The following is a 72089-nucleotide window of genomic DNA, read 5'->3' as shown; positions in this document are numbered from 1 at the left end:
TCAGGGAGTGAATCCTGTCCAGCACTCCAACTACCAGCACCACTTAAAGACACATAATAGTTGATTCTTTTGTTTGTTTTTGGTACTGATATTTTTGTGTGTAATCATTGTCTTTAAAATCTCAGACTGACATCATGTTTGTTCATAAGTTACCTTTGCATATAAATTCAAAACTTTTACTTGCAATTGAACATAAAAAAAAGAAAACACATTGATGCTACTTTGTATACATTATTCATGTCATCTTCCAAACTGCTTATCCTATACAGGGTCGCGGGGAGTTGCTGGAGCCTATCCCAGCCGTCAATGGGCGACGGCAGACTACACCCCGAACTGGTCGCCAGCCAGTCGCAGGGAACACATAGACACTGTCACTGAGCGGGAATCGATCCCACGCTGCCCGCACACAACTCAGGCTTGTGTACCACTACACTATCAGTGGACGTTACATTATTCATTGGATACCAATTTACACAGACTTCGTTGTGTGGTCAACCTGCAAATGTAAAATCACAACAAACAGACCTGCCTGAGTGAGAACCTTCAATAATAACAAATTTAAATACTCGTGACATGGCCGTTTTTTCGCCCAAAGGAATGTGGTGCCCCCCATGAGCCGTCACCTTATCGTGGTGGAGGGTTTTGCGCGCCCCAATGATCCTAGATAAGAAGGCCTTTATTGATCCCACAGTGGGGAAATTTTCAGTGTTACAGCAACAAAGATATAGGTCACACAGGGACGGCGGCATATTGTAGCCATTAATGTCATGTCATGTCATCTTCCAAACCGCTTATCCTATATAGGGTCGCGGGGAGTTGCTGGAGCCTATCCCAGCCGTCAATGGGCGAAGGCAGACTACACCCTGAACTGGTCTCCAGCCAGTCGCAGGGCACACATAGACACTGTCACTGAGCGGGAATCGATCCCACGCTGCCCGCACACAACTCAGGCGTGTGTACCACTACACTATCAGCGGACATTATTGTAGCCATTAATGTATAACATTAACGGCAAACATTCAGGATCAAACCTATGTGAATATACGCAGTAACTATGCGTGTATACAGACGTATATACACACCAACATACATCTACATAAAAAGTATGAGGAACACTCATTTTAGCCTGTACATAGTACAGAGGAAAAATATTCTAAATAAGTGACAGTACTGCAGTGCTGCAGTGAAATGTAAGGAACAGCATCGGATAAAAATAAAACTAGACTAACAGTAGTGGGGAATGTTGAGTATTGCACGATATAAGGACTGCACAATTGCACTAATGGCCGCCAGTTTGTAGAGACTACACAATGTTCTTGTTAAAGAGTCTGACAGCAGCAGGCAAGAAGGAGCGGCGGAATCTCTCCTTTGCACAGCGAGGGTGTAACAGTCTGTCACTGAAGGAGCTGTGGAGTGCTGATAGGGTGTCCTGGAGGGGGTGGGCCGGGTTGTCCAGCATTGATGACAGCTTGGCCATCATCGTCCTGTCCCCCACCGAGTCCACAGAGTCCAGGGAGCAGCCCAGGACAGAGCCAGCCCTCCTGACCAGTCCAGCCACTTCTTGCTGAGACGCCGCCTGCCCAGGTGACCACTCCCTGGAAAATGACCGATGCAACCACCGAGTCGTAAAAGTTCCTGAGGAGTGTCCCCTGAACCCCAAAAGACCTCAGTGTCCTGAGTAGGAAGAGTCTGCTCTGACTCTTCCTATAGAGGGCGTCTGTGTTGTCGCTCCAGTCCAGTTTATTGTTCAGATGAACACCCAGGTACTTGTAAGTTGAGACTCTCTCAACACCTGTTCCCCGGATATTCACTGGTGCAGGTAAAGAGTGATGGCGCCTACCAAAATCCACCACCATTTCTTTGGATTTCCCCCGCATTGATCAGGAGGCGTTTCTGGGAGCTAGGTTGGGTGAGAGGCGCAGAGCAGGTGTGGGCATACTTATTGCCCCCCAGCTTGGCGCCTGTACATTGGGGTTTACCCCGGTGAACGAGAAGGTAGCCTCCCTCCGCCTGAGGGTGGGGGGATGGGTCCTGACTGTTGTTTGTGCTTATGCACCAAACAGCAGTGCAGAGTACCCACCCTTTTTGGAGTCCTTGGAGGGTGTGCTGGAGGGCCCTCCACCTGGGGACACCATCGTTCTGCTGGGGGACTTCAATGCTCTCGTGGGCAATGACAGTGAGACCTGGAGAGGTGTGATTGGGAGGAACGGCCCCCCCAATATGAACCCGAGCGGTGTTCGGTTACTGGACTTCTATGCTCATCTCGGATTGTCCATAACGAACACCATGTTCAAACATAAGGGTGTCCATATGTGCACTTGGCACCAGGATACCCTAGGCCGCAGTTCGATGATCGACTTTGTAGTTGTATCATCGGATTTGCGTCCGCATGTTTTGGACACTCGGGTGAAGAGAGGGGCGGAGCTGTCAACTGATCACCATCTGGTGGTGAGTTGGCTCCGATGTTGGGGGAAGATGCCGGTCCGACCTGGCGGACCCAAACGTATAGTGAGGGTTTGCTGGGAGCGTCTGGCAGAATCCCCTGTCAGAAGGAGTTTCAACACCCACCTCCGGCAGAACTTTTCCCACGTTTCCCCGGGGGAGGGGGGGGACATCGAGTCTGAGTGGACCATGTTTCGTGCCTCCATTGTTGAGGCGGCCGATCGGAGCTGTGGCCACAAGGTGGTCGGTGCCTGTCGTGGCGGCAATCCCCGAACCCGCAGGTGGACACCAGTGGTAAGGGATGCTGTCCAGCTGAAGAAGGAGTCCTATTGGGCCTTTTTGGCCTGCGGGACTCCGGAGGCAGCTGACAGGTACCGGCTGGCCAAGCGGAATGCAGCTCTGGCGGTTGCTGAGGCAAAAACTCAAGTGTGGGAGGAGTTCGGGGAGGCCATGGAAAATGACTTCCGGACGGCTACGAGGAAATTCTGGTCCACCATCTGGCGTCCCAGGAGAGGGAAGCAGTGCACTATTAACACTGTTTATAGTGGAGATGGGGTGCTGCTGACCTCAACTCGGGATGTTGTGGGTTGGTGGGGAGAATACTTCGAAGAACTCCTCAATTCCACCGACACGCCTTCCACTGAGGAAGCAGAGCCTGGAGACTCTGAGGTGGGCTCTCCTATCTCTGGGGTTGAAGTAACTGAGGTAGTCAAAAAGCTCCTCTGAGGCAAAGCCCCGGGGGTAGATGAGATCCGCCCGGAGTTCATAAAGACTCTGGATGTTGAGGGGCTGTCATGGTTGACACGTCTCTACAACATCGCGTGGACATCGGGGTCAGTGCCTCTGGATTGGCAGACCGGGGTGGTGGTCCCCCTTTTTAAGAAGGGGGACCGGAGGGTGTGGTCCAATTACAGAGGGATCACACTCCTCAGCCTTCCCGGTAAGGTCTATTCAGGGGTGCTGGAGAGGAGGGTCCGTCAAACCTCGGATTCAGGAGGAGCAATGTGGTTTTCGTCCCGGCCGTGAAACAGTGGGCCAGCTCTACACCCTCAGCAGGGTCCTCGAGGGTGTATGGTCCCTGTACCACTGATGTCAGTCGGAAAAGGGTGGCGTGCCCTCTCCAGTATGGGGATGAGATACTGCCCCAAGTGGAGGAGTTCAAGTATCTTGGGATCTTGTTCACGAGTGAGGGTAAGATGAAACGGAGGATCGACAGGCGGATCGGTGCAGCATCTGCTGTGATGCGGACCCTGTATCGGTCTGTCGTGGTGAAGAAAGAGCTCAGCCGAAAGGCGAAGTTCTCAATTTACCGGTCAATCTGCGTTCCTACTCTCACCTATGGTCATGAGCTGTGGGTCAGGACCGAAAGAACAAGATCCTGGATACAAGCGGCTGAAATGGTTTTCCTTCGCAGGGTGTCCGGGCTCTCCCTTAGAGAATCAGTGAGAAGTTCGGCCATCCGGGAGGGACTCAGAGTCAAGCCGCTGCTCCTCCGTGTTGAGAGGAGCAAGTTGAGGTGGCTCGGGCATCTGATTAGGATGCCTCCCGGACGCCTCCCTGGTGAGGTGTTCCGGGCATGTCCCACTGGCAGGAGACCCAGAGGACAACCCAGAACACGCTGGAGAGACTATGTCTTCCGGCTTGCCTGGGAACGCCTTGGGATCCCTCCGGAAGAACTGGAAGATGTTGCTGCGGAGAGGGAAGTCTGGGCTTCCCTGCTGAAGCTGCTGCCTCCGCGACCTGACTTCGGATAAGCGGGAGATAATGGATGGATGGATGGATGGATGGAATGTGGTGCCCAGGAAACAAAATAAATTGACATTATTTGAACAATAACAATTCGGCAGGAGTCAAACAAGAAATCTATTAGCACTTCTGCTTCCAACATTTCCTCCAACAAGTGGCAAAGAGTCAGGATTTCACGACTCTATGGGCTGGCGCTCATAGGAAATGTGGTCGACTTCAGGCAAAGCACTTCCGCTTTTGTCCACACGATGCCGCCATAATCCACGAAAACTGAATGTTCTCTTGTGTCGCTTTAATTATTACTATTTGGTTCCTTCTCTCTTGTTGAGCCATACTCGTGTCCAGCTCCTCCAGCTCACGCACACTTTTTGCACTGTGGGATTTTCAACTCTGCTGAGGTTGGTCTCCAAAGCATAAATCTTCTTCGGATATTTTTTCCACGTGAGCTTCCATGACTACGGGACATTTGTGATGGAATTTATTTTAGTCATGTCATGTCATGTCATCTTCCAAACCGCTTATCCTATATAGGGTCGCGGGGAGTTGCTGGAGCCTATCCCAGCCGTCAATGGGCGAAGGCAGACTACACCCCGAACTGGTCGCCAGCCAGTCGCAGGGCACACATAGACACTGTCACCGAGCGGGAATCGATCCCACGCTGCCCGCACACAACTCAGGCGTGTGTACCACTACACTATCAGCGGACAATTTATTTTAGTATGTATACATAATATACTTCATTCCAAAAACAACTGAAGTCTGTGTAAAGTACTTCTGATATTTTCTCTCTGACGATTGTCTGTGATTTGTTTGTCCAGTTTCTCTTGTGTTCTCTCCATTCTTCCTGCGCACACCTCACGGTCACAAGTCCTTGCTGAAGTTTAAAGTTTCCAACTTCCTGGTCATGGAATTGTGTTGAACTGGAAATTGAAAATTCAAAGCCACTTTACCTTGAACTTGGTCCGAGAATTCATTTCTGATCCAGGGTTGGGGGGCTGGTGTACTGGCTGTTGACTCTGAAATAAAAAGAAAGTGGGATGTTAATCAGTTTTATGGTGGGCTCCGTAAACGTGTTGGTTGTAAAATACTTTTTTTTAATATTAGGTAATCAATATTTTAAGTTTTATCCCTTTAAATTGATCAGTATTGATCTTTTTACCGTGCTGTGCATATTTTTTTTGCACATCAGGTTAAGTCCTCCTGTAAGGAATGGCTTGAACAAGTGTTAAATATTCTCTTCAATTTTATACTGAAAAAAACAGAAAAAATAAATAGATAAAACATTTTGCAAAACCTTGAAGGTTTAAATAATACAATATAAAGATGCTAAATATAAAGTAATTATTTCATATTTCAATACAATATAACTTTATTTACATATATCATGAATATTCAGGCCCGGTGCCACTACCCAAAGGCTCAAGACTGCGACAGTATACTAGCAAATGCAGACAACTTTTTCACTGTGTGCTGGTAAAAAATTCATACGGTCGCACTATCGCGACTATCCGTGAGCGCATGTTTTAATGTTCCCTCTGCAGTCTCACTGTGTAAAATGGGGTTGAAAGTGTCCATCTTTTTCACTAGTCCCACCTAGAGAGAGTTCCATCTCCTTATCTATGGGTGCATTTACAAATACACTTGGTTCGTTTTCTGTTTTTTTTTTTTTTAATTTCAATTTTTAAACTAAAAACGGGAGATGACTCGTTCCAGTTCATTGGAGAGAGCAACACCGCCTCCTTAGACAGAGGTTTGGGTTCGAGAGACAGACCTTTGCACACGTGAATATCTGAAACTTTGTGTAAATATTTTGAAAACTGCATGATGAATGCACACACAGGATTTAAAAAGCATGTGTCAATTGTGGATATCATTTTGAAACAAATCTCTCCCCAAACTATAAGAGTGGAACCAAAACAATATTCCCATAAAAGTAAAATATTTATTTTTTATGTCTCCTTTTAAAATTATATTAAATAATTTTATCGGCCACTTCTTGTTGCAGACGAACCTTTTGTGTGATATCAGAGAAGTGGTTCAGTTTGCAGCACAAATGACGACAATGACGAAATGAGGGCACCCTAACAGCACTCCACAGCTCCTTCAGTGACAGACTGTTACACCCTCGCTGTACAAAGGAGAGATTCCGCCGCTCCTTCTTGCCTGCTGCTGTCAGACTCTTTAACAAGAACATTGTGTAGTCTCTAAAACTGGCGGACATTAGTGCAATTGTGCAGTCCTGCACCTGGGCTCATATCGTGCAATACCCAACATTCCCCACTCCTGTAATACCGTGCAATACTCAACATTCCCCACTACTGTTAGTCTAGTTTTATTTTTATCCAATGCGGTTCCTTACATTTCACTACTGCACTGCAGCACTGTCACTTACTTAGAGTATTTTTCCTCTGTACTATGTACAGGCTAAAATGAGTGCTCCTCATACTTTGTATGTAGATGTATGTCGGTGTGTATATACATATGTTACTGCGTATATTTACATAGGTTTCATCCTAAATGTTTGCCGTCAATGTTATACATTAATGGCTACATTATGCCGCCGTTCCTGTGTGACCTATATCTTTGCTGCTGTAACACTGAAAATTTCCCCACTGTGGGATCAATAAAGGCCTTCTTATCTTATCTGTCGGTGACTTGATGAAAGTTCTCCACACACGCTTCACCGCTACCCCCCAATTTCCAGCAGCCAATCATATCGTAGCTGGGCGCGTCCTGCCAGACTTCCGCTGGCCGCCTCCCGTCGACTCCCCAAATTTGGGTGAAGGGGGTTTGGAGCACTGCCTTCAAGTCACCAACAGATGTCGCCATTTGTGCTGCAAATTGAACCACTTCTCCGTTGACACACAAGAGGTTTGTCTGCAACAAGCGGTGGCCGATAAAACAGATCAAGTATTTCATAGAATTTTCAAAGACGACTCCAAGCTTTGCTTTTATGGAAACATTATTTTTGTTCCACTTATAGTACGGGCAGAGATTTGTTTAAAAAAAATACAGTATGTCTCATCTACTTCAGTGCTATGCTCTTTGTCTCTCTCTTTTTTCTTTTTTTGACATGCCAAGTCTGTTTCGCTGCAGATGCGTTCACATTATGTCCGTTACATGATCTATCTTCAAAGTATTGGAGGCAAAACGCAAAACAGATTCTTGCTGTCCCAGAGCAGTTCTTCCATGAATTTCAGGAAAAGAACCTGAGGTCAACATTTTAGTTCATTCATGATCTAATACTGTATTTCCTTCAATTTGTTCTTAATACCATCTCTTTCGGAAAAATATCATCTGAACATAACTGGTGGATTTTGTGTATTTTTGTTGTTTTTGTGGGCGGCACGGTGGTCGACTGTTTAGCACGTCCGCCTCACAGTTCAGAGTTTGTGGGTTAGATCCCGGCTCCGGCCTCGCTGTGTGGAGTTTGCATGTTCTCCCCGTGCCTGCGTGGGTTTTCTCTGGGTACTCCAGTTTCCTCCCACATTCCAAAAACATGCTTGGTAGGTTGATTGTACACTCTAAATTGCCCCCAGGTGTAATTGTGAGTGCGGTTGTTTGTCTTAGTGTGCCCTGCAATTGGCTGGCAACCAATTCAGGGTGTCCCCCGCCTACTGCCCGAAGACAGCTGGGATAGGCTCCAGCATGCCCCTTGTGAGGATAAGCGGTATCGATAATGGATGGATGTTGTTTTTGTCCCTTGTAGTCCTAAAGATATGGATTCCACAAGTCTTCAGGAGGTCTGTGAGGAAATCAAAGAAGTGATCCTGGCTGCTCAAGGCCTGACTGAAGTCACCACAGTCATAAAGGACCCGAAACATGCCAGCAACACCAGCGACGCCGTGGTGGTCCTGACCAACACCATGATATAACAATTGAAGGAGGCTTTTAGTTGTATTAGATGCAAAGGTCTGTTGTTTGTCATAACATTAAAGTCTACCTTAAAGTACGAGCAAATTTAATGTCCAAATGAATCAAGCATTAATCAACTTTTGCATTTTTGAATTGAAACAGTCCCTTGCCAAGCTTTGAGCCATGTAATATTTCCATGAAATAGAGACATCACATATGAAACTCTAATCTTGTCCGTTTTATTGTCTTGATCAAGAAGGGCTTATGGTCACATTTGCTGTTCAACTGAAGTAATAGTCCTCTCAAGTTTCAAAATGGAATTCTCTTCCCTTTTCCAGTTAACTGATGCTCTTTTCTACTCCTGCGCTGTTCTACTTTCTCAGTGTGCTCTAACTCTGTTTCTTGCTGCAAGCTTTCTGCCATACTAGAAGCCCTCTCAGTGTCTCACATCCCAGCCCCCCCCTTTTTTTAATACAGTAAACTTTATAATGATGCAGTTGAAAAATGTATCCTATAAAAGGTTAACTTGGCCTTAATCACTATAATTTGAATCGTTTGATTAGATACTGAAATATTTATGACTTTGCAACAAATATAGGAATGAAAACCTAATGTTAACTCAAAAGAAAATGTTCTTCACAAATGTCACAACTTGAAGGTGCACAGACCACAGCTTTTGTCAGCTATATTAGGAGATACTGCTTATATTATGAAACTCTAACCACTATTGTCAAGCTTCACACAGTCCCTCAGAGTTTTCTTTCAACCACTTATCAGTTGAGAACACAGTTTAAGCCACTGACTTATGGATGACTTGATGAAAAATTGGATGATCGCGTGTCCTTTCGAACGATGGCTTAACTGCGTGTCGATCTTGTTGACTCTTAAGGCACGAGCTCCTTCACGCGCTGGGCACGATTATCACTCCTTCCCAGGATATATCCAGGGTGAAATTTACCAATGGGCTTACCTGGGCTGAGTCCAGGAGCCTTCGGAAGTCGGGGGCCTATCAGAATTAAAAATAATAATAATAAAAAAGATGTTGATTTTTCTGTCAATCACTTCTTGCACATTCTTGCCATGAGTTGACCAAGCCGCAGGCTTTCTTGTGCCGTAGAGAGGCCCGATCAGAAGTCATATATTCATATAGTCATATATTAAATAGTTCCATATTATTCTGCCACTTGTTGAAATTCACTTACTGCTGCAGTACACGAAGCCCGCTCTAGGGGGCCTAACGGAAGGCATTCAATTCCACATGATTCTATCATTTGTTTATTTGTCAGTCAATCATGTCGTCGTCATCCACGCAGGCTTGTCGCTCCCAATACGCAGAGCACGCGCAGTGCGTAGGGCACCATCGTCCAGTGGGGGCACCATCTCGTCTGTGGGAACACATTGCCAGATTGTCGAGTGCGCACGTACGTCATACGTGCACAGGCTTTGGTAGTAATGAAATACATGTATCGGTGTTACATACTCAGGATACAAAAAAACTGTAACTGTATTCCATTACCATAGCAGTAAAAAAACGTAATCCGATTACAGATACATTTAATAAAAATGTGTTTTATTTAGTAAAATTACATTTTTAATGTTAAAAGAGAGGTGAGTTTTTGTTTGTTTTATGAGAACATATATTTTTTATGTCCATCCATTATCTATACCACTCGTCCTCACAAGGACAAGGTAGGCGGGGGACACCCTGAATCGGTTGCCAGCCAATCGCAAGGCACACAGAGACAAACAAACATCCGCACTCGCAATCACACCTAGGAGCAATATAGAGAGCACAATCAACTTACCATGCATGTTTTTGGAACATGGGAGGAAACCCACGCAGGCACAGGGAGAACATGCAAACTTGACACAGTGAGGCCGGAGCCAGGATTGAACTCAGAACTTCTGAAATATGAGGCGGATGTGCTAACCATTCGACCACCATGCCACCCATATTTTTTATGTCTTCTTTTAAAATTATATTAAAAAATTTACCTATTTTATCTGAGCCCTGGGTAGTTGTGATGTCATTTTCAGTCAACAGAAATGATAAAATGGCCGCCCCCAGAGATGGCTAAAAACGAGTGGATTAACTCTTATTCCACAAACGCATTGTTTATCAGAGTGCCTTGTTTCAACTAGAGGGCCTATTTAGAACATATCCTTGAAAAAAATATGTTTGGGTTGACTTCCACTTCAAACAAAATATATTCTTTCATTGTATCTTCAAACAAAATATATTCTTCGTTGTATTATATTACAAAACGACATACAGAAACGTTTTTAACAACAACAACAACAACAACAACAACAACAACAACAAAGCCCACGAAATAGTTATGGCAGTTAAAGTGCCATTTACTGCAGTTGAGCATGAGGCCCTCCTTATCTATGGGTGCACTCAGAAATACACTCGGCTCGATTTTTTTTTTTTTTCAATTTCAATTTTTAGGCTAAAAACGTGAGGTGACTCGTTCCTGTTCATTGGAGAAAGCAACACTGCCTCTTTGGACAGAGGAGAGACATTTCTACATGTGAATGTCTGAAACTTTATGTGTGAATATCTTAAAAACTGCATGACGTTTGTATCAAAAATAACTGTGCGTTCCCACTGATCCGCAAACATGCATTCAATAATTCACAATTATAAGTGAATATAGTAGTATCTACAAATGATAGGTCATGATAAATGCAAACACACAACATTTAAAATGCATGTGTAAATCATGGATATATTTTTGAAAAAAAAACGTCTCGCCATACTATAAGAGATGGCTATAAGTAGAACAAAAATAATGTTCCCATAAAAGCAAAGACTTTGTTTTTGTTTTTTGTTTCTTCTTTTAAAATTACAGTAAATAATTGACCTGTCCGCCTCACAGTTCAGAGGTCGTGGGTTAGATCCCGGCTCCGGCCTCCCTGTGTGGAGTTTGCATGTTCTCCCCGTGCCTGCGTGGGTTTCCTCCGGGTACTCCGGTTTCCTCCCACATTCCAAAAACATGCATGGTAAGTTGATTGGACTGTCTAAATTGCCCCTAGGTGTGATTGTGAGTGCGGATGTTTGTCTCTGTGTGCCCTGTGATTGGCTGGCAACCAATGCAGGGTGTCCCCCGCCTACTGCCCAAAGACAGCTGGGATAGGCTCCAGCACGCCCGCGACCCTTGTGAGGATAAGCGGTATGGATAATGAATGAATGAATGAATGAATAATTGACCTGTTTTATCGGCCACTGCTTGTTGCAGACAAACGTCTTGTGTTAACAGAGAAGTGGTTCAATTTGCAGCACAAATGGCGACATCCGTCGGTGACTTGATGACAGTGCTCCACGCACGCTTCGCCGCCTCCCCCCAATTTCCAGCAGCCAATCATATCGCAGCGGGGGGTCCTACCCGCCTCTACTGCGACCGCAGTCAAAAACACCCCCCAGCTAAATAATTATTTCCGATTTAGTGCTGAGAAGACTGCACCCTCCACACGGGACCTCCATCACTACGTGAAAGGACTACAACATCACTTATTAAGTCTATGTGCCCGGATTAACTCGTTTTGGCGCACGTTGATGCCTCTCTGCCTTGTTATCTTATTTTACCTTATCTTAGCATCGCTCGCTAGCCGCTAACAAAGAGAATCACTCTACTTATCGTCAAGTATAGATCAAGTACAAATTTGTTGGGATTGTCGTGAGAAAATATGTGCGAGAACAACACCAAAGTATGAGGAGGAACTTTGTGGAATAAAAGAAGAGAACGAGCAACATCTTCAACTGCTGGGCAAAGTTTGTAAGCAGCCTCGTGTTGTGCTACACAGAGCAGGTTTGTACACTTCTTACACTCATTTGCTTTGTAAAGAATGACTTTCTATCGTTAAAAATATGCATGTCACGTGTTTGTATTTCAATGTAGTTTTCGTTACTGTATGGTGATGATATAATAAACCCTTGCTTAAGGTCCCTGAGATTAACTGGAAAAAATGCTTCTCAAAATTAGTAATTTGTTCCTCAAATGAAGCCATTGATTGGGAAAATTGCCCATCAAAGAAAAAAGTTATTTCAAGCAATGGTTTGTTTTCTTGTGTCCTGCAGACGTCAGTGAAAAATATCTTCGTCCTGAGCAACATATTAAATAGGAAGAGGAGGAAAAGCCCCTTCACATCAAAAAGGATGAGGAGGAGGAGGGGGAGGGGGATATCACCAAGTCACTACTGACTTTTGCCCTTTTAAAGAGAGAAGGCGAAGACAAGGGTGAGAGTGAGGAGGACAGAGGGGCGGAGCCTCCAAGAAGAAGCTCGAGTCAACACATGACAACAGAAGGCGATGCAGACCACTGTGGACAAACACAAGTACATTGTGAGGACACATCACACTCTCCTCACACTAATGATGATGATGATTGTGTTTATCATGATGATGATGATTATGTTGATGATGATTATGTTTATGATGAAGATGAACAAGCTAAAGGTGATAAGGCATGTAACACTGACAACAAATGCTGGAAAAGAACACACAGTGGAGAAAACACTTTTTCCTGCTCAGTTTGTGGCAAAGGTTTTTGTGTAAAGTCGGATTTAACAAGCCACATACGAGCACACACTGGCAAAAAAACTTTTTCCTGCTCAATATGTGGAAAATGCTTCACTGTAAAGTCAAATTTAACAGTCTACACAAGAGCACACAGTGGAGAAAAACCTTTTTCCTGCTCAGTTTGTGGCAAATGCTTCTCTCAAAAGTCAAGTCTATCAAAACAGACAAGAACACACACTGGCGAAAAACCCTTTTACTGCTCAATTTGTGGAAAATGCTTCGCCGTAAAGTCAAATTTAACAGAGCACACAAGTATACACAGTGGAGAAAAACCTTTTTCCTGCTCAGTTTGTGACAAAAGCTTCTCTGAAAAGTCAAGTTTAACATACCACACAAGAACACACAGTGGAGAAAAACCTTTTTCCTGCTCAGTTTGTGGCAACGATTTCTCTCGAAAGTCACGTTTAACAGACCACACAAGAATACACAGTAGAGAAAACCCTTTTTCCTGCTCAGTTTGTGGCAAAAGCTTCTTTCATAAGTTAAGTTTGACAGAACACACGAGAACACACAGTGGAGAAAAACCTTTTTCCTGCTCAGTTTGTGGCGAAGGTTTTTGTGTAAAGTCGCATTTAACAAGCCGCATACAAACACACACTGGCGAAAACCCTATCTATCGAAAATCAGATTTAAGAACACACATGAGAACACGTACCGGTAAGAAACCGTTCAGTTGCAGTGTTTGTGATAAAAGATTCTTCACTAAACAGCACGCTGAGATACACAAGTGTGCTGGTGAGAATAGCAGTGATCATTGAAGCTTAAAAAAAAAAAGAAACTGAAAGAACTTGCTTTTTGTGGAAAGTGAAAATTATTATTTTTTTTAAAATAAAATGTGATATATTGAATTTTAAATTTTGCAAAGTTATTTTAAAGACACAAAGACAATTTTATCAGTGACAGAAGAGCCATTGTCTTAACATGTAAATGAAATCAGATGTCAATATTCTTTGCCTGTAACATCATTTGTGAACATTATGCTTTTTGGTTGTATTTGTAATCCTGCTTCATGGAAAATGAGTGAGAAGAAACACTGCTTTTGAAATCGCAGCCCTTTTCCACAATCATCAATAAAATCACTTGTTCCACTTGCTCAACTGGCCTTCATTACACTGTGTGAAAATGTGAAAAGAACAACCGAACTAGAAGGTGAGTTACAAGAAGAACAAGAAAGAGAAAAGCAAGCAGTCCCAGTATCTCTCAATGGTTTTTGAAGGTCAGCGCCCATCTGGCTGGCCTGGAGACAAGTTGGCGACCTGATGGCGACTGGAGTCTGCGCCGGTTGGCTCCTGGACAATCGCGATGTCACCACAAAGTCTCATTTAAGATGTATTCATTTGTTATAATTAGAATGTTTTTTTAAGACTTTTAAAGGTCTTGGACGTTGTACGAACGGAAATGTATTTGTATAAATAATACATTAACAGATGAAATCATTCAATCTCATTTTAACATGTAATCATGTATGATTAACCACATATGTAGTCGAATTCTTTTTTTAGGGTAAATGTGTAAAATGTTTAATTTATTTTTGTGTACAATAATTCAATTACCCATTATTTTATTTGAATTTCATATCGTCGCTGTCCTGTGAAAAACACTTTTCTCCATTTTTTTTCATTTTCTTATTTTTACATGAAATGTGTTTCCGCTTTTAAGACATCGCATTAATGTGGAAATTAAAAAAGATTCAAAAATTGGAGATAAAGGTTTTTCACAGGACAGCGACGATATGTAAAATTGCTTTACTATTGAAATAGTAATCCCCTTTATGCGTTATCTGCAGTGTTGGGAAAGTTCCTTTTCTAGTTCAGCTGTCAAGTTTTAACACAAACTAGTTCAGTTCATTGTTGATTTTTTTTTTTCATCGTTCAGCATTACAGGGGAAGAGGGGAAATAAACTGCCCCTCTTGTCCTGTCCATAGCCAAAAGGTTCCACTCCCCTGGGTTTTATTACCTTGGGAAGAATCAGATAACACCAAGGGAAGGGTAGACTTATATGCACAGATGTTCGCTCCTTGAGGGCATCCTGTCCTCCCCCTCAAGAACTAATGACCTACTGACCCCCTTCGTCAGCAGCAGCTCTCTGCCCTCTCTAAGTTTAAGAGCAGACAAGCAATAACTGTATTCGTCTATATTAAAATATACCTCAATACCATTAGTCACAAAGTTCTGATTTCAAAACTGTCACGGCTGAACTTCTCACCTGAGGCCACAAAATGGGTTCAATCTTATCTGGAACATAGAACACAAGAGTACAATGGGTAATGGTAAAATGGCTTTCACTTGTAGAGCGCTTTTCTACCTTTGGTACTCAAAGGTCTTCACAATGTACGTACCTTATCTACCTACTGATGATGCAGCATCAGGAGCAAATGAGGGTTCAGTATCTTGCTTAAAGGGACGGTGGGGCCGGGATGGCCATGTTTTCACTAACAAGTTCGTTTTTTGTTTTTGATCAGGAAAATGAAAATAGTTGTCATTTTCTATTTTATCCATTAATTTTGGAGAAATTAGGAAATAAGTGTCTCCATGAATAACGCCTCTTTATAATGAGCACAATGGCCGCGCCCCCTACCGTTCTATCCTTGTTCAGCCGTAGTAGTCTAACGGACACTGTTACAGACTATATAAATTTCTGCATGGAGAACACCATACCCACCAGGACAGTAAGGTGTTTCTCCAACAACAAACCCTGGATCACACCAGACATAAAAGCTCTCCTGAAGGAGAAGAGGAGGGCTTTTGCGTCAGGCAACATAGAGGAGCGGAGGACTGTGCAGCGCCACCTGAGGAGGAGGATCAGAGAGGGGAAAAGGTCCTACAGGAAGAGGATGGAGGAGCAGCTGCTGCAGAATAACGCCAGGGGAGTCTGGAGGGGCCTGAAGACCATCTCAGGCCACGGACAACCCAAGACCCGGACTGGGGGGGACCTGCAGTGGGCAAATGAGCTGAATCTCTTTTTCAATAGGTTCGATCAGATGCCTGCCTCCACTCAGTCTCTCCTGCTGCAGTCTCCACCTACTCCTCCTGCTAGGCGTGTCACCCCCTCCCCTCTTTTCTCCACAGTCTCCAGCTCCCAGCTACACCAGATAGCCACCACTCCCTCCTGCCCAGCCTTGGCCTTCACAACATCTCAGGTGAGGAACCAGCTGAAGAAGATGAAGGCGAGGAAGGCAGCGGGTCCAGATGGCATCAGCCCCCAGCTCCTCAAATCCTGCGCAGACCAGCTGTGTGGAATTGTCCAGCACATGTTCAACCTGAGCCTGAAGCTGGGCAGGGTCCCCCAGCTATGGAAAACATCCTGCCTGGTCCCGGTGCCAAAGACCCCCCACCCGAAGGAGCTCAACAGCTTCAGACCAGTGGCGCTGACGTCTCACCTGATGAAGACCCTGGAGAGACTGGTCCTTGTCCACCTGCGCCCCCTGGTGAGCTCCTCAATGGACCCACTCCAGTTCGCATACCAGCCTGGCATCAGTGTGGATGATGCCATCATCTACCTCCTCCACACTTCACTCTCCCACCTGGAGAAGGCGGGGAGCACTGTGAGGATCATGTTCTTTGATTTCTCCAGTGCTTTCAACACCATCCAGCCCACCCTACTGGGAGACAAGCTGGAGCGGGCGGGGGTGGCGCACCACCTCACCACATGGATCCAGGACTACCTCACAAACCGGCCACAGTATGTGAGAACACAGGACTGTGTGTCTGACGTGCTCCTCTGCAGCACGGGGGCCCCACAGGGAACTGTCTTGGCTCCCTTCCTGTTCACCCTCTACACCTCGGACTTCAACTACAACACCCCTACCTGTCACCTGCAGAAGTTCTCTGACGACTCTGCGATTGTCGGCCTCATCACAGGCGGAGATGATCGGGAGTACAGAGAACTTACTCAGGGTTTTGTGGACTGGTGCCAGCAGAACCGCCTCCTGATCAATGCGGGGAAATCCAAAGAAATGGTGGTGGATTTCGGTAGGCGCCAGCACTCTGCACCTGCACCAGTGAATATCCGGGGAACAGATGTTGAGAGAGTCTCAACTTACAAGTACCTGGGTGTTCATCTGAACAATAAACTGGACTGGTGCGAAAACACAGACGCCCTCTATAGGAAGAGTCAGAGCAGACTCTTCCTACTCAGGAGACTGAGGTCTTTTGGGGTTCAGGGGACACTCCTCAGGAACTTTTATGACTCGGTGGTTGCATCGGTCATCTTCCAGGGAGTGGTCACCTGGGCAGGCGGCGTCTCGGCCCGGGACAAGAAGCGGCTGGACAAACTGGTCAAAGGGCCGGCTCTGTCCTGGGCTGCTCCCTGGACTCTGTGGACTCAGTGGGGGACAGGAGAATGTTGGCCAAGCTGTCATCAATGCTGGGCAACCCGGACCACCCCCTCCAGGGCACCCTAACAGCACTCCACAGCACCTTCAGTGACAGACTGTTACACCCTCGCTGTGCAAAGGAGAGATTCCGCCGTTCCTTCTTGCCTGCTGCTGTCAGACTCTTTAACAAGAACATTGTGTAGTCTCTACAAACTGGCGGTCATTAGTGCAATTGTGCAGTCCTGCACCTGAGCTCATATCGTGCAATACCCAATATTCCCCACTACTGTAATACCGTGCAATACTCAACATTCCCCACTACTGTTAGTCTAGTTTTATTTTTATCCAATGCTGTTCCTTACATTTCACTACAGCACTGCAGCACTGTCACTTAGAGTACTTAGAGTATTTTTTCCTCTGTACTATGTACAGGCCGAAATGAGTGTTCCTCATATTTTTTATGTAGATGTAGGTTGGTGTGTATACACATGTGTATATACACATGTTACTGCGTATATCTACATAGGTTTGATTCTAAATGTTTGCCGTCAATGTTATACATTAATGGCCACATTATGCCGCCGCCCCTGTGTGACCTATATCTTTGCTACTGTAACAATGAAAATTTCCCCACTGTGGGATCAATAAAGGCATTCTTATCTTATCTTATCTTATCTTCATTGCTTATAACGTCCAAAAAGGGTGATCAATTTGCACCAAAATTCATGTGGACATCCCTACTAATGCCCACTCAACGTATCAAAAGAATTAACCTCTCCGTAGCTGATTTATATGAGAATGAGGAAATGTCTAAGTGAGCAGATGCAGGTGGAGCTGCATAAATAGAGGCTTGAAGGAGGGGCACACTCGCACACTGCTTCTTTGCGATCCACGGTGAAGAGGATTGGCGACATTTTTTTCGACTGTAGGTGACATTAATACTGAGAAAGAGCAAGCGTGATCTGCGTCAATGGCAGCGGTCGCGACAGCCCTTACGTCACGTCCTCAAATACCACGACCGCTGCCACAATCGAGGCAGCGCCATTACGTCACTTCCGCTAATACCACGACCGCTGCCACAATCGAATGTGCATTTCCTCGTTCTGCCGGGAGATGTCGCAACTCCATTCGACCTGCTGCCGCTACCTTTTTACCCATTCCACGGCATCGGACGTTTTTATTAACGGCTTCTTTTTGTTCGATTGTGTTTATAAACGACTTATTTTTGTTAGTGCTCAATATACACGATTAAAATATATAGAGGCGTAACACAAAATACCTGCTGCAATCAATTTATAAAATATTTTCTCCTCTTCGTGGTGGATTTTGTACGCTGTTAGTCTGTACTATGAATGTATATATGTATGTATGTATTTATTTATTTATTTATTTATTACTTGCACTGGGCATCAATCGTGTAAGTCTCTTTGGACCTGAAGACTTTAAGATGTTGTGGCAGCTGCCTGCACCTGCCTTCCCACTTTATGACTGCAATCGACCTGCTGCTGCTGCTACAGTTTCTGATTCCACCGCACCGTTTACTCTTTGTTATTCTTTTTCTTTATTTCTTTTTTTTTATAGATTGAAAAAAAATCCGACTGAGCCTATTGTCTGTGTTAATACTGTGTTTATTTATTTCTTCAATGGAGAGGCATAGAGGGTGGCGTTGGTGGCGAGGCTGCTGTAACGTCACTTTCTCTTATGCGCCGACCATATATGAGGTCACTTCCTGTCAGCCATTATCCAACTGCCACTACTCAGCCAAAAAATAAATAAATAAAACTAGTGGCAGCTGCCTAATGGCCGCCAGGAAATGCAACGCCGCTTTCTCTTATGCCCCGACCATATATGGAGTCATTTCCTAAAGTCAAACCCGAATTTATAAAATATTTTCTCCTTTTTCATGGTGGACTTTGTTCGATGTTAGTCCGTACTATTTATTCATTCATGTATTTAATCCATATGTATATATATATATGGCAGCTGCCTCGATTGTGGCAGCGGTCGTGGTGTTAGCAGAAGTGCCGTCTGGCAGCTGCCTCGATCGAGGCAGCGGTCGTGGTATTAGCGGAAGTGACGTAAAAGCTGCCTCGACCGCTGCCATTGCCACATATCGCGCTTGGTTTTACTGGAGAAACGTGTGCGCTAAACAAACTGATAGGACGTCATCTTTAGTTGCCCTCACCATGGAGTGAAGCCCAACTGATCCAAGAAGAACGTGTGCGCTAAACAAACTGAATCAAGCACATTTGCTGAAAAGAGTTTTGATTATTTTCAGTCATTGTCAAAGGGACCTTAGACTACACATCGGACGGTATATTTGCATTCCGTGGAACTGCCCATGTTTTGAGATACAGGCAAAGAAGACAGACAAGACGAGAAATGGAAACTCTCCGAGTGCTTGAGCTTTACAGTGGAATCGGTGGGATGCATTATTCTCTAAAACGTAAGTACTGAATAATATTGTCCTCTTTCTTTTTTATTGGCTTGCCACTGCCTCTCTATAATGACCATCGCCCGTAGCGACCTGCTGCAGTTGATGCAAACGGAGGAGGAATTATCAGCGTCTGTATATGGAGACATTTTAATAAGGGGGTCAAAAGTTATTCTTGGTTTAAGCCTAATCGAGGGAGTAGGTCGAGAATTGATCATTAGCTGTATTGACGTTTTGAGGTTTTGAGGTACTCTTCGCAAGCTTTCAGCATTGTTTTGTGGGAGTAATCTTAGAACCCAAGAGGAGAGATTTAAAAATTAATTACTGGTCATGTAATTCCAATCTGTTATATAATGAGGAGTACCGGGAGTGTACGGGAAAATGATAATGGTAATAATGGATCTATTAAAAGCAGAGGTGGGTAGAGTAGACCAAACTTGTACTCAAGTAAAAGTACTGTTACTTCAGATTAGAATAATATGACTCACGTAGAAGTAAAAAGTAGTCATCCAAATAATTACTTCAGTAAAAGTAAAAAAGTACTTAGTGAAAAAACTACTCAAGTACTGAGTATCTGTAGCAACGTCTCATTTATTATTATTATTATTTTTTAAAAACAACCATTCAATCAAACGAAAATACAAAATAATCATCTTCAGGCAAATTAAAGTCCATCCAATCAATAAAATGTATTACATTTAATTAAAGAATATCTTAAAATAATCTTAAAGTAAATTTAAGTACTTTAATTAACAATAAAATAATAATAGTATAAATAAAAGAAATAATCAAACACAAGTAGCACAAAACAATATCCGGACCTCCTGCACAAAAGCAGGGCTAAACTATTGTGTTCTGAATGCAGTGTAATAATAGATTATAAAACAAAGTCATCCCTCGTCAAGCACTTCACGACTATCGTTCCAATTACACACGAAACGTTTTGAAAGAAACATGCACTCTCTACAAATCCTTACGGAGGCGATAGACTCGAGGTCTGTCGGGAGAACAGAATGAATTAATGGTGAGAAACTTCGTTAAATAAAATGTGTATGTGAATAACGTGTGTTAAGCCTAGAGTTGGGCAATATGATGACGTAAATCAACCATTAAACCTCTCTTTAAATGTGTTAGTTGAAGTTTAATCATCAGACAAATTTGTAAAATTATCAACTCACTAACTCCCTTGTGTACAAAATGTTAATTGTGTACAAAACCTTACTTTAGTATCACACTAAAATGATTGTAAATTGTAAAGCCGCGCCCACTCTATTGTTTTTTATGGTGAAATGTTTTCATCTTACAGCCGATAACTAAGCCATCCGACTTTGTTTTGTTACGTCCGAAACTGCACCCTCTAACACAGCAATGGTTCACCATGATTATAAGGGCTGTGCAATTAATCGAAATTCAATTACAATCATGATTATTATACTCCACGATTACAAAATTGACAATCATAAAAAAACGATCATTAATATGCATTTATATCCAATGCAATGTTTGTTTACACAAATAAATTATACTTTAATTTATACATTTGCACCTTGTTTTATTTTATAATAACTAATTTGATCAATTTTATTTGGTCCAGAAGGAACTTACATATTGTTTCAAAGACATTTATTTGTCCTTATATTTTTTTACATTAAAACATATTTTAAAAAATGATCGTCTGAATAATCGTGATTTAAACTATTAGCAAAATAGTCGTGATATAATCGAGCAGCCCTAATGTTTATATATTTCGGCCATCTGAATCAAGCGAGGAGAAAAACAGCGAGTTCTTTTTGCGTAACAACAGTAGTCACGTCGCCTCCAGTGCGCTCCCAACAAAAACTAAAGATAGATAAAAATATGGAATAAAAAGCTAAGCTTTTTATTTCATCCACCTCTGTTGCTGTAGTGACGCTCTGTTTGATAAGAAAATAACGCTGATTTTGATGGTCTAAACCAGGAGTGTCAAAATCATTTTTGCCGCGGGCCACCTCATAGTTATGGAGTCCCTTGGAGGGCCGTTACGGCTGTGAACCTGTATAAATGTACGATCGCCTTATCACATATACACAACAAATTGATGGATAACTAGTTTTGAAATCAGAATCTAGTAAATAGTTTTGTTCAACTATTTTTCAATGTATTTTAAAAGAGGGATTTGTAAAAAATGCTTGCAATATGTGATATGTTGGGTGAAGAGTGAAGACAATTTCAAAGAGACCTCTTAAGCCAACTCATGTGATTTGCCTTCGCGGGCCACATAAAATGATGTCGTGGGCTAGATCTGGTAAGTTTGACCCTTAGGAATGATGTCAATCATCTGTAACTCTGGCATGCCCATCAAGTTCACAAACGAAGTGAATCTTGTGAGCTTCATATTTCTGAAAATGTTTCGATCAAGGAGCTCTGAATTTGACCAGATTGGGTTGTAACAGTGCAGTTAATTTTATATACTCCAACTTTGCAGATCAATTGAGAAAAGATTTTCCACTGTCAAATAACAATTGACTTCCACGGAATCTCTGTCATTCCAAATAGTGACTGTAGGGGGTGAGCTAATGCTCGGGACAGCTTTGTATACCGTAGTTTTTTTTTTTTTTTACAGATCTATGTTTTATTTCTCCAGAGTCTGGAATATCTGCAGAGGTAGTAGCGGCCATAGACATAAACACAACTGCCAATCAGGTCTACAGGCACAATTTTCCCGACACCCCACTCTGGAATAGAACCATCGAGGTTGGTAGCATCCAAAGAATTAGAAAATTAGGTTTGAAATATGATTCTGTTAACCTTAAACCTTTCTATACTATTTTTCTTAGGGCATATCACTTGATGACTTCAATAACTTGCGCTTTGACATGATTTTGATGAGTCCTCCGTGTCAGCCTTTTACCAGGTATGCCCTGATGTGTGTGTATACAATTGTAATAGCATGGAACTTTAAGACATAGTTAAAGTATTTAATTTACCTTATTACAATTGTTGCAGTGTATTATGGGCCTATCTATGAGAGTAGGTATATATAACGATATTGTATTGCAAGTATAGCGGCTGAAATCTCTGTTTTAAAATTCTCGCAGTATTGTCGTGGAACAGTATGTGACAATATCAAACGCCGCCACAGTACTGTATTTAGTGGCCACTCAGAAGCAGCGTGGTGCTAGCCTAGAAATCCGGACTCATCGCTGGACTGGCGATTGAGTCTGGTCACACTCTCATCAAGCGCATTTCTGAGGCAGGGCAAACGTGAGCAAAACAGACAGCGAAATGAACCAATCAGCGAAGAGCGGACGTGAAGAAAAACTAAACAAAACATGTCTTCTTTTGAAATAAATGCTTCCAGTTCTGGCAGCTACTAGGGTGTTAATGTCTGTGCTTCAGGTTGTTCAAAACTGATTTAATGCTGAATGATGTTAAACTATCAACCGTCCCGCACGCCATTTTGAATGAGGCTGGACTTCTACTTCCAAAGAGTGACGTTGCTCACGACGAAAACGTTACAGCACCTAAACAAATTTGATTTGTCTGGTTCGTTTTGAGGGTGAATTTTCCAGACCTTTAACTCAATTAATAAAGTTATTTTTATACCTAGTAGGAAGAATATATGCCTGTGAGCCATGTCATTTCTTCCTTTCTATGTGTTCCAACAACATTCATGTGAATATTGATTATTTCAAGGTAAATTCCTCCTCTAACTTCGAATGCAAAGTTTTGTGAGCCCATCAATAGATTTTTCCATTGAGTGTTAATGATAAGCTGCCAATTTTTTGGAAAGAAGCTAAAATGGAAGTATATGCTGTTAAAGAGGAAGTCAACACAAACATATTGTTTTCGAGAATAGGTTCTATGCAAGCCCACTAGTTGAAACAGGGCATTCTGATAAATATTGCGTTTGTGGAATAAGTGTTAATTCACTCGTTTTTAGCCATCTCTGGGGCGTGCCATATTTGTCTTCGGTCAACTGAAAATGACATCACAACTGCTCACAATGACCAATCATGGCTCAGATTCAGAAAACAGGTCAACAGAGTAAAGTAAAAATCACTTTGTCGCTATTTACTGAATACAAAGTCATATGTGTCTTTATTAATTACTGTATCACCTTTTCAGCGATAAGTACACATGAGGGGTATTATTGTTTCCATTATTCTGTAAATTCTGTTACTTCTCTAAGTTTGATCAACATACCGACTGGTAGTTATGCAGAGTTGGGTCTACTGGATTCTTCACATCAGAGTTTGGAAACCAATCCTTGGCCAGTTTTATTTTTTTTTTAAATGATGATCTTTCAATTTCAAATGCTTTCAAATTATTTGATGTATTTTTATATGAATGATGTACGCAAGAATTTATTGACTGTCTCAATAAAGGTGTTAATTACATTACTCACTGTAACATTTTTAGAATTTTAATTTATATCTATATTTGTAGGCTGGGACTCCAACGTGGTATTGCTGACCCCAGAACCAAAAGCTTTCTCTACATTCTTAATCTTCTGCCAAGGTATTTGTTCCTCAGGTTTTTATATTTTATAATGTATTTACTCAGTGCGTGTAGGGTGTACGTCTCTGTATACATACAGTATAATGTGTAAACCGTCCTGAATCATCTTGATAGGGATGAATATACAGTTCGTATGTGCGCACGAGTTTGAGTGTATACTGTATATCTCAGTGTATACACTGCCTGTAACAGTGGCAATTTCGTTCGGACTGCAAGGGAAGCTCAGCTTCCCCTAAAATGTGTGTAAAATATCAGAGCTGGGCATTTTACAAAAAATTGAGCATCTGTCATCCGTCAGCAACGAGGGTAGCCTTCCGTCATCCGTCGTTTTTCCCGGCCTGAAAAAAAATAGCACCCATCTATAGGCCGGTCCGCCTCTGTTTTTAAACTGCCGCCCGTCTGCGAGTCCGACTACAACAACTAATTTTACTCACCGCGCTCGCCACGGCAATCAAAGCCTCACCGCGAAAAATAGCTAATGACATATTGATGACGGACGCCGAACTAAATAAAGGGCTTTCCATTGATGCTTAATCCGTCTATTTTCAAATTTGTCCTGTCATTCGTCGACCGTAAGCAAAATAGGCGTCCGTCAGTGAGGGACCAACAGACTGAATGCCCAGCTCTGCGAAATATGTATGGCTGTGTGTGGATTTCATTGACTAAATATGTGCTTGAATACCTTCATCTTTTTTTGTTCAGAATCAGCTACTTACAACTGGTAACTGACACAACTTCCTTCTCGTTCATCTCTGCGGCGCCACGGCGCTTTATTATCCAGTCGGATGCTGAGCATCTACTGCTTTAATGAGGGTGGGTCGAGTAGAATTAACGTATAAATAAATAAACACATTTATGATGTAAGCCAGAAAAAAATTAGCTTCGCCTCTTTGAATGACCAGCAGCCGCAACTGGTCTTTAAGTGTACGTGAATAAACAGTAAGTATGTTTGTCTGTTAAGGCAGCCGCTGTTTGAATTGTGATTGGAAAAAGTTAAAATTTTAAACTGTTTATATTACATTAATTACATTACTTATTAATTATATATCATTCCATAACATTCAATACCATTCTACATAATTCTGTCATTCAGTATCTCTCCACAATTCCACATTTTCAATGTCATACAACATCATTCTATTATATTACATGATTCCAAAGCCTTCCAGATCATTCCACATGCTTCCATAATTTGTCAAGTAGCATTTCAGCATTCACACACAATTTCTCCAGAAATCTCATCTAGTTACTATTTATACTGCTCACTTGTAACAGTTATATCGTTCTGTTTTCTTGACTACTGCTTCTCACAAGTGCCTCATTTTTTGTGTATATTATATGTGTATGCCACGGTGGAAAGGCTGAGTCAGCTTCCCCGCTTTATCCTGCTCGAGAATGTCAAAGGTTTTGAGAGCTCCTCTGCCAGGTAATATTTTCACTATTCTTAACAGGGCTGAAAATTAAAGTTGATTATTGATCTACTATAGTGAAGGGCAACTTGAATGATGGAGAAACCACAATTTTTCATCAGCGCTACTTTTGGGCTCCATAGGACCGCACACTTCCTAACCAGATGTATGACAACAAGGGCATTGTAGTAAGGACAAAATATTTTTTATTGAGCCAGTATTAGGGTTGGGCATCGTTTGAATTTGGACGATTCTGCTTCGAATTCCGGTTCTTTGATTCGATTCTGGTTCCTAACGATTCTTGATTCCGATTTTTGGACAAATCGCATAAATTCCTTTGCTCTTTAATTTCATTAACTTTTTATCGTTTTTGAACTTTACGATGAATTACTCAAAGGGTTGTTTATAACCAGTATATTTATTTTTATATTTTTGTATTATTTTTCACAAAAGCTTTATTTTTGAGGAGCTCAAAACAATACAATAATGCAGCTGTTACTCAAAGCATGCTACTGAACACCAACTGATGGGCTAACTTAATGTATTTCTTTAGAAAGAAAAAAAAAGTGTAAAGTGTGTGCGTACAGTGGGTACGGAAAGTATTCAGACCCCTTGGAATTTGCCATTTGCCAAAATCAAAAAGTTAATTTTAATTCTCATTGAAGAAATCCAAAGCTCAACTACACAAAATAACTACATGCGGATTTCTCTCCCGCCCTCCACGCCCACGCAAAGAGCTTTCTTTCCCATTCAGAGCTGGCAGAAAACTGCTAAGCAGCAAACCAACATTAAGTCTTCCATTGCCACCGACGAGAAAATAGCAAAACTCAAGCGACCGGTCAATTAGAAGCATCTCACGCTCAAGCAAATTATTTGTTGTGCTAGACCAAAAATTGGTGATAAGAAAGATGACGGAGGTTTCAAGGCAGTGGAGGCCAAAATGCAACAGACACGGCAGGGCGTCTAATAGAAAATCCACTGCCGGCCAAAGGTGCGAAGGGTATCATAGAGAAGGGAAGCCAAATGAAAGCATGAGAAAGATCAGACCAAGATAACGGCCTGGCACAAATCACCAATCAAAACATTTATGGCAAAAAGGCCTATTCTATCAATCCCCCTGTTTGAGTGAAACGGTAAACTGGTTTTGTTTGATGGGCAAGTCTCGTGTCAGTTTACCTTCTAATGTCATTTTCTATATTTACAGGCAGTGTTTAGTCGAAATGCTGATAACATGTGGCTACACCTTCCAGGAGGTGATGGTCTCTCCCACAAGTGTAAGAAGCTCATTGGTTGTCTCTTAACTGCCTGGTTGTTTTAGACACATCTTTTCTGATATATTCTGACATTCAGGTTGGGATTCCAAATTCAAGACTGCGGTACTTCCTGATCGCTAAGATTTCAACAGAATCGATTTGTTCAAAGTCAAAGGTGAGTACAGTGTATCAGTATTTATTAATGCTTTTGAACTGTGTATATTAGCAGTTCTTAATCTAGGTTTGATCGAACCCTATGCGTTTGGCAAGTCAATTTTAGGTGTTGGGTGGAGTTAAAGGCCTCTACACACCATTACGCCGTCGGAAAGGCTGTTTTCGCCGTCAGTTTGGTGTAGAACGCACCGTCGTAAAATCTGAGCCATTCATTGTCGGGGTGTCTGGCAGGCATGTTTGGCTGATTGAACATGTTGACTTGGCTGTCGTAGGGCTGGGCCGATAATTCAATATCGATATGTATCGCGATTGACACGTGATCGATACCAATAGAAAATGCCTTCGATAAAACGTTCAATAGAAAAAAAGAAAAACAAACCCGATTGCAGCATGGTGCGTGATGTAGGCAGCGCATTTCCGCCTCCAAACATGAAGAAGCATTTAAACCAACAAGAAGAAGCTGTTAACTCAACGGAGCATGCTCGCGGGCCCGGCGGCGATGTGCTACGCTCGCGGGACCGGCGGCCATGCGCTACGCTCGCGTTCAGCGAGCGTGCGCCGTAACTTTGCTCAAATAAATGACCACTCGACTCAGTACAACTCTTACAATTAAATTATATTATGCATGATAACCCTATTAAAAATCTGTGGATGGAGCCATGGTGTACAAGTAGAGGAGTTCTTGTCTTCGACATGCTAGCAGTAGTTAGCCTTATCCGACATCGGCATCGCACTCAAAGTAAAATCAAGCAAGTAAAATATGAATGGACTATGGCAATAATGAGTCCGCTAAAAAGATAAAGTAGTCCTAAGACGGTCGGTCAACGATGATGCATGCACTGCAAGAGAGTATTCGTTCACTTACATTGGATGAACATTGAATGAAGGCTAATATGTGTCAACAACTGCTTTGGGGTAGACCTAATGCAAATAAGCATTTACAATGCACTGATGGAGGTCAAACTGCACATTACACTACATAACGATGTACAAAAAACAGTTACCTGTTATTTAAAGGTAAGATTTAAAACAAAATCAATAATTATCAAAATTGACTGATATGAAATACTTAGATTGTGGCAGTTTTTCAAACATTTTTCAGCCCTTGTAAGCACATTATCTTTAAAATGGAGTTTATTTCATCTTTATATTGACAGGTTTATTTCACTCTTTCATAGTTACATTGACCTCTTTATGTTAAAATGAAATAACCTAAATTTATTTTTCTTTGGGTCATTATTTTCAATAGTTTAAAAAAAGAAAAAAAAAATTCAATCTATATCGATATCGACCAATATGAAAAACGTATATCGTGATATACTTTTCAGTCATACCGCCCAGCCCTAGGCTGTCGTGACAAATAATTACCGTGTTGATTAGGCCTCTTAATAATTAAATAGGTGACTCAAGCTAGGCCGTTGTGTTGCTGTGACCTTTCCTCCTGGCTCGGCATCTTCTTATCTGGAACACCCTTTAAACACAATAGTAGTTGATTTCAGTTCAGGCTGTAGAGTCACACTTAGTCACATGGTCTTGGCATAGCTGCCCCCATGTGGGTAGGTGGCCAAGACAGTCAAAGAATAGAAACCATTTTTGACAGATTAGACCTCCTTCTCTCAATCTCGCAGAAAAGAGTCCACAGCTCTGTCTCCATCTTTCTGGCATTCATTTAATGGTTAAACTGAGAATATGCAGTCTTCTGGTAGTTATTATTAGCGTAGGGACCAGTCAAGATAAAAGAACCAGGCAGAGGTTCCCTCATAACTTTTCAATCAGTCTGATTGGCCGTTTGCAGAGGCTTCCTAACGAGGTCCAATGTTCCTTACATAAATCAGACAGCGCAATCAGACGCCCGACGCTGACCGCCGCCCGATGTCGGATTGGTGTATCTAGGCCTTAAGATTCCCTTTATCAGCATAGTTGCATTGCAAAAACGACAACAATCACTGAATGCCATGATGCCATCTGCGCCAATGATTGAGATAACAGGACTCAGCTTGTCAAAACATGGCGCGTGCCGGTGACGACGAAACAAACGTTTGGTAGGCACGCACAAGTTGCCGCGTCACCCAAATCAGCGAGAAGTATTGCACTGAATTCTGCCTTTCCCGAGCAGATCACATTGGAGCAGTCCCAGATTGGTACTGTGGACAGCTCTTTTGAATGATTCATGTATCAACCTGACTCTTGCTCGGCCGGGTTGATTAGAAATAGACCTTTGAGAAACTCACAGTAAAGTTCACCAAAAAAAAAAACAAAAAAAAACATAAGTTCATATTTCAGAAGTTCAAATTAACTAGAAATAAGAAATAACTATGGTTAGTGTCCTCCTTTAAAAAAAAAAAAAAAAAAGTTTTTTCAATGGAGTAGACAATTTGCATTTTCATTTATTTACATGCATTTGGGTAATATCTATTTTGTATGAATTTGTTGATTACGTTTATTGTTTTGTTTTTATTTTATGAACACGTTGCAACAAAACGGACATCCGTCAATGAAAGATTGACGGACCTTCCATTGGTACTGACGAAATGTCCTCCTCTGCTAACTGTGGCTAGTCAATCTATACCCTTTTCATAAATATTTGGGTCTTGATTTGGAAATATTTGTCATACTTGTGCAATGTGATCAGAATGTCTGATGTGAATTTGTCATCCAGTACTTTGTATTTTAGGATTTCCAAATGCCGCTGCTCCCTGCTGAGATTGCGTCCTCTGCGGAGCATCCCCTTTCAAGTCCTCTACAGCCAGTTAGTTCCCTGACAAACGAGGACGAAATGGAAGATCATGTCCTTTATAAACTTGAGACAACAAATGATGCTCAAAGAAAGAGGAATCAAAATATGGATTTGTCAGTCAAACAGATCCAAGACTTCCTTGAACCACAGGAGAATGTTGACATGGATCAGTATCTTGTTTCATCCGACGTATTGTTGCGTTATGCTCTAATCCTGGATATTGTCAAACCCATCTGCCGGAGGTCGATCTGCTTCACCAAAGGGTAAGTACATTGATACTTTATTGTACGGTCGGTTTCAAAAGTATTCATACCCATGAGCAACACTCAATGACTTGGCACAGAACAAAGGAAGAGTGTGTGTTCATTTGTTTGCACAAAAGGAAATAGCACAAACACAACAATCCATCACTGTTTTTGCACTTTTTACTGTTGATAAATTGCATATATTCTATATTTCATTGTTGCAAAAGTATTCACACCAAGTCGTCAAATCATAGTCTGTACTTGGGTTGCAGATCCTTTGGCAGAAATAACAGCTTCCAATCGCTTTCGGTAGCCAGCAGTTACAGTTTCCCCTACTCCTCTTTGCAATACCGCTCCAGCTAGGGTTGCCGACCGTCCCTTGAAAAACTGAATCGTCCCATATTTAAGAACGTAAGTACACGTCCTGCTTTGAGTTATAAAGGGATGCACTTTGCCCCGTAATATCGTCAGAGTAAATTAATTGAACTTCTGAAATTAATGAACAGTTCCCTTTCTATGACAACTTACGGTAACGGTCCTAGGCCCTCCCCTGCTCTGTGACCAATGAGCTGACAGCACATTCGTGCATATCAGGATACAGAATCCGCTTATCTTATTGGTCGAGGTAATGTCGCTTGCCAAAGTAGATAGCGGAAGTCAACAAAGCAGCATGACAAATTTGTAGTCCATCAAGCAATATCAGAGATGCATAAGGTATGTAAAGAATTATTTATTTTTTAACCCTCCGATCAAGGTTAATATGGGAATGTGCAATGAATGTCAGCATTGTATGGACAAACAACATATGATAATTTTGGGTTGGAATAAACAAATACAATTGATTGACAAGTATGTTAAATAGATTAATAATACATAAAAGTAATAAATTGATGAATAATAGAGAAAGAATACACACATAGCCTTTAAACATAAATTTTACTGTACGGGCAGTCAATATACTACACTAAAAAATGTGAAATAGAAATATTGTTTACATTATTTTCTCTTTTTTGAAGAGTAAGTGGACAAATATGTGAAAATTTTCTGCTGAACGGATTAAAGGTGAGCTCATTTTGAGCCTCAACTATGACATGTCTTGCTCAGCGCTTTACTCTGCAGTAGTCAAAGATGTTTCTGCCAAGGCAGAAAGCTTGTTGCCCTTGGCAACACAGATTGGAAATTCTGATCGGATGACAATACAACCTTCTAAATTATAGATTAATAAATGTATTATATATATGAATTCATTGCAAATATCACTACTTTATCTTGAGGATCGATACTTAAAATTGAGGACTCTGGATCGGAATATCGCTATTTTGGTATTGATAGCCCATTCCTAGTTGAAGGCACTCAGGTCGATGAGATGTCCCTTATTTATTTTTCAGGGAGTTGGCAACCCTAGTTCCAGCTGAGACAGGTTCCTTGGTGAGCTCCGGTGGATGGCAATCTTCAGATCCCACCAGGTTTTCTATCGGATTGAGATCCGGGCTTTGACTTGGCCAGTCTAGAACCTTCACTTTCTTCTTCCTGAGCCATTCTTGTGTCACTCAAGCTGTATGTTTTGAAAGGTCAACCAGCTCCCAAGGTTCAGTCTTTTTGGAGACTTGAAGAGGTTCTTCTCCGGGATGTCAATGTATTTCGCACTATCCATAGTCCCTTGTACACGGACAAGCTCACCAGGACCGGAGGAACAGAAACAGCCCCGTAGCATTATGTTCCCACCTCCATGTTTCACAGTAGGGATGGTATGAGCCGGATCATCAGCTGTGTTGGCTTTGCGCCAAACATACTTCCTGGTGTTCAGGCCAAAAAGTTAAATTTTTGTTTCATCAGACCACATCGCTGGAGTGTCTTTCAGATGTGTGCTAGCATACTGCAAGTGAGCCTTCAGATGTCGTTTCTTCAGGTATGGATTCTTCTTTGCAACACGCCCACCAAGCCCTTCCTTGTGTAAAGTGCGGGATATTGTGGACTTATGTACATTAGTCCCAGCAACCTGGAGAGACTTCTTTAGGTCTTCAAGACTTACAGCGGGGTTTGCACTCACTTCCCAAAGCAGTTTCCTCTTACCTTTTGCCGTGATTTCTGGACCAGTGACGTGACAGTACCTTTTGGCACATTGAGTAAACCTGCAATGGCCGTGTAGCTTTGTCCATTTCTGTGCTTCTCTAAGTCTGTCTGAGGTCTTCTGACAGCTCCTTGGACTTCATGACTGCTGTCTGCTGACAAGCATGGGATGACTGTGGAGGGGTGACTATTGGGTACAATTTATAGAGCGTAATCAAGCCTACATGAGCCACAGGTGACTAAGTGCAGGCGTGTGACACTGTGATGCAATAGTTTGTGTGTGACACTGTGATGCAATAGTTTGTGTGCTATCGTTTTTGACTCAAAATAACAAATTTGGTGTGAATACTTTTGAAACATTATAATAAAAACGTTTCCTATTTATAGTAACGAGTACTTATGAAAAAACAGTGATGGATTGTTGTGTTTGTGCTGTTTCCTTTCATGCAAACAGTTGAAACACTTTTACTTTGTTCTGTGAGTAATTAAGCATTGCTCGTGGGTATGAATACTTATGCAACCCACTATCTCTTGCTTTCTTTCTGCAGGACTAAAAAGGATTAGATTCCACTTTGGTAGACAGTAAACTAAATGTAAAATGTGGCTCACCTCTAATTCAGTAAGGGTTATATTCTCCTTTTTGCACTTAAAGAGTAAGCCATAATTCCGGGAGCATGAAGATTTTATGAGACGCGAATTCTATAGAGATCCATTTGTAAAGTATGTCACACTTAAAATGTGAAATTAACTTGTGGAGTGTATCTGAAAGTTGTACTAATCGTTGCCAGTGATGTGTGCATCACTCATCCAGCTTTGAATGAGCAGGTGTTTGGGCACAACCCCATTCTTTAACAATTCCAAGTAATTGAATCAGAATACTATGCTCAAGATCGAACCCATGTTTGGAGTCGGTATATCGTTAGCAAAGCAAGTGAATGTGCGTGCATCGTGCCACATACGATCAAATAATCACAAATGGTTCAAAATCAATAACTCATTGTACCATTTCAATGACTGTAGTTTTTTGTGATAGGCACTTTCAAACTTCAATCATGGGAATGCTCTTCGCAGATGGGGAAAAAAAGTCAAGTTGAATTATTTTTCACCAATTGAGCCTCCACCCTTTGAGATCCCCGGTAACGCAGGCGGTGGCTTGTGGGTCGTAATAGCCATAATGCGAATGGACCCACGCTCGTAAAGTAAGCCACTGAGATACCGAACAAAAATCAGCACCCTTTTCATCACACGCGCAACCTAGGAGGAGATATTTCCATCATTGTCCATGCTTGTGTGGCTCGCAATGGGCAACATGTCTGCTCTGCACTTCCTGGTCTACTCGTTCTGTATTTTGTGCCATCAAAAGAGGCACTGCAGGTTTCACATCAAAAGTGGAATCTCACTTCCGTAAACTTATTTCATAGTATTCGCCGGAAATGATAAGGCTTCATTCTTTCAGGATTAACACTCTAAAGCTAGCTGTATGCGTTCACCATTTTGCAGTCTAGTCCAAAGTTGACATATGTGACGGTTCACGGTTGTCTAGTGACATGTTCAATGAATATGGCGGCCAGCTATATTACTCCCTATATTAATCCCTTTTAACATTGTTAAATTTACGTAAAAAATAATAGTGGCTACTACGCACGCGCGTTACTCAGTAGTGATTTTAAACACCGTTTCCTACACAATACAAACTAATATTTCTTCTTTCATAAATTTACACATTGTGCATCTCAAAATAATATTTAAGAAAATAATAATAATGAATTCGAAACAAAAACATAATTTCTCAATATGGCTCTTACACTGTGCATAGCAACGATGTGAAGTGCTGAGAAAGGGCAGCTTTGCCATAGCTCAAAAAAAGCTGTTTTAATACTGAACTTAGCAGGGCACAGCGTGCCTTCATCAAACCCATTCTTTGTACATGTGGTGAGGCATAGACCGCGCAAACGTCACTGCAGCAATGCCATGCGAAGTTTGACTTTATATTCCGCCGCAATCCACATTCGTTGTTTTGAAAATGCACTCACTCAAAGTTGGGGGTGTCACTACGGCTGGTATTGGCTGGCTATTGAAATTTTTCTGCATTTTATGGCCACTTCCATAATTTGCGGAGCAAGGAACAAAGCGACAACACTGGAAATGGTGGAACAACGCCCGTTTGCACAAATGGACCCAAGGCAATGTTTACTTTGCCAACTCACCCTAAGGACATTAAAATTGTAGTTGTGGCTTTTTATTGAATCCAAGGGCACTACTTGTTGTACAGTTTATGAATCGCTCTTTTTTTTGTACACATGATCTAGCCATTTAACATATAATTGTGTTTTTTGTGTGTGTGTCTTTTTATTGAAAGCTATGGGCGGTATGTGGAAGGAACTGGCTCACTATTGCAATGCTCCCTGGAAACAGAGGTATGTTTGAAATGTCCCTTTTTATTATTATTTGAATTATGTCATGTCATGTCATCTTCCAAACCGCTTATCCTATATAGGGTCGCGGGGAGTTGCTGGAGCCTATCCCAGCCGTCAATGGGCGAAGGCAGACTACACCCCGAACTGGTCGCCAGCCAGTCGCAGGGCACACATAGACACTGTCACTGAGCGGGAATCGATCCCACGCTGCCCGCACACAACTCAGGCGTGTGTACCACTACACTATCAGCGGACCTATTTGAATTATTTGAAGAAAAAAAATACAACTTAAAGAATCGCCATTGTCTATCTGAGACATGTCAGCAAAGTTCAAGGACTGGTGTCACATAAGATTAAAAAGCCCGGGGTGCATCTTCTAGACCAGGGGTACGTTTCACAAAGCAGGTTTAGTGAAAACTAAACTAGTCTGCTAGCACTGAAAACACTGAAACTCAGAGTTTTCCATTTAAAAAAGGGAGGTAATTCAAACAAGAGAAAGAGGGGTAACTAACTACTCAGTTTCAGATAGAGAAGTAACTTCTAGGGGAAATCAACCCAAACATATTTTTTTCAAGAAAATGCTCCCAGCAGGCCCACTAGTTTGAAACACGGCATTCTGATTAATATTGCGTTTGTGAAATATGTTAGCATAAGTTAAGCAGCAAAATTCACCCCTTTTTAGCCATCTTAGGGGCCGGCCATTTTGTCACTTCTGTCGACTGAAAATGACATCGCAACTACTCAGGGCACAGGGCACGACCAGCCACGGCTCAGCTTGAGAAAACGGGTGAGCTGTGATTGGTCGTTACCTGAGCCTTGAGCAGTTGTGATGTCATTTTTAGGCGACAGAAGTGACAAAATGGCCACCCCCAGAGATGGCTAAAAATGAATGGATTAACTCATATTCCACAAACGCAATATTTATCAGAATGCCTTGTTTCAACTAGTGGGCCTGCAAAAAACATATTGTTGAAAAAAATATGTTTGGGTTGACTTCCCTTTAAGCTCTCGGTCAGTTACCGCAGTAACAGACTCTAAGAACCTAACCTGGTCAGGACCAGGTTTAACTCAATGAACCTCGAGTTCCTCTCTGTCTCCGCTCTCTTTCAGAGCCATACACTCCATTTAATTTCCTCATTTGTTCAGTTCGCAGGCGAGTTTTGGCACAGCCTAGTTCTGCCCGCTGTCATTTAAAAAAAAAATTGAGTTAGTATTTGAGAGGTCCATTTGCGCAGTATCACTGAAAAAAGTTTCAGTTAATTTACTCTGTTTTATTTCTTCAACGTAAGTGCACGAAATGTGATCATCTGAATCCAGATACATTTTTTTAAGTAGACTGTATATTTACTTTAAAAATGTATCTGGATCCAGATTATTTTATTTTGGGCAACCACCTGACGAAATATAATTGAGTACATTCAACCATCATTATTTTCAGTGTACCCCCAGGAGATTATGCAGAGGTCTTAACTGTTTGAACATTGTTTTTTTATTTCATCTTCAGATGTTGCCAAGTGCGCCTTTCCCCAGCGAGATTGCTCCTAAAATAAACAAATTAATAGGCTTCCATTCAAGCAGTTTTCCCGTTTTATTGTTGCGATTGCAAAGGACTACATTTGAACTTGCGTATTGACCCTAGCAGCAATATTGTCCTATGCCGCTGCCCCGTTGCCATGGTAACTTGTTGAATCGGGGCCCCATTGATGCTGGTGAAGGTACTCCGAGTTGATTAAGCAGATTAAAATCAGATGTTCTGGAACCGTAAATTCAGAGTTTCCTATCTCAGAGTAGATCACCTCAGACTTCAGGATTAGACTCAGAGGTTGATGAACCTGCTTTGTGAAACGGACCGCAGGAGTGGGCAAACTTTTTGACTTGTGGGCCACAATGGGTTCTAAAAATTGAAAGAGGGGCCTGACCATGAACTTTTAGAGTGTTTGGGCCGGATATACTAAAACGTTGCGTGTAGTGTGCAAATCACATAGCACAGTAAACACACGGAAATAAATGTACAACCCGATATACTAACTGTGCACTGAGGACAATGAAATATGCAAGATGTGGCGTTTATACACTATTTGGTGCAAAATTGGGAGGACAAAACGTAAATAGATGAAAACAGCACACATACAGTGATCTATTAAACCTGGAGATTGCATTTGTTTTTAATAAGTTTCAATTGAAGGCGCAAAGTTAAAGAAATCAGCATTCATTGAAAAAAGATGATCACTTTCAACATTCAAAACATATTGTTACCCAACAGGATAGACGATCTCAAACATTTCTGCACTGCTCATTTTCTGTCCCGGTGCTGTGCGTAAATGCACGCTGAATTAAAATAGCACTTTCACACTTTCCATACGCATTAAATTAGCCGCCAACCTCTGTGCAGTCGCCACCCATTCTTGCGTTGACTGCTTGCTTCAAAATTTAAAGTAAATTCAAAATGGTTTACTTCCTGTTAGCTTTAGCATATGGCTCTAAGAGACTTTTTGTAGGTATTGGCCTGTTACATATTACTGCCAAATATTCATAGATCTAGCTGAAACATACAACCGGGGCTGCTTTTTAAAAATTTCCAGGGGAAAATCTAGCCAAACATAACCTGCAGAAAGAAGTTGAAGTTCCCAGAACGTGTGGGAACCAAAAATTTTTTGTAGTGTAAAATTTTCTAGACGTTCGTTTTTACTGGTGCCGCATATCCAGTATGGGACGTTCTGTAGACGTTAATTTTAGGTTGGGTTTTTGGTTCTAAGCATATATTGACACATACACACACCACTGACGAGACACTATAGGCGACACACTCCATTCAGAAGTACAATCATGGGTGTAGTTTACAAGCCCTTTAAATAAGGCACTTTTTCTCCTTACAGAGGTCAGGTGACTAGATGTTTTTGATTTGTTTTATTAATTGACATGTTTTCCATTATTTATGGGTGGACAATGTGGGACCATTTTTATACAGTTTGTATTTAGACTTAATAAATTATGCTTAAAATAAAAGTTTAAAAAAAAGGTTCTGATTTTATGTTTTATTTTATTTTACTTGTGCATTTTGAGATTTGTTCCCCATATGTAAAGTGTATTATAAATTAAATATATTATTTGTGTCACAAATCTCTCTTCATTGATATGTTCTGTTTTGATGTATAGGTTGGTTAAAAAATTTTTTTAACATACCTATATCATGTAACTTATGATCTCAGATTTTGGACAAGTGTTGAACTGGTTTGTCTGATATTGCTCACCATGGTCCAAGGAATGCTCAGGGTGTTTGTGTGAATGCTCAGACGCAGGTAAAACTAGACGGAACATTGGTTCTAACTAACCTTTGGATAACCACAGACCAACAAATGTTCTTTCAATGTTTGGTATTAGCAGGAATTATTTTTTTTTTATTCTTATTATTTCACTTTTATGCTCTGCAGATCGAGAGTGTGTTTAAAAATCTGGACCAATTATCTGAAGAAGAAAAACTTCAACAACTGCTGAGACTAAAGCTTCGTTATTTTACCCCCAGAGAAGTAGCTAACCTAATGGGCTTCCCAAAAAGCTTTTGTAAGTATGAAAACCATTTACACTTGAAGTTGTAAAGTTTTTTTTGTTGTTGTTTTGTTTTGGAAAGACTAACTTAGTTCCATCAACTACAGTACAAGTGATAAATGGGAAATTATTGTATTCGTATTTAATGTGTCAGATGTTGAATTCATCAGTTCTCTCGTGATACAATCATCCAAAAGTTTTAGGCTTTTCAAATACTGTACTAGCTTCCTGGCAGAGCTCGCAAGGCACAACAAATTGCATAATAAATTCTGAACACTGGAGAGGAGGCAGCATCTGGCTCTTTGTCAAATTTCCAGTAGGTGCTGTTTGGCTTCCATCACAATCTTGGAACACAGGATCAGCTCAACGTGCTTTGTACTTATAGGTGCAATGCAGTTTTCCAAACCAGCACACGTCTTCTGTGGACTTGGAAGATGATGTACTTTGTAGTGTATTCTGAGGGGCTCAAAATTCCCTTAGACCACTTTAGAATCATGTTCTCGAATAGAACACTTAATTCAAGGCGCCTTGCCATTGCGGCCAACGTCCTCTTGCCATGCTTTAGCCAGTCTTTATTGAGCTATGGCAAGCTGCCCTTTGTCGCCACTTCATATCGTGACTATGGACAGAATAAACCAGGAACTGCTGTAATTTTGTATTGCAACAAGAACATGAATGGCGTAGAAATGGTGGGTTTAATCTGTTGAGCTGTTAATATTAGCTCAAATTGTTCACAGTATCGTTAAATTAATAGCTCTATGACAGGACAGTGTTAGAAACCTACAGTTGCTAGCTACAGTTGCTTGTTTACCCTCAAATTTAGCTTGTAGCAAACGTAGCCCCTGCTTCCCTGACTCCGCTACTTCTTTACACAAAGCGTGGGCAAGTATTTGTATTTGTACAGTTGACTGCTACATGTTGAAATAATACATGCGTCTTTTTAATCTCTGTTTTTTTAGCCTTTCCAGAGCAAATCACCACCAAGCAGCGTTACAGACTTCTAGGAAACAGCCTCAATGTTGTGGTGGTGGCAAGACTTCTACAACAGCTGATCTCCAAGTGTTGAATGGAAATGGAAATTGAATGTAAAAAATGGAGGGAAAAAAAGATGCCATTACTGATATTTCAATTGCTCCTCCCAAAAGATCCCAATTATTATTTTAATGTGACTTAATGTTACAGTTGTGTTAATATTTAATTACTGTACATTTCCATTTGAAAATATCCCCGTATTGCACATTGCTCTGTGGTCTTGCTAAAGGACAGCTTTTGTTCTCAACTATTGATTTGTTGATTTTTTTTTTTTAACTTGCGTATCCTAAATGTATCCTGATCTCACACACAAACTCCCCATGAATAAGCATCGGACTTCAAGTTGGAGAACGTTGTGAGTGACCATAATTGGTGCTTCAGAAACTGTGTATAATAGAGCACCTACCTGTCAAAGACTGTAAAGAATTTGTTGCACCCCGTGTCAATTGCATGCTATATCCATCTTATTCCTGAGGTCTCACACAGAAACAATGAAAGGTGGTCATTCCGTCAATCAGTCACAGACACAACTGCTTGTAATGTTTCATCAAAAGAGTTGTTAAAAAAATTTATTAAGGTCGAATTGTGGCCCAGTGCTGCTTTAAAAACATTTGAATACAGGAGTGGCCAACCAGTCAAGGCGGGGTATAGGAGGAGGAAAAGAAGTTTTTGTTTGTATGTTGTGTCTGTGTTGTTATCATATGATGCATTATTATTATTATTATTATATATTTAGTGTTAGTGTATACTAGCTTGCGCACCATATCAGTCCCATGTTGTGCCCAATTTCTTTTTTTTCTCACTTGAATTTCACATGATCGAAGAATAAAGTGTTAAACGTGCAGAGATGAATGGGCATGAGGCTAGTTCAGAGGTAGTACAGTTTTGGTAGGAGAATAAATACTATATCCTTATTTATTAATCATACAATACAATTCCATTTTATTTATATAGCGCATTTCATACATGAAAATGCAACTCAAAGTGCTGGGTAATTAAACCTCCAAAATCCAACATAAAAAGAAGACTGGCTCCTTCCCTCCCTCCGGGGCACAGGCTTCAAACTCAAGGCCCGGGGACCAGATCTCTCTCTTTGAAATTGTCTTCACTGTTTACACAACATAAGAGATATTAAGTATTTGTTCCTAATTCCTCCTTCTAAATACAATGAAAAATAGTTGAACAAACTATTTACTGGCTTCTGATTTCAAAACTATACATCAATTTGTTGTGTATATGTGGTAATATAAGGCAATCATACATTTATACGGGTTCACGGTTGCAACGGCCCTCCGAGGTACTCCATAACTATGACGTGGCCTGCGACAAAAATGAGTTTGACACCCCTGGTCTAGGGGTCTGACAGTCCCGTGATGATGTAAGCAGAACACGTTGTAACACTCGTGAATCTCTTGGATTAACTGAATGCGTGCTCTCTTCCTATATTGGTTTTTGACAAGGCTTTGGCTGGATCACTGGGTTGACTATATGCCTCTGTACATATTCTTTCGTTCGTTCAAAGGTGTTTTGGATTTCCACAGGTGGGAGCTCCTGACCCCTGACTATCAGATGTGTTAACTTAAACCCAGCGGAAGCAGACTCCAAAACTGCAGCTTCAGCTTCATCTTATTTTGCTAACGGGTCGAGTTCTTGAGGTCGAGTGACATTATTCATAATAATATTGAAAGGGATGTCCCAATCGTGGAAAAAATATTTTTTTAAGATAATGTGGAAAAAAGTAATACATATTTGATAAATCTTTTGGTACTAATGTCAAAGTTTCGTATTCATTTTTGTAAATTCCGTGGCAGAAAGCCATGCTCCTTTTATAATGAATTTAGGCAGTACATACGTTCTATTAAGTATTACAAACAAAAGGCTCTGAGGACAATGGAGATTTGCAGCAGTTTAGAGGTGTTTCTGTGAATTTTTGTGCCCCTATCATGTTGTAGCGTAACTTTTTTTCTTTTTTTTTCTCCCACCTCCTTTAATTTATTTCTGTGTATTTTCTGACTGTTATCTTGGCTGATAGCTGTAGTTGTTCTTGTATTTGCACGGGTTACTACAATTTCTCCTTATTTATTAATTTTATATCATCTGGGTTTTACAATAAAGAAGGAGGAAAAAAAACTTGAATCTCGTCTTGTCTTGAATGGGGTCTCTGGTGGGACTGTATGTCTGTGGTCTTGCCTGTGGAGGGCAGCATTACGCTTTTGCCCCGTGAAGCCTGCCAAAACAATTTTGGAAGAAGAACAATGGTCGTGTGCCATATCCTTTTTTGGTATGGTCATTTTCGTTTCTCAAGATAGGCGTAGTTAGTGTTTGACGCGATTAAAAAATTGTTTAATTCCCATCTTCATCAACAGTAAGTTTCGTATTTCCTATTCGCTGTGTTGCCTTGGTTGTATTTGTGTGTGTGGGTCTTTTTTTCTGAGTGTGAGATACGGTATAGCAATGAAATTTGAATGGATTGTTAAACAGTCTCTCTTTTTCATCATCAGAAATGTCAAAGTCATTGAAGAAAATAGTGGATGAGAGTCGGGAGAAGAACCTTCCAGACGTTGAAATGTGTGACAGAGGCATTTCGAACATGCTGGATATACCCGGACTCTGTAAGAATGAATTCGTTTACTCTGCAAGCTCCTTATGAAGTGAAGAAGTAAAATACTACACTGTGTCTCTGTACCGATTACGCCCCTGAAATTTCGGGAAAAATAGCGACTTTGGACCGAAAAGTTTAAATAAGTCAAGGTTAGTGTTATTCCTAAGCAGTACATTTAATATTATTGGAACGTCGTACGGTTATGCATAGTTTAAACATTTACCTTGCGCTACAATGCTCGACAGTAAAAATACACAATACTTCCACCCATCTATTATCCAAACCGTTTATTCTCTTGAATAATTAAATTAAATATATTGCACGTCATCGTCAAATACTTTAAATATTGATGCACGAGCAAATTTAAACCTACCGATAATTGAATACTTTGTATGGCTGATATACCTAAGCTATAACCAATACATATTATTTTTGTTGACTACGAATTTATCTTGTTGCAGCTAAAAATAATAAAACTTTTCAATACTGCTTCTTAAAGGTGGGTGGGTTGGATGATGATATACAAAACTGGTCAGTGACAACATACAGTTGCATGTTTTGCTACTTTCTGAACTCTTGTCACTTTTGTCGCCTACATGAGGCGATGACCAATCTCAATAGCTCTCGTATAGTACCTATTAACTATTTATACCCCAATGACATCTCTCTCTCTCTTTCTCTCTCTCTCTCATTCTCTCTCTCTTTCTCTCTCTTTCTCTTTCTTTCTCTCTCGCTATATATATATATATATATATATATATATATATACATATATATATATATGTATTTGTATATATATATATATATATATACATATATATTTGTGTATATATATATATAAATATACAAATATATATATATATGTATATATATATATATATATATATATATATATATATATGTATATATATATATATATATATATATATATATATATATATAAATATACAAATATATATATATGTATATATATATATATATATATATATGCATATATATATATATATATATTTATATATACACAAATATATATATATACACATATATATATATATATATATATGTATATATATATATATATATATATATATATATGTATATATATATATATGTATATATATACATATATATATATGTATATATATATATATATATTTATATATACACAAATATATATATACACATATATATATATATATATGTATGTATATATATATATATATACATATATATATATATATATATATATATATATATATATATATAATGTGCCCTGCGACTGGCTGGCGACCAGTTCGGGGTGTAGTCTGCCTTCGCCCATTGACGGCTGGGATAGGCTCCAGATACTCCCCTATCCTGTATAGGATAAGTGGTTTGGAAGATGACATGACATGACACATATATATATATATATATATATATATATATATATATATATATATATATATCTATCCATCCACCCATCCATCCATCCATTATCGATACCGCTTATCCTCACAAGGGTCGCGGGGCGTGCTGGAGCCTTTCCCAGCTGTCTTCGGCAGCAGGCGGGGGACACCCTGAATTGGTTGCCAGCTAATCGCAGGGCACACAGAGACAAACAGCCGGACTCACAATCACACCTAGGGGCAATTTAGAGAGTCCAATCAACTTACCATGCATGTTTTTGGAATGTGGGAGGAAACCAGAGTACCCGGAGAAAACCCACGAAGGCACGGGGAGAACGTGCAAACTCATTACAAACTAATTTAAATAGGCGTGCTTGCCAGCTGTGGGCAGAGAGAGTCGGGCTGGTAGCCGTAATTTTTGTTGACCGATAAACGCTACACTTCTCTAAACGCTACGCTTTGCTTTGCTACACGCAACCATCCACAGTTTCATTATATCATATTGTACTACCATCGAACCATCCGTGAAAGTCACAGTTTATTAAAACCATTTAAAGCGCAATTAAGTCATCCATACCGCCTATCCTCACAAGGGTCGCGGGGCGTGCTGGAGCCTATCCCAGCTGTCATCCACACTCACAATCACACCTAGGGGCAATTTAGAGTGTTCAATCACCTTACCATGCATGTTTTTGGAATGTGGGAGGAAACCGGAGTACCCGGAGGAAACCCACGCAGGCACGGGGAGAACATGCAAACTCCACACAGGGAGGCTGGAGCCGGGATCGAACCCGCGACCTCTGAACTGTGAGGCGGACGTGCTAACCAGTCGACCACCGTGCGCCTCTCAACTTTGTTTCTTAACTTATATTCCACAAATGAAAAATTAATCATAATGTCGTGTTTCAACTAGTGGGCCTGCTGGGAACATATTCTTGAAAAAAATATGTTATGGTTGACTTCCGCTTTAAGTTCCTCTCGCAGCTCATACACACACGCCAGCATCTTGCCTCGCGACGACCATTGGACCTCCGTATGAAACAGCATGGCTTTATGCTCCGCTCCCATTTCTTCACACAAAGCCGCGAATATGCGACTTTTCACAGGTCGGGACTTCATGAAGTTTACCATGCGCACAACATCATCCAACACTGCTAGGAACGAGGTCTGCTGGTAAAGTCTTGGCTACGAGGGCTTCACGGTGTAAAAAACAGTGCGTAATGATCACATCTGGGTTTTTTTCTTTCACTCTGCTTACAAAGCCTTTGGTGCGCCCGACCATGGCTGCAGCTCCATCAGTGCAGACACTCATGCAGTTTTCCCACTTAAGTCCTCATTTTTCCAGATATTCGGATGTGACCCGAAAAATTTCCTCTGCTGTTGATTTTCCTGGCAAAGCCTTGCAAAATAGAACGTTTTCTCTCATTTTGTCTCAGTCTCCGTATACAAACACACATGCCCACTTATATCCGTAGATTCATCAAGTTGCAACGCAAATTTGTTGCACAAAAACCACACTTTTGATGTCAGCAGACATATCATCAATACGTCTGGAAATTGCGTTAGCTGAGAGAGGGACTTTGGCTATTTCTTTAGTCGCTTCGGGTCCGAACATCTCATTTACAATGGCTTTGCAGGCTGGAATTATTAATTGCTCTGCCACAGTGTGGGACTTTTTTCATTTGGCCTCAAGTTCAGCGACGTGGTAGCTAGCTTTAAGGGCTCTCTCGTTTACCTTTGCGTTTTTTCTCATGAAAGTTGCTTGTTTCTCCATGTGTTCACGCAGGCGAACAAAATGCTCCACATTTTTGTTTTGAAGTGAAGGTTGTTTTGTTTGAAGATGGCGTTTAAGATTACTTGGGACCATATAGCACTGTTGGAGAGCTTTTCACCACATACCAAGCACAACGGAGTTGGTGCCGTTGCATCTCCGCTAAAAGTAAATCCAAATGCAAGATAGCTTTTGTTGTATTGCCTCGTGCCAGAAACTTTGCTGGACGTTTTTGCTTTCTTTTGACCTCCACTCATACTAGGGCTTCATCTGCATCTGGATTTTGTCCAGGCTCCAGTTCAGAGTCAGCAATTTTCCTCTATGCATCATTGTCACTGTCATCCTGCTCTCCACCTGTCGCTGCATCCATGCGTCATTAATTCGCTTGTCTCTACACAAAGACAATTAGCTACCTGCTGCTGCTGCTATCTGCAGGCATGGAAGAGCAGTACAATGTAGTAACTACATGATTACGCTGCCAGGTGCTGGACCTCTCAGGCACACAAATTAGATAAATTCCCATGGCACACCTGACTTGTGTGCCGCGGCACAGTGTTTGAGAAACACTGTTATAGCCCACACTATCTACGTTGTTAAATATGCTCATTACAAGTTAACTTAACCAGCTACAGTATTGGTAGAAAATTTTGCATTTTCCTTTTAAAGTGGTGAAATCATTATTAATTCAATTAATCCCTTCTTTGTGTTACTATACTTTCACTGCACTTGACAGGTAATCCTGGAACTATAGGACCCAGTTCAATATGAACAAAACAGATAGGAAAACAACAAATGATTTACTTTCCTTGGTACTCCACCACTCCTTTCTGGTGCATAAAACGTAGCCACTTCACAGTCTCGCTGACGCTGTATGGAAATTCCAGCAACTTGCGCAGTCAAATTGACGAACAGCCGCTACAAAAAGAAAGAGACGTGTTATAAAGACTGTCTCCCTGAGTATTTGCTCTCCTTACTTCTAGTAACCATTAATTGCTTCAAAGTTTTTGCTGTTGGCTGAAAATGGCATCGCAGTTGCTCAGGGCTCAGGTAACGACCAAACATGACTCAGCTTCAGAAAATAGGTAACATTTTATAAATCAGAATGCCATGTTTAGACTAGTGGGGCTGCATAGAATATATTATGGTAAATTAAATTTTGGGGTTGACTTTCACTTTAAGTGAAGTAATACATATGTAGTACCATTCCTTGCTTGCTGTGATGGCAAGTGTGCTAGGGGCTTGAGCTAAGTAAATAATTCTGTGAGTGATTTATTCTTTGAAGCATTAACCGTCTTTCTACCCTTAAAGCCTGGAGAGCATATAGGTAATTTTCTTTTTTTCTTTTTTTTTAATCAAATTTTTGTTCTCTTAACCAATGAAATGCATCAGAATATACACGTGACTGTGTCGTGAGCCCGTAGAGGATGTTCTGGAATTCTTTGGAGTCATAATGACGGATGCCATTGATCGCAGGAGCTTTGGACTTTGTGTTGAATTTCTGGGAAAACTTCAGGTTTTCAACGGTAATTCCAAAGACGACCTTAGGTTTAGGGGAGCTGTTGAGCCTGGCGCTTTAGGCTTTAATGGGTTGATGTAATTAAATATACAGGAAAGCACTCATGCGCAGTCCCGCACTAATGTTCCTGACAGAATTTTCACAATAGGAAAATTAACATAAATTGTTCAGGAAGTGGCGGCACGGTGGTCAACTGGTTAGCATGTCCGTCTCACGGTTCAGAGGTCGCGGGTTCGATCTCGGCTCCGGCCTCCCTATGTGGAGTTTGCATGTTCTCCCCGTGCCTGCGTGGGTTTCCTCCGGGTACTCCGGTTTCCTCCCACATTCCAAAAACATGCATGGTAAGGTGATTGAACACTCTAAATTGCCCCTAGATGTGATTGTGAGTGCGGATGACAGCTGGGATAGGCTCCAGCACGCCCGGCGACCCTTGTGAGGATAAGCGGTATGGATGACTTAATTGCGCTTTGAATGGTTTTAATAAACTGTGACTTTCACGGATGGTTCGATGGTAGCACAATATGATATAATGAAACTGTGGATGGTTGCGTGTAGCAAAGCAAAGCGTAGCGTTTAGAGAAGTGTAGCGTTTAGCGGTCAACAAAAATTACGCCTACCAGCCCGGCTCTCTCTGCCCACAGCTGGTAAGCACGCCGATTTAAATTACCCGGCATTCACTACTGACGACATGTGACCCAATCACCAGCCCGTTACCATAGCAACCAAAACAGCACGTGACATAACTCAATTATGGCGCCAACAAACTTGATGAAGTTTCTTCTAACAATTCATACTAAAAAATAAACTAAAGCATGTATCATTCCTGCTGATATCGTGTCGGACGATATCGGTATCGGACAGTAGTCTTCCGCAATATCGGTATCATATCGGAGGAGAAAAAAAAGTTTCAGGACAACTCTAAAAATTATTATTGATTTTATGTTCCTTTTCTTTTTTAGTCACTTTGTCCAACATCACTCAACTGGTCTTGAGTCACAACAAGCTGACAGGTAAGCCATGTATAAAATATTGTATGTGTTTAATGCAATGTTGTTTGTACTTTTATTTGTTATAATGTCATGATACATTTTACCAATGCACAATCGGAGCGAACGCTCCACCCGCTACGCCATGAGCTGGCATGACTGTTGAGGAATGAACATGCCACGTCCTCTTGGAAAACTGCCAATCAAGTCAATTTTACTATAGAATCACTTGCACTTCATAATTTATTAACTCATTCGGTACCAGACATTTTCAGACCCTCATTTACCCTATTGTTTGAATAGATGGGGTTTAAACTATTAGTAAAGACACTTGTAATCACTATTATAAATGTCATTTATTCATGCAAATTAAGTGTTCATGGTGGTGCTCTGTCCCCTCAAAATAGGGAGGGTCCACTGTACTAGATTTAAGATATTTTTGATTCATGCTCATTTGATTTATCCTAATTTAGAATTGACTTTCTCCTTTTACGGGTTTTAGAATGAAAGATATGTCTGTGACCGACAATATTCATTTGTCTTTCTACTGTTTTCCAGTGGTGCCTGCTAACATCTCCGAACTGAAAAATCTGGAGGTTCTTAACATGTTCAACAACCAAATTGAAGAGCTACCAACTCAAATTAGCAGTCTTCAGAAGCTGAAACACCTTAATCTTGGGTACATTACACATGCATGTTTCATACAACACATGCTTCTTTTTATCGACTATTCTCTGCCTCATTTGCACATAATTGTATAGCCATTATTCAGGGCACAATAACCTTGAAAATACCATTCAATTGCAAAGGGGCATTCATAAAATCTTCAATCTTCATTCATATTTTGGGACGTGTTCAATCTACTTGATGTGCATATCACAGGTGTCTAAAACTAAAACTTTTTTCACATACACAATATCACCATTTCTCTCAAACCATTCTAAATCTGTGATAGTCAACACTTCTTCTTTACCAGAGCTATTGCTCGTATATTGAATGTTAATTTCTCTAGCATAAGCCGTTTCCAAAGGCGTTTCAGAGAATTTGGCAGTACATCCAACCAGCCTCACAACCGCAGACCACGTGTAACCACACCAGCCCAGAACTCCACATCTAGCATGTTCGCCTCAAAGCAGTTGCCGTGGCAACGTACAGTTAGCCAATAAAACATTGCTGATTTTGAGTTCCTAAACAAAGCATGAAAACTCATGAAACTTTGCAAACATATCAGGCCTGGCAAAATCCCCAATATTTTATTAGTTTATTGTGCAATTTTAAAAAATTGGCTCACCAGCAAAATTTTAACAAAGCAGCCCCGGTATGTTTCATCCTCGACCTACGAAAATTTGGTGGTGTATGTAACAGGCCAAGACCTACAAAATAGTCTCCTGAAGGCATATGCTGAACCTTGAATCTGAACAGGTCCAGAGATTTCTCACATTTTATAAAAGCCCAGGCCTGAACACATCTATGCACTTATTTTTCATCACCACCTACTAGCTAAAGCAAATATATATTTCATTCTTTTATGTTTTTTCTCCTTGCAGTTTGACCAGATTTAGCTCATATTTGTTCATAAAAGTTTCTGTCCTTCATCATGTTGCGACACAAAGTTTGAGAATTTTTGCAAAAACCTGTTGGCATGGCAACACGCCATTCAACAAGAAAACAACACTACTTTGAGGATGTAAACATGCACAAAAACTCATGAAACTTTGCAAACACATTAGGCTTGGCAACATTATCAATATTTTGTTAGATTATTGTGCAATTTTAAAAAAAATGGCTCAACCATTCGTAATAACAAAGGAAACTTGGCATACACATCATGCTTGGCAAAGTAATCACAATTTTATTGGTTTATTGTGGGATTAAAAAAAGAAATGGCTTGGTTGCGCCCACTTAATTTTTTTAACAAAACTGCCCCGGTTAACTTTTCACCATGCTATACCAAAAGTTGGTGGCATATGCACTTCAGTCCAAGATCTACAAAAAGTCTCTAGAGCACTGCTCTAAACTTAACAAGAAGTCAAAATCATTTTTAATTTCCTTTCAAATTTGGCCTAATTTTTGCCATTTTATAGATGTCATATTTTATCAGTTGCTTTTAATCTGCTGTACTTTCTAGTGCACATTTAAAAAAACAAATAAATTCAAAAAAAAAAATTCCAATGCCAATGTGCTAGTATCCCAACGTGCCAGTACCCCAATTTTGCCAGGGCTACGAGGGTCCTTTATAGGTGTTTACAGCTGTTTATATTATCACTGGTGTCAGGCCAAAACCTCATAAGTCACATTTTGGTGAATTTCATATTTTTTCAAAAATCTATACTACCGCTCAGTCCACATGCACGGTTATTTTTACACATTATTGACCAATCAAAATTGTTGAAAATGGCTTGCTCTTTTTCACGATGCAATGCTAATAATTGAACAAACTTGCAGTTTTTGGGGTCTCCTGAAAAGTGACTATTTTGGAGTTACAAGGTTTTGCCCCAATGTCAGTGTTATATTAAAAAAGAAAAAGATACGGTTAAAATAGGAATGCGCATTGTTTAAGTTCAAGTTTATATGTGTCTCTCTTGTATGTCTCCTGATATTGTGCTAGATGCTGGTAATACTTGGATAGGAGACCGCTCGGGAAAAACAGGTGTATCCGTTTGTTCTTTAAATCTGTACCAATTTATTATAAAAAAAAGAAATTGTAAATATTATTGTACAATACAATATGTGAACTGTCTGTACTGTATTATTATTTCTTGGCAGTGGGCGAAAATTGATTTTTCGTCTGTGTGAAAGCTTCCGTGCATTTCATGGGCTATAGTTTGCAATGTTGCCATATAGTGCAACTTAGACTGATATACGGAGGTGATTAGTGACCTAGGAGCAACTCGGCAACGCGGTCAGGTGCACTAGTAACCAGCTCAATCTGTTGCTAGCTAGCTGCTTCAGTGTAAGAAACACAGAGCTTCCCTCGACCTCCGAGCCCAGTGACGCTTTTGGGGACCATCTTGTGGTTCATTGTCTTCTAATACCTTATTTTGATGGATGTCTCGCCTTTCGAGTCTCGGTTTTGCTATTCAACATGTATTATAACGAGGCGCAAACAATTTATTTTGATGGGAAAACAGCAACGCAAAACCGCTTATTTTGAGCCTTGAATAGTCATGTGCCAATTGAGTGCGCCAATGCAGTCTGTGGGGATAGTGCATTGTGATAGTGATAGTCTAAGTTGAGGCGTGGCTCATCGGTGCCTCACCTATCATTTTTTTCAGTGTTTGAACATGAAAAATTGAATAAAATTTAGCACAGACGGTCAGTGAACATAATTATTTCTGTGTGATTTCTATAACTGATTCTCTATTCCTAAAGGATGAGATGGTTGGTGTCAAATACTGTTTGCTTGTGCTTCCTTGTATCTGTGGTAAAACAATTGCTGAAATTTGTGCACAGAATGAACCGCCTTTACAACTTGCCCAGAGGTTTTGGTTCTTTGCCAGCGCTTGAAGTTTTGGACCTCACCTACAATAACCTGAGTCAAAATTCCTTGCCTGGAAACTTCTTCTATCTCAGTGAGTGAATACACATGCAAGCACAAACATTTGTCATTAGGGGACATAGCTTGTCAAAAAAAATAACCAAAGCAGGATGAGTGACTGTAACAACAACAAAACAAAAAACATTTAATTGGGAGACGAGTCATCATATCAAGTCTGTTTGTGTAAATTCCCTTGGTTTAGACACTTTGAGGAAAATAGTATGTTTTTCTGTAAAGTGTGTGAAAAAGAAAGCTACCTATAGGGCTACACAATAAATTGAAAAAAATCTCAATATCGCGACAATGACCTATGCAATATGCATATCACAAAGACATGCAATAATTTTCTTGTGGAATTGTATGCTTTTATCTGAATTCGACCAGTCAGATGCATACTTAAATGCACATCGCCACCCAATTGTTTGACATTATCTATGGGAATTACCAGAGCTGGGCAGTCCGTCCGTCCAGGACCATTTTTTGTACAGAGGACGGGGGCGACAAGTTTTAAATATGGGTCGGACTAAGCAAGGGCGGAGGTGGATTTTAGTCTGGCCCACTAATTGTCCCTCATGAGTGTGACATGGTCACAAAGTTCATCTCAACCGACTCAGCGCAATGGGCAAATGACAAAAATTGCCTCAGAACACTTCAAACGCCCCACTAGCTACCCAACTGCGCTGGAGATTTTTCAACAGGAGATACAGCGCGACTATGACAAGTGATGAGACCCAAGTAGCGCGAGCTGTGTCAGAACCAACATCGGCGAGTGACGTCAGCATGTCGCTTGACTGTCCGCTGCTGGAGGAGTACGTAGCTTTAGTTGTGCTAAAGCTAATGCAAATAAATATTCAGTCACTGCATGTTCTCTTCTACGGAGCCGCCTTCATTAATTGTCTGCACAGCGCTTTTCATGTGCTTACCAGTAGTCACATTGCACATGCATATTCTGCCCTCTAGTGGTTCAACATGTAATACCATGGAGAATGCCAAAGGAGTCAGCCATTCAAAAAATGAAAACATCTTAAGTTAAAACGCAAAAGTTTTGCAATAAAACGCAATTATATTGCGTTATTACTCAATCTTAAATATTACCTTGATGTCGTCTGGTTTGCTCCAGTCGGCATCATCATCATCTTCATCATATCACGACAGGCTTTTGTTGCAGCTAAATGCTATCTTGGTTAAACAACTGTAAACAATTCAATCCACTCACGATACTCCCAGTTGGTAAGTGGATGTGCACAGGAAAATAGCCAGCTAATGATCTTTAAATAATGCTTATCAGAAAACAGAGTTTTTAGTTTTTTTTTTGGGAGGCGGCGGGATGTGGGGGAGGGGTGCAGACCGACAAAATGCAAGGACGGAAGCGCTTTTAAAGGATGAGGACAGAGGGGTACCTACGTCACAGACGGAGGACAGACCGGCAAAAAGGGTCAAGTGCCCAGCTCTGGGAATTACAATTAACTAGCTAAGACCACATTGAGCGTTCTTATGTTGACGCATGAAAAAAAAAATACTTCTTTCTTTAGATGATAAAAAATGTATTTCTTGAACTCATTAAATGCCAGCCACTTACCTGTCAAGTTGTACATTTGTACAGGTGGAAACACCTTTTAAAACAAGTATGCCGTATATTGCTGATTTCCGTTCGTGACAGCAGCCATTTGAAAATACATGTGTAATGTGTAAGATTATATACAGATATGTAAAGGCAAATTACAACTTTTGTTGACAGATATACAGCCATTCGTAGCACGCTCCTGAGTGCCAGCCCTTTTAGAGGATTTTGACCCATCTTTGAAGGCCCGCTCTTCTATGGCTATATAGACATGGAACCTACCAAAAGAAAGAAAAGACTCTTGTCTTTCATCAGAAAAAAGTTTATTCCAAGCGTTTGTCATTCTTCAGTAATCTGCAGTCGAACATAGGCAATTTAATTGAAAATCTTCTTTCTGGGGAAAAAAACCCAACTGAAATCAAGGGCTTTGTGAAAAGACATATTTCAAGTATAACTTCAACTTTGACATCAATATTTTTTGCTTTTATGACAGCTCAAATATATAAACAGTACTTATCTTATTTAAAAAAAAAATCTGAAAAGGCAATTTTGATGGCCAAAAACAATGTATTTTCAAGTATATATTTACAATTTTAACATTTGCCCAAAATGTTTGAACATTGTGCTATATACAAGTGTGTTCACGTGTGTGCGTGCGTGCGTGTGTCTTTGTGTGTGGATATTAATACTAGATCCTGGATTCTACTAATACTGGGTCCTTTGGATTTGCAAAACAGTACTGGAATATGATTACAGGCTTAGGGTTACGCTAACCCTAAACCTAACACACAACTAACGTTGATGATTGTATTGCAGCAACTCTTCGTGCTCTATATCTGAGTGATAATGATTTTGAAGTCCTGCCAGCTGACATTGGAAAGATGACCAAGCTGCAAATAGTAAGTTAATGGCAAAATCAATTCTGTGAAACTTTGGCATATTGAGCCATTGAACAGTCCAGTAACATGTGGGTTTGTTCAACTACTTTTAATGAGCAGCCGATTGTTGGTAACTACTTTTGCTGCGATTTATGTAAATCGCAGGTGAACAGTGTTGCAATGTGTCAAATGTAACGACCATTCTGATTACAAAGCAAGATGTGAGTAGTCACCGCCATTACCATTACAGTCTTACAGTATATCGCTGGAGTCGGGCCAAAGCCTTGTACCTCTGAAATAGTCACTTTTCAGGAGAAAATGGCAAGTTAGTTCAACCATTGTCATTGCATCATGAAACAGAGCAAGCCATTTTAAACACTTTGTCACACACAAACAAACACAAAAGTAATACCCAGATGTGTGGACATACCAAAAATTTTACCAAATATTTTTGAAAAAATATGAAATTCATCAAAATGTGAGTTTTTGGTGTGAGGTTTTGGCCCAACACCTACATCATATATATTGTGTGATAAAATGTAGGGCTGCCACAAATGATTATTTTGCGACTCGCAGTACAACAGTAGTTGCGATTAGTCCACTAATCAGATCATATGTAAATAGCGTTCACTAATCAGATCATATGTAAATAGCGGCATATGTCACCAGCAAGCAGCCAATCTTGTATGACCATCATTATCTTACAGCTTGAATTGTTTCAAGGAACAGACCGGTTACATTTCATTTTCCAGCATTAGATGAGTGATTGTGTTTAAGGATTAAATGTGCAAACTTCATTGGCATCTGATTTCTGAAAGTATTAGAACGAAACTCGCAATATTTTGGAAAATAGTCACGTTAGAAGCGTTAATATGCGTCTGCATATTAGTGAGGCAATGTTTCCGACATGACCGTCTTCCAAAATATTGCGAGTTTCATTCTAATATTTTCAGTCGACCATGTTTTTTGCTCACAAAGTGTTGGAACGTTGGTCACTGAGGAAAATATGGACAGGCGTCTTACAACGTGGCTTTAATACCAAATATTGCGAGTTTAGTTCTGATATTTTGAGAGAACAATTATCACATGCACACATTAATTTTGGTGATAATCGGTTATGTGTTACAGATGTAAAATTGTGATGGAAGTCACATTGGAGGCTTGCAGGCTGACTGTATTGTCAGCCATTCCGCTGTTAATAGCTCTTTTTTTCCAGAGCATGAAACCTGACTGTAGGAGTGATATCTAAATTACGGGAATACTTGGCGATGCCATCTGGCATTTTTACAGCACAATAGACCGGTAAGCAAGTCCGAAATTAACTAACTAGTCTAGTGAGGCAGTGACGTCACAGGGATTACGTGAAGCGTCCAAAATGTCTAGTATAGCTGCGTACATACAGGGTATGTCATTGTTTTGATACTCAATAGGCTGAAACTTTTTTTCAGAAAATCAGATGCCATTGATGTTTGCACTTTTATTCCTTATACACACTTAAGAGGGATGTAACGATTCATGAAAAATGTATTTAAAATCTATTTGACTCATTAAGGCCTAAAAAGCGCTCGGCGAAACATCTCTCAAAGGCCTAAGGGCGACTTTACAATCAAGAAGTTCCGACAACTTGGGCTCTGGTATCCGTCCTCTTGTGAGGGTTTGGACTAGGGATGGGAATTTCGACTAACTTGCCCGCCGACTAGTCTCAAATTTTAGTTGCGACTAGTCGACTAGTCTATAAGGAAGAAAACTTGAATTTTAATACATGTTGAATTCAAAGTTTAGATTGCAAATGTTGTGTGTATTTAGGGGCTGTTTTAGCCCTAATATTAAGGACAGTTTGTTAATTTAAATTCTATTGATGGAACAACAACTGACTGAATAAAGGTGAACAATTGAAAGAGAAATACATTTCTGATGCATTTTCCAATGCAATGCATGGTATTTATTATGAATAATGTAATGAGTAACGGTACCGACTCCCAGTCCAGCAGTGTCTCATTCGCTAGCACCATGTTAGGCTAGGTTCACACCGCAGGCAAATGCGACCCAGATAGGATTTTTTTACCCTTATGCGACCTGTATCAGATTTTTTTATGACATTCTGATCGGCTCAATTCCGATTTTTTCAACTGCGACCTGGGTCGCTTTCATATGTGGTCCTAGATCGGATACGTATCCGATCTTTTCGAATGCGTTCGCGTTCTGAACGGCCAGGTCACATATACTGTATACGACATTGACGAGCCCAAGATACGCTCCGTGCAAGCGGGGGGAAAGTGCTGGCAGCAGGGGGATCGAATCTGCAAAGTTGTTTTGAGTAACACTATTGACTTTATCCATCCATCCATCCATTATCTGTACCGCTTCTCCTCACAAGGGTCGCGGGGCGTGCTGGAGCCTATCCCAGCTGTCTTTGGGCAGTAGGCGGGGGACACCCTGAACTGGTTGCCAGCCAATCGCAGGGTATTGACTTTATATTTTACTTTAATTTAATCCCACTTGAAACGTGAAGCCTAAAGTGGACATTTATGGCGATCGTAGTAATTCAGCCACGGCTCAGATAGATTGATTTTTTAAGCACGGTTATGACGTGACGTCATTTTTAGCGATGTTTCCGTGAAATGAGATAATAAAGCCTCGCCTCATAATTTCCCCCAAATACTGTATTTATTTCTACCTGCTACCTAATCACTTGACTGTATAAATGCCCTGACACGTTGGACCACATTTACTTCCGCAAACACAACGTCGGGTGTGACGTCGTCTCTTCTGCTGCGCAGGCGGGCCACTTTGACGACGCATGTGTTCATACAGCAGACAAGACAGAGGTTGCATTTTTAATGTAATAAGAAAACTTACACAAAAAAAAAATAGATTTTTTCGTGGGGGGGGGGGGGGGGGGGGGGAGCAATTCTCTCTCTTGGTGCTCAGCATGTTTGCAGAGGCCGAGGCAGAGACGTGTGGGACACAAAGATGCGTGATACTTAATGCCGCGTTTATGTCGCGACTAGTAAAATACAAAAATAATAAATCGTAGACGGTTAAACGACTAGTCGCGCACACCCCTGGTTTGGACACTTTTCCACTTTGGAGTTGCCCACGGTGAGAGACACAGAGCAGGTGTGGGCATACGTATTGCCCCCCCCCCCCTTAACTCCTGTTCATTGGGGTTCACTGTGGTGGAAGAGAGGGTAGCCTCCTTCCGCCAAACAGCAGTTAAGAGTACCCACTCTTTTTGGAGTTCTTGGAAGGAGTGCTGGTGAGTTCTCCTTCTGGGGACTCCATCATTTTGCCAGGTGACTTCAGTGCTCACATGGGCAATGACAGTGCTACCTGGAGGGGCGTGATTAGGAGGAACGGCCCCCGATCAGAACCCGAGTGGCGTTCTGTTACTGTACTTAAGTGCTCATCACCATGTTAAAATATAAGGGTGTCCATTTGTGCACTTGGTACCAACACATCCTAGGCCACAGTTCGAAGATCAACTTTGTGGTTGTGTCATCGGATTTGCGACCGCATGTCTTGGACTCAGGTGAAGAGAGGGGTGGAGCTGTCCACTGCACACCACCTTGTGGTGTGTTGGCTTTGAGGTCAGATGCCAATCCTACCTGGCAGACCCAAACGTATTGTGAGGGTTTGCTGCGAACATCTGACAGAATCCCCTGTCAGAGAGAGTTTCAACTCCCACCACCGGCAGAACCTCGCCCACGCAAGGTCTACAAGTAGCTGTTGGACCGCAATATTTTCTCCTCTCCGTGTGCGTGAGTCTTGTAAGGCAGTGCAAACTCTCGGTGCAACAAGCATCTTTGACTGCTGATTGGCTGTTGTTGACTGCACGAGCAACCCATTAGATGGTGCTGTGGGCGGGTCATTGCCGGAGAGCGTCACAGCCACAGACTCAGGCAACAGAAACATGTGCTGTGGCTATCAGAGCCAAAATAACTCAGTTTTTAATCAATCGCATATCGGCCATAGGATTTATAAAAAAAGGCAGATGCTGATAATCGCCAAAATGCCAAATATAGACCCTGATAATCGGCTCGGCCCATAATCGGTCTATCAAGAATACTGGTACAAGCTGTATAGTTTTATCAAAGTTGACTGTACTATCATCTTAACTGTCTTTATTATTAATTTATATTGATATAGGCTACCTTAAAGAATTCAAGCTGTATCCTTATACAATACAGTGCAATTTTATTTGTATAGCGCATTTCACAACAGCTACAGCTGTAACAAAGCACTTTACATACAAACAATAAGAGAGCCATAATACAACAAAATGGAATCAATAAATTAACATAAAACACTAGATACAACAGACACCGGAAAAGAGATGAAAATTTCAGGTCGGATCAAAAGGTAGAGAATGAAAATGTATCTTCAACCAGGTTTTAAAAGTGGACAGAGAGGGGGCTTGCCTAACATCCAATGGGAGGTCATTTCAAAGGGAAGGACCAGCAGCCGAAAAGGCTCGATCCCCTCTGAGGCTCCACTTGGTCCTCGGTACCTCGAGCAGAGCCTGGTCCGCAGACCAGAGGCTGCAGGAAGATGCATAGGAGTGGAGGAGCTCGGAGAGGTACGCCGGGGCGAGGCCATTTAATGATTTAAAGACGAATAGGAGAATCTTAAATTGAACCCTAAAATGCTATGGGAACCAGTGAAGGGAGGCCAGAATTGGGGTCATGTGGTCCGTCTTCCGAGCTCCATTCAGGATGCGAGCAGCAGCATTTTGGACCAAGTGGAGACGTTTGAGAGAGGACCGGCCGACTCCAAAATGAAGTGCATTACAGTAATATAGCCGAGATGTAAGAAAGGCATGGATGACTGTTTCAAAGTGCTGATGGGAAAGGAGGGCCTTTACCTTAGCCAGCTGTCTAAGGTTAAAGAAGATGGACTTGCTGGTGCGATATGCCGTGATTTACATATGATCAGATTATTGCGACTACTTGGCGATTAGTCGACTAGCAAAGTTCGTGGCAACCCTTGTCGCAAGTTACCGTGAGTTAGCACGTGCACTCTTGCTTTTTGATGTCAACCATGGGCATTAAAAAAAAAAAAACGTGTTTTGGTTGTTAATAAACGTGAGTTTGCTGACTAATGCCTCCATAATCCATAGCAGACCCAACGAGCCACGAGAGTGACCAACATCCGGACGAGGGAAAACGAAGTCCAAAAGTTTTTTTTCCTCATCAAAGGGTGTTATTGAGCCTTACTTTGTCTGGTTCTTCACCTAGCACCTGTTTGTCATGAGTGACCCTGTCGGGAGCACAAAGCCCCAGGAAGTTTAGCTCAGAGGATCGTTGAAAACACACAAACTCCTCCACCACCATTAGGTGATAGCTCATTGAAGGTGATTGAATATGTTACGTTTTTAAAAAGTTTTATGGTACCCATACAAGTTCACATTATAACAGTTTGATAGTGTCACTTCCACCCTCACGATTGTTTGATGTAAGACCATACAAATGTTAGTCTTTTGTCTATGTGATGATTTTAAATAACTGAATACATTTTCCCCCTACCCAGCTGAGTTTACGGGACAACGATCTGATCTCACTGCCAAAGGATATTGGGGAGTTGGTACAACTCAAGGAGCTTCACATCCAGGGCAATAGACTGACTGTACTACCTCCGGAGCTTGGTAATGACCAGACTGATCTGACCATTTACTGCCAATGTCAATGGCAATTTAGCATGGATATACGTATATATATATATATACATATATATATATATACATATATATATATATATATACATATATATATATATATACATATATATTTATATATATATATATATTTACTACTCATAAGTAGGGCACCGAGAATCAAGTGGAACTGGGAACTGGGATTAACATTCCGGTTTTCCCCAAAATTTAGATGTTGTCAAATGTCGTGCTAAATTTCAATTCTTATTTTGCCATGTGAAAGAATCACAAAAGAATGAGGACCAATAGGAAATGTGTGGGCGCAGTGCGCAGCCTCTCCCTGCGGGCTGAGCTACGGGGCTGGCGCCAGGCAGCTCGTTGGCGGTCCGATGCGCGGCCAAAGTTAGCCGGCTTATTTGTCGTCTCCGGATTTGTCTCGTCTTCGGACCTGCCAGTCCCCCCTGCCAGGCACACGTAGCGACAACCTAGGACACACGCTGGGCCCTTCACGCAGGTCTCCCCAGCTGCTGCGCCTGCAGTGGCAATGGTCACCCTTCACGGGGTCGACAGTCCTGCCCGGGCCGCCTTGGCTGTGAAAGTATGGCTGAACTTTGCTGAAAAATGCTATTAAAATCAAAAGAGGTTGCCCTTCAAATATGATAAAACACCTCTGCAATATCTGCATCTCTCCTGCCTTTAACTACGGCTCCGACGCTCAGCTTGTCACACACACCGCACCAAAGTCAGAAACGACTAAGTACATCCAACATTTTCGCAAAAAGCTGTTGACATGGCAACGCGCTATATGCCAAGAAAACACAGCTACTTTTGAGGGTCTAAACATGCACAAAAACTGATTAAACTTTGCAAACATATTAAGCCTGGCAACATTAACATTTTATTAGGTTATTGTGAAATTTAGAAAAAAAAATTGCTTAACACTCACCCCCACAAATTTTTTAGCGAAGCAAGACCTGGTTGTAAGTGTCACCAAGATATATGAAATTTTGAAGGTAGATGTAACAGCCCAGGACCAACAAAAACGTCTCTTGGAGCCCAACTCTAAACCCTCTAAATTTCCTTTTTTTTTCTCCCTAGCTGCTCGCAGCTCTTGTTTATAGTTTGATACTGTTGATCCATTAAGTGTCACATTGGTCTTATGATGTCAAAATCTGAATAGCATGATGAAGAGGACTCCTAGAAAACCTTGTAAAGTGTGCTTTTCAATGTTCTTATTCATCCTGGACATTTTATTGTCAGGGCATTGAATCGATTGCAATTGGACTGTTCTGGTTGTCTTTGAAGTTTCTCCTCTCATCCGAGAAGGCTTCATCTGTTCATGCAACAACACTTGACCAAACTGGTACACTCTTTTTCTCTTTGTCTGTGTCTTTCCGTGTCTGTCTGTCTGTGGCTGTGTCAGTCTGTGTATGAAATGAGGAAGTCTTCTTGAATGGGAGACGAAACGTCTTAGACAACCACAATAGTCCAGCTGACTACGTTTGACAACTTTTCAGCACATGACGGCTGCACGTTAAACTCCCCCCTTTGGCGCCGATTATTTTTAGGCGCGTTACGGCCCGACAACGAATATTGCCGGGACAAATTTTGTTCAAAGCACGTCCCTGAGCACATTCCATAGCGCTATCAACTGCCCATAGAAGACTATGGTAAACTCCCAACTCGAAGCATCACGCCAATGAATGTTTTAAAGGAAAAATGCTATTTCATGCCTCTTCTTGAAATGCTGAAATCGGAGCCAAAGAAAGTCGACCAAAAAAAAAATGTCCTTTTTTTCATCTTCAGGTAATCTGGATCTGACTGGTCCAAAGCAGGTCTTCAAAGCGGAGAACAATCCCTGGGTCACTCCCATTTCTGACCAGTTCCAACTGGGAGTCTCGCATGTTTTTGAATATGTTCGCTCTGAGACCTACAAATAGTATGTATAAGCACACTGTCACACATTCACATGCATATGATCAGTGTATTTTATGCAATTAATCCGTTTTTACTCATTGGTCTAGCTGCATGACATGCATAAATTAATACGGGTTCGTTTTCTTTTTCACAATTTAAGTCTTTACTTGATCTTTGGCCAAACTATGTCTGTACAGTGGAAACCAGACATCTACATGCACTTGTGTCAGACGTGTTTTTTTTCCTCATTATCTGACATGAAATCAGATTAAACCTTTCCTGTTTTAGGTCAGTTACAAATACAATTTGGTAATACTGTTTTATAAATGCCAAAATAATGAGAAAGGGATTTTGTAAAGACACTTTGTCATTACTTTAACTTTACATACACTCAAATTATGCATTTAAACAATTTGTGAATGGAGATGTTCTCAAAGTTTCCCGTAAACAAGGAATGATTTTAAGAAATGTGTGTGTCCACATGAAAACATGGAAATTCTGTAATACACCCAATTACCCAAACATTGTTGCCCTTCAAGATAATGTGGGATATACTATCCCCACTTGTTGCTGATGGTGGTAGTAAAGGAGCAAAATATTTCGCTGTAAAAGCACTATCATACTCAGGAGCTTTGGCAGCTGGAACCTAACAAGATACAACACCATTGTTGTTGTAAATGCTGGCAGTGGTTATGACGGTGACACAAGAACTCAAATTACCACGTCACTGTCTCAAGGATTTTTATGTTGTAGAGACTGAAATGCAAGTGCAGCGTTCTGGAATCCATCCACACTGGCTTAGTGAAAATGCGTAGATAGATAGATAGATAGCGACCGGGACCGGGAGCAATGCCTGCATTACTGCTGCTAGCCTCTAGGGGCACCACGTCAAAATTTTAGGTTTAAGGAATTTGACGAAAGACCTCATTAAATCAGTCTTGAAATGTGAAGGTGCTACAATAAAATAAGTTGTGAGTTCTTTTAAAATAGAGGTTAATACCTTGACCCAAACACAGAATTCACACTTGACTTCTGTATATGGACAATGTTTATTAACTATAACTAGTGAAACATACAAAAAATACTATGATATGGCAAGCCTAAATAAATGAGGGGAAAAAAAAGAATATCCGAAATAATTGGGAGGTAAGGGAAAAATAGGACGTCTGATAGATGAGCATGAGAAGGTGTAAGGATGACTAGAGTGAAGGTGACGGGTTTTATGAAATGCACAAAGTTTGCTTGCGAGCATTCACTACCAATCTTGTATGCTGAAAAAGCTCTGGCGAGCTGCAAAGTAGTCACTGATGTTTGTTTGATAAGCAAAGTCTCATGTGAGGAGCAGGTGGAAGGACCGTCACTTGTTTGCAGATGGAGGAAATAGAAAGGAAAGAGTACACACAAAAAGAAAAAGGAGGCAGCCAGGACCACCCAGTGGTGATTTTGCTGGCCTTCAAACGAAAGGATGGCAAAGCCGGCGTGTCGCTTCAGCTTTTGCTCCCCAGAGTCGGATTTCGGCTCGTCTGCCACATCTGCGTAGTGACTGGTGGGAAATTGGGAACCCAGATCCTCAGCTTTTGCAGGTCAACCGCTGGAGGTTTCCGGGCGGATTTGGCGCGCGTGGGAGCGCAATCAAAAATGCAGCCAAAAGATTTTAAAAATGAGATGTGGGAGAGACTTGGTTAAGTCGCCCTGAAGAGAGCAACAGGAGAGAGCGTTAGGGGACAAAAGGTCAGACCTTTTATCTTCTTAACAAAAAGGGCGGGGGGAGTGCTGTACACCCCCCAGCTCACGTTTCAGGTGAGCCTCAATTAGTGATATTAAGGTTAGATTTGAGTCTATTGAATTGTCCTGTTTAAAACCTTTGTGCATTTTACAATTTGTAACTGGCATCAATTTTCATGCTTCAACTGGAAACATCTCATTCTGAATGCGTCCTAAGTTTAGGAGCCAAAGATATGAATTTAGACCAAATCTACACTGTTATGTCATAAACCTGACCAGGCAAATGATTTATTACCATTGAGAAGCAGATTCATCGATGCAAAGTTAGCAGGAATATCACAGTAAACAATAAACAAACACACATTCGAATATGTTTCAATTCAAGGTAATTTTGATTGACCAAAAGGAATGGGAAATTTAAAGCTGCAGTTTCCATGTTGACCTCTTGGGGTCAGTCTTTGTCCAGCACTGCCAAGTCAGTGTTTGGCCCCCTGTTGATTGTGTGAGGGTCGATCCGACTTGCCTCTGGGGAAGCGCCAGAAAGTCTGTTTGAAGGCAGTTCGAATCCACAAACGTAGGGGTGATCCAGGTGACGAAGTTTAGGGTTTAAAAAAAATGATCGTTTTCGGGCTCCCAAAATCAGCTGCATTGTCGTCTGTCAATTACTTGACAATTTTGTATTTTTGCACAACCTACTGTAGCTGTGTCATATCATGACAGAGAAACTGTGTGGGTGTTATGAATTTTCATGTCTCCCTCACAGAATAGGTAGATAGTGTATTTCTAGACAAACTATTTACCCGGTTGTTTAATTTCATAATTGATGGCTGGGCAGATATGCCGCACAACCAACTATTTGAATACAAACATTTCAACTATTTATTTCTATTTAATGTCCCCTTAACAAAATGTTATTTTCCTCTCCTCAGTCTCTATGGCAGACACATGCAGGCCAACCCAGAACCTCCAAAGAAGAGCAATGACAAGAGCAAGAAGATCAGCCGCAAACCACTGGCAGCCAAAAACAAATAAAAACCGTAGATGGACGTTTTTGTTGTATTAACCAGCCAGACTCACTGCATGTGCCTTTCAGTAGCCTCATTCAATTTGTATATACATACATATGTACATACATGCACAGGAGGTTCTCAATTTACGAACGAGTTCCGTTCCTACACTGGCGATGTAACCCGAATTTCCGCGTTTTGTCAGATTTCACCGTTGAAGTCGAAATTTATGTCAAAATACTTAATATAAAAAAATGAAAATACATTCAAATAAAAACATAAGATGCTGTACTTACAATTACTGCTGAGAGGTGGATGGAAAAGAAGGGAGAGGAGGGTGAAAAAGGCAAAGACACTGCTGGCGCGCAAACAGACACGATCGAGACACTCAACGTCGTAATTCGAGGACTTCCTGGCTATACTGTATGTATATGTGTTTTTTTTTGTTTTTGTTTTATTATTTGACTTTGAAAAGATAGCTATATAAAAACTATATTCAGATGATCTGTTTCTTATTGATTAATGGGATCACCAATGTTAAGGCTTGTAATTGTAGTTTTTCTCCCATGCATTTGCCTGTTACTAGAAGTTAACTTTTATTGTTCTGCCTGTGTAATAAACTTTATAAATGTAAACTAATCAAATGATATTAGAAAAACAGTAGATCCCTGTATGGTATTTTGCAGGACTTATTCATGAACTTGTGTTGCCCAATTGATGAAATAATAAAAGTCGGGACGTGTAAAACGTAAATAAAAACAGAATACAATGAAAGTTGGGACAGGCATGTCTACCACTATGCTACATCGCCTTTCCTTTTAACAACACTTAAGTGTGCTTGGGAACTGAGTGTTATGACGTGCTGCATCAGTTGCAATGCAGTTGCTATGGTCCTTTTTGTGCTTTGTCCTTTATTATGTCATATAAGCCTGATGATTTCACAGTTTATAAATTTGTTACTCAGTGACAGTTGTCAGTAAATCAAACCTTCGAGTGAGGATTCAAACTCTTCAGTTTCAGATCTCTGTTGTTACTTTGTATTTTCGTTAATAAAGACTTTTTACTCTACAACTTCCGTGTCATGTCTGCGTATGGGTCCAAATCCCGATCCTCACGTGACAGAATGTACTGACCAGTCGTGGACCCAACCGACTCAAACATAATCCATCAAGCCAAAGATGTTACCACCTGCTCCTAACCATCCTTCCACCTCCAATCAGGAAGTGATTGTCTTACCGGCTGCTGCTTTGCCTTTTCAAAGAGAACATCTCGTGTTGCTCCTCCATGATGACTCTTCATGTAAATTCTGTCTTTTCTTCCATGTCTCTCTCATCTTTGCCATCTACTTGTCCTAGTTTTGCATGTTCTAGTTTAACACCCGATGTTTTGTTTTTAAGACTCTTGATTTTTCTGACTCTGAAGATGGCCACAGTTTGGTTAATCTCCTTTCTGATTTTGATTCTGATTTTGACATTTTGGTTTTCCTGGTCCTTTCCCCAGTCTTTATTCAAGCAAGCCCTTGTCAGTTTTTGTCACGTTTTTCTGATGATGATCCCTTCGTGTCCACTCCAGAACCTTTCCCATCAGACCGTTGCTTGGGCGCCCGGTTGGCCATTTTACACGGGACCCCACAGGGTGGCCAACATAGACGCCCGAGTAGAGGTTCTAGTTCCTCCCATAAATCCGCTCTTTTCAAGTTGCGTCATTCCGAACCTGTAGCCACAGTGTCCGCCGCTGAACCCTTCCCTTCAGACCCTTATTTGGGTGCCCGGTTGGCCATTTATACAGGACCCCCGCTGGATGGCCAACATAGACACGCCTGTGTAGAGATTCTGGATCCTCCCGTATTTCAGCCTTTTCCAAGTCAAGCCATTCCAAACCTATACCCAAGCCACTTCACTATACGCCTTTTTCAGCACCTCGCTCACTGCGTACTTCTTCATCTAGTCCCGTTTATCCCGTTTCTTCAAGTTTACGGTCCTCACTGTCTGTACTCCCAACCGTTCGTCTCTCTTCTGCTTCCCAACCTCTATGGTTGTAGGCTGATGAGGCAGGGCCCCGTGCCAGCACCTCGGCAAATACAGGCCTCCATACCGGCTCCTCGACACTGCCAGGCCCCCTTCCCGGCTCTGCAGCTTCCCTCGGATCCTGCTACAACAGCGCAAGCTTTGCGGCCTCCTTCCGATTATGCTACGGTGGCGCAAGTGGCTGCCCTCTAACTCTGCTACGACGACGCAAGCTCTGTGGCCTCCCGCCGATTCTGCTACGCGGTGCAAGGCCTGCGGCTGCCTTCTGACTCTGCTATATATAGAGCAGGCTAGTTTAAACTTTTTAAAATGATCAAAACTTAAAATATTATGTTTCTGGAGAATAGGGCAGTGATGGGTGGAAAAGGATTTCCTATCCAATACTTCACATTTATTTGACGAGAGATTCTATTGGTTTTAGTGTACAGACTAGAGGGTGATACAATATTCAATGTGAGGGGGGAAAAAAAATCATACAATCTAGAAACTTTGTAGCAACCCTGTCTGTGAGTAACAATTTTATTGGTTTAATTTATTCAGATTTAAATTGACAGTTTTACGTACATTGTTAACATATTTTTAAGTTATATTAATAATGCTTGATACCAAGATATTTAAATTCATGTACAAGCTGGAGTTCCTGACCTTTCAGAATTATACTAGAACTTGACAGCACTTTTGAATGCTTTGAAAATACCATACAGACAGTTTTCTTGGAAGACAAGATTTGGCGAGCCACTTATCCAGAGATTAGATTGCAAGAAACAGGCATTCCACTGAACGCTGCCAGTTTCCCGCTATTTTGATCCAATCCGCAATGAACTGTGGGTAATTTGCTTCGGCTGAGGGGTCATGGAAGAGGGACGGAACGCCGCAGCACTTTATAGATTTGGGACACCCTACACTCTCACAGCCTAAATGGGAACGCACAGTTGAGGGGTACAAGTATGGAGATTGGGATTGGACCTAAAACCTGGCTGCAGAGCGTTCGAGGTATGGTTGAACCTAAATGTTTGACTCCGCCCACGTGAATTCTCAACGTTTAAGTGCCTTTTTTTTTTTTTGGTGGTAAACTATTTCCTTGGCGGATTTAATGATCCCCCGACACATGACGTCAACTTTTTATAAACTAGTCATTTCATATTAAAAATTACAAACTAGCAACTGACTGAAATCCAAATACAAACCTCAACCATACAGGGAGTGCGCCCTCTGCTGTGGACGTGTCGTACTACACAACCTTTGACCCAACAGCCTATACACTCAGAACCAACATTAACTTCCCCATTTTCGCGTCCCCTGGATACTTTTTACAAATCTTTGGTGCCTCTACAACCCTCTGTTCACCCCGAATGGACGTCAAATGGCCGTTTCGACCTCCTGCATCAAACCGTTCATAGCTCGACTGACTGAGAGTTGAGAGTTTGTAATTTTTTATCTTCAATAAAATGTTAAAAAAGTAAGCATGACGCCATAAGACAGCATCATTAAAACCTCCGAGGGAATAGTTTAAGAAAAAAAAGAAGTCGCTTAGAATCCGTGTGGGCGGAGTCAAACGTTTAGGTTAAACAACACTTAGAACTGTGCTCTGCAGCCAGGGCTACTCGGAGACGGCCGGCGTTTAAGAACCACCTCCAAGACAGTTCTGAAAAGTGGTTCCATTCCATAGGAACCGTTTGGCCGCGAAAAAGTGTAATGGAAAAATGAACATCCGTGGTCATCGTGTTGCGGAACGAGGCTAATGGAAAAGTGCCTTAAGTCAAGTGTCAATCACTGGCTCAGCCGTCACTCATGTTGACTAAATGAAAGATAATGTAAGGATATTTCTGAGCAATACCGAAAATGATTACACTATAATACTATAGTATCTCCCTGTTATTATTGGAGTCAGAAATCAAAAGACTGTACAGTTGGCTGAAGAGCGTTGGGTGCATAGAAAGTCGCTGGTGATCTCCTTGTAACCCCTGGCCTCAGTCAGACTGCTTCCTGTTGAAAAAATGACACAGAAAATGGTTATTGTTGGGGAGGCTATTTGGCTGGATCGTTAACTATATACAGTACACAGGACAAAATACAGGATACAGAAAATGTGATCATGTGACATGCGATGGATGGTGTGCTGAAAGTATTTTTTCCACACAGGACCAGTTAGCTTTGTTTTTTCTTTAATAAATAAAATCACCATTTAAAAACTTCACTTCATTATTCATTGGGTTATCATTGTTTGATATTAACATTTGTTCGATGACCTTAATTAGACATTTGAGTGGAGAAAACTATGCAAAAAAAAGGAAGAATCTGAGAAGAGGAGAAATACCTTTTAATGACACTGTGTATGTAATCACTGTTCATGTTTTTATGGATTTTATGGAAAAAGCAGGAGGTACTTTGACCAAAAGTGATTTTTAGAACGTCCTCTGCAGACTACTCTTTCCACACGGCCAACATATGAGCTAACCCATTCGCTAGTAATGTTCATTTTGAGTCAAAGTCAAATTTAACCACCTATTATTTGTACTTGCAGTAACGCTTATCTTGTTTCTTGGGGAAATTGAGCTTTTTGTTCTTACCTTCTATGAGGTTGTAAAGGTTGCAGTAGTTTGTGCCATGGTCTTTAATGACATACCAGGTCTCAGAGATTGACATGGCCTAGGGACAGATCATGCAACGACACACAAATAATCACATAGGGAATGAGAACACCGATGCAAAAATTCAAAGGCAGCAGGTAACACTTTCAGACACCGTCAAATAGTTTCTAGGTGAGTGGAAACCTACCGAAACATGACAGAAGGTGTGGAAATAATAGGGAATTAGGCGGAAATGAATGACATCCATATATCCCTTTACAGGAGTGACGTGTTTGGCGGCTATAAAGTGGACCGAGGCAGACTGTAACTGGAAGGCACAAGCACATACAGAAAAGCCAATCATATAAATCTTCAATCGTCAGACATACAATAAAGATAAAATAAGTAAATAGCGCTGCTGCTGTTCTGAAATGTTATATGAATAAAGTAGCATTGTATAGTGTCACTAAAGTGGTTACTAAAGTAAGAACATGTCACCTTTACAAAAAGGAGAAATGATGGGTTATAGTCTGTGTCTCAATACCTTTTTAGTATGAGGGTTATCAAATTAACCCAAGATTAAGATTATGAAAGATGTTTTTAAAATTTTTTTTTTTACTGTTGGTGAACAATATCTAATCCATTTCCCTTATATTAGAAAAATAATGGGACAATGTTGTGAATGCAACATTTGTGAACTGCTTGAACTCGATTACACATACAGAACACCATCAAACCTTGTACAAGCACCGTTGTCCACCATGCCTGCAGCCAGCCGCGGTTTCCCACTTCCTTATTTGTAAAACCAGGGATTTATAAACCATTTGACATGGTATCCCAAAATACCTGCATGGGGTAAAAGAACCAGCATTATTAAATTATTGAAAGAGTCGTTTCGCTATATATATATATATATATATATATATATATATATATATATATATATATATATATATATATATATATATATATATATATATATATATATATATACTGTACACACACACACACACACATATATATATATATATATATATATATATATATATATATATATATATACACTGTACACACATACATACATATATATATATATATACACTGTACACACATACATACATGTATACGCAAACACAAAGACACAATGAAAAGTGAAAGTTTAGTTGGAATTGCTGACGGGTGCCCATTTAAAATTAGAGGCAAACCGGCCTATAGTTGTTACTATTTTTTTTCCCCAGAGAAAAAATGATGTACAACAGAACGATACCCACACTGCTGACTGATGACCAATAACGGATGCTCAATTCGTCGTAAAATGCCCTAAAATATAAATGCAACACTTTTGTTTTTGCTCCCATTTTTTAAATTTTTTTTATGGGATGAACTCACAGTTCTAAAACGTTTCCCACACCAATAACCAATAAAAACCAATAAAAGGAGAAATCCTTTTATTGTGGGCAGTCTAAGACACACCTGTGTAATGATCGTGGTGTCTAATCAGCATTTTGATATGGCGGGATGGATTATTTCGGCAAAGGAGAAGTGCTCACTGTCACAGATTTAGACTGGTTAGTGAACAATATTTGAGAGAAATGGTGACATTGTGTCTGTGGAAATAGTTTTAGACCTTTGAGTGCATCTCAAAAAATGGGAGAAAAAACAAAAGTGTTGTTTATATTTTTGTTGAGTGTTTGTATGATATTATTTATTGTAATTATTAATTATTGTAATGGGTTAAGGTTATTATTTATTAATTTCCCCCAAATTTGTTTTCATTTTGTACTCGAACTGGGTTATTATTGAACCATCGTGACTTTATTTCGGATACTTCCTGTTTTAGTAGTTTGACCTTTTATTTTGAAGGAATATGGGATATGACGTGTTCGCTCCCGTCTCGCTTTCAGTTGGATTTTGGCCTATGGAGAGGCATTTGACAGCCGTGGGATCATGCAACTTGTTGCCCATTTTATTTTATCACACTTACAGAAAGAAAACCCAACTGTGGATCCATGTCAGTGCCCTGCCCATTTTGTGCGTCAGCGTGATCACCGGTGTTTGTTGACCCTAGTATCGACAGTACAAGGGTTTTGTGCACATGCATTATATCTGAAATATTGAGTGGCATCAATCATTTTAGTTCTTTAACTTGTTTTTTGTGTGTGTTATAATTGTCTTCATTTTTGTGTGTGCTGAATTTTATTTCTCTCTCTTTACTATTATTGGTTGACAGTCAGTTATTTGTTAGCGTCGCCCCTTAAAAAGACCATTCATTTTTTATACCACTTATCCTATTCGAGGTCATGGGTGAACAGGAGCCTATCCCTGCAGATTTCAAGCAAAAGGCAGACAACACCCTAGTCAGTTACAGGAGACACATGGACAGACAACAATCCAATCTGACATTTACACCGTCTCTGAGTAGGAACTGAAGCCACAAAAATAAAATAACGAATTATGATATACAATTCTTTCAAAAAATATATCTAAACTGAAAGTAATATTAGCGTTTGAACAAGTGTGTCACCTTGCAATTCATACAGGACTATGAATTCTATCACATAACTAAAATATATCTCCAACATGCAAAACAAATCATGGAGGTATATGGTGTGAATTCACAGCAAATAAGTAAAGAAGTGCTTTGGTTTACCTCAGCTGCATAGCTAACCACAAGACATACTAAGCCTTTGTTCTAAAAACAGCATTAATTTAATAATGAAAAAAAAGAAGAAGAAGAAACTTACCATTCTACTTTGCATTGGGCATGTATAGGTCCAGCGAGGCAAAGCTCATTAACACCAACTGCCAAGAACATTAGAATAAAGCAATGGGCTGAATTCATGATGCATCAAACCATGTACAATTAAATGTTCCAAAGACTTCAGAAGGCAAGCAAACATCCCACGACTGTCATGTGCTTTTCTGGAAAGGAAGCAAACTAAATTCAATTTACATCAGTGGTACAGACAATGGAAGGCTCCAGTGGTATTTGGTTTACAGAGACACCTAGAGGCACTTTCTGATATGGCAAAAGACCAGTGTGTATGACAGACTATCAAGTATTGCTACATGTCTACATTCTGCTATTGATACAATTTAATAATATCAGCTGTATTCATGTAGGTAAGTAGAGAAAAGTGAAAGACAAAATAAATGAAGAACTTTATGCGAACTTCTGTAGATATCGATTCTGTTCACAAATACAACAGTTCCTGAGACCCAGGAAGCTATGGCACTTGAATGACATCAATTTACTCAGTCATGAAAACAATATTCAGATTATTCAGACAACAACTTGTCCGTTCTGTAAAGTGCATCTTAACCATAAATGTAGCTAAACACATCATCCATCATTCAAAGTATTCATATTTTATTTATTTGTAGAGAGAAGAACTGGTCAAATTACACTGTGGTATATTATGCAAAATCTGTCTTATGTCTCCAAAAATGAAAATTGAGATGTTCATGTATTGTAATGGTTCACTTAATTCCCTTTAAAATTATGTATAATACATGGTAGTACCTCAGAAATTGGCAAAGTTACAGCATTTACAATGATGGCAGGATGAAATCGCTAGTTTTGAGAAAAACGCATTTAAAGTTTGGGCATATACATCTTTCAAAGGTCCATAGCAACCAGTACCTTAGGAAAAAGATATTGACTCCAAACCTAAAGGAAGTCTTGAAAGGCCTTTCAGAGGTAAATTCCAGTAGCAAGTAAGGATCTGAGATTTTAACCTTTTAAAATTTCAGGAAGCTTTTTTCCTTTTTCTTTTTAATGAGGTCAAATTTCCGCAATGGCAAATTTGATTGAAGAATTTTGTGTCACAAGATTATTTGCCTTTTGGGCGTGGCCTTTGACAATAAAGTTTATTGATAAGGATTGGAAAGACAATCACAAACAATCATCCTTTTATCTGCAAGGTGAACAGTGTTCATACTTGAGTTTATTTGCATCCCACTTGAAACAGCATAAACTGTAAATTTGTGGTGTTAGAACTGTCCCACATAAGCAGACTGCTCATCACCGAAACCACGGTATTTCCTTCCACTGCTATGCAGATGACTGTCAAATCTCTGCCCCGTTGAGCAAAAAAGACGCTTTCTCCTTAAAGGGACCTAAACAGCTAAACACACCTAAACCTAAATACATTTTTTTCAAGACTATGTTCTCAGCAGGCCCACTAGTTGA

General features: G+C 40.8%; 4 protein-coding genes across 9 annotated transcripts; 3 read left to right on the top strand and 1 right to left on the bottom strand.

Moving 5' to 3' along the window:
- Positions 1 to 11476: 11476 nt before the first annotated feature.
- LOC147127714 (uncharacterized) lies at positions 11477 to 13556 on the top strand. Of its 3 annotated transcripts, none has more exons than XM_086020391.1 (2): positions 11477 to 11822; positions 12265 to 13556. In XM_086020391.1, exon 2 carries the CDS (start codon positions 12340 to 12342, stop codon positions 13381 to 13383), a length of 1044 nt encoding a protein of 347 aa, XP_085876517.1. In that variant the 5' UTR covers positions 11477 to 11822; positions 12265 to 12339; the 3' UTR covers positions 13384 to 13556. The 3 variants fall into 3 exon arrangements, with proteins under 3 accessions (XP_085876517.1, XP_085876516.1, XP_085876515.1); XM_086020390.1 differs by having other exon boundaries at positions 11477 to 11855; XM_086020389.1 differs by having other exon boundaries at positions 11477 to 11855; positions 12125 to 13556.
- Positions 13557 to 19013: 5457 nt separating this feature from the next.
- trdmt1 (tRNA aspartic acid methyltransferase 1) lies at positions 19014 to 38855 on the top strand. 4 transcript variants are annotated; one of them, XR_015084482.1, is made up of 13 exons: positions 19014 to 19387; positions 21978 to 22108; positions 22192 to 22268; positions 23804 to 23875; positions 25236 to 25301; positions 26489 to 26558; positions 26635 to 26712; positions 29386 to 29711; positions 29966 to 30104; positions 31082 to 31441; positions 31530 to 31602; positions 34123 to 34180; positions 37612 to 37688. XR_015084482.1 is itself a non-coding variant. In XM_086021349.1 (11 exons), the coding sequence occupies exons 1-11, from the start codon at positions 19324 to 19326 to the stop codon at positions 38790 to 38792; spliced, it is 1179 nt and encodes a 392-aa protein (XP_085877475.1). In that variant the 5' UTR covers positions 19027 to 19323; the 3' UTR covers positions 38793 to 38855. The 4 variants fall into 4 exon arrangements, 2 of the variants coding, with proteins under 2 accessions (XP_085877475.1, XP_085877476.1); XR_015084481.1 differs by having other exon boundaries at positions 31082 to 31602; XM_086021349.1 differs by lacking the exons at positions 29966 to 30104; positions 31082 to 31441; positions 31530 to 31602 and adding an exon at positions 38686 to 38855 and having other exon boundaries at positions 19027 to 19387; positions 37612 to 37741.
- A 2153-nt stretch (positions 38856 to 41008) lies between these two features.
- Positions 41009 to 64371, top strand: rsu1 (Ras suppressor protein 1). The gene is made up of 9 exons (XM_086021462.1): positions 41009 to 41123; positions 41260 to 41370; positions 46995 to 47045; positions 47580 to 47700; positions 50475 to 50593; positions 52937 to 53019; positions 58528 to 58642; positions 60458 to 60590; positions 63223 to 64371. The coding sequence occupies exons 2-9, from the start codon at positions 41262 to 41264 to the stop codon at positions 63323 to 63325; spliced, it is 834 nt and encodes a 277-aa protein (XP_085877588.1). The 5' UTR covers positions 41009 to 41123; positions 41260 to 41261; the 3' UTR covers positions 63326 to 64371.
- Positions 64372 to 65892: 1521 nt separating this feature from the next.
- On the bottom strand, positions 65893 to 71163 carry LOC147127711 (uncharacterized). Its single transcript, XM_086020109.1, has 5 exons — positions 70642 to 71163; positions 68635 to 68743; positions 68106 to 68225; positions 67898 to 67976; positions 65893 to 67313 (listed from the first exon to the last, which is right to left on the bottom strand). The coding sequence occupies exons 1-5, from the start codon at positions 70737 to 70739 to the stop codon at positions 67222 to 67224; spliced, it is 498 nt and encodes a 165-aa protein (XP_085876235.1). The 5' UTR covers positions 70740 to 71163; the 3' UTR covers positions 65893 to 67221.
- Positions 71164 to 72089: the final 926 nt, after the last annotated feature.

The sequence above is a fragment of the Filicampus tigris genome, chromosome 21, assembly GCF_054856515.1.
Source record: "Filicampus tigris isolate MCC_2025a chromosome 21, RoL_Ftig_1.0, whole genome shotgun sequence".
In the NCBI taxonomy this organism is placed as follows: Eukaryota; Metazoa; Chordata; class Actinopteri; order Syngnathiformes; family Syngnathidae; genus Filicampus; species Filicampus tigris.
The sequence above is the reverse complement of the archived record's forward strand: the minus strand, read 5'-3'. Positions and strand labels throughout refer to the sequence as shown.

Coding starts and splice junctions, on each gene's coding strand:
- LOC147127714 (XM_086020391.1), top strand. CDS start 12,340: ATGACAACAGAAGGCGATGCAGACCACTGTGGACAAACACAAGTACAT.
- trdmt1 (XM_086021349.1), top strand. CDS start 19,324: ATGGAAACTCTCCGAGTGCTTGAGCTTTACAGTGGAATCGGTGGGATG. Junction 26,559..26,634: donor TGATGGTCTCTCCCACAAGT/GTAAGAAGCTCA, acceptor TCTGACATTCAG/GTTGGGATTCCAAATTCAAG. Junction 29,712..34,122: donor TCGATCTGCTTCACCAAAGG/GTAAGTACATTG, acceptor TTTTATTGAAAG/CTATGGGCGGTATGTGGAAG.
- rsu1 (XM_086021462.1), top strand. CDS start 41,262: ATGTCAAAGTCATTGAAGAAAATAGTGGATGAGAGTCGGGAGAAGAAC. Junction 47,046..47,579: donor GAGTCACAACAAGCTGACAG/GTAAGCCATGTA, acceptor ACTGTTTTCCAG/TGGTGCCTGCTAACATCTCC. Junction 58,643..60,457: donor TGTACTACCTCCGGAGCTTG/GTAATGACCAGA, acceptor TTTCATCTTCAG/GTAATCTGGATCTGACTGGT.
- LOC147127711 (XM_086020109.1), bottom strand. CDS start 70,739: ATGAATTCAGCCCATTGCTTTATTCTAATGTTCTTGGCAGTTGGTGTT. Junction 68,744..70,641: donor GCCCAATGCAAAGTAGAATG/GTAAGTTTCTTC, acceptor TACCCCATGCAG/GTATTTTGGGATACCATGTC. Junction 67,314..67,897: donor CCTTTACAACCTCATAGAAG/GTAAGAACAAAA, acceptor TTTTTTCAACAG/GAAGCAGTCTGACTGAGGCC.